The 60,948-nt window shown below is 36.6% G+C and overlaps 1 protein-coding gene, 1 non-coding gene and 1 pseudogene across 2 annotated transcripts; 2 read left to right on the forward strand and 1 right to left on the reverse strand.

The window, feature by feature from the left end:
• Nucleotides 1–46,608: 46,608 nt before the first annotated feature.
• Nucleotides 46,609–47,576, forward strand: LOC149252216 (uncharacterized). Its single transcript, XM_089456626.1, has 2 exons — nt 46,609–46,860; nt 47,299–47,576. Exons 1-2 carry the CDS (start codon nt 46,752–46,754, stop codon nt 47,370–47,372), a joined length of 183 nt encoding a protein of 60 aa, XP_089312752.1. The 5' UTR covers nt 46,609–46,751; the 3' UTR covers nt 47,373–47,576.
• Nucleotides 47,577–50,745: 3,169 nt separating this feature from the next.
• On the reverse strand, nt 50,746–50,817 carry TRNAT-GGU (transfer RNA threonine (anticodon GGU)). The gene has a single exon. It is a non-coding gene; the product is annotated as a tRNA-Thr (tRNA).
• A 714-nt stretch (nt 50,818–51,531) lies between these two features.
• Nucleotides 51,532–52,239, forward strand: LOC149252218 (cytochrome P450 750A1 pseudogene; annotated as a pseudogene).
• The last annotated feature ends 8,709 nt before the right edge of the window (nt 52,240–60,948 follow it).

The raw sequence follows: 60,948 nt of genomic DNA on the forward strand, positions 1-60,948 counted from the left end.
GCGAAGAAATGAGGGCCCCCATGGCGTAAAAATAGTCGCGACCAAGGAGAAGACTAAATTCTAAAACACCTTGGGTAACCAAGATGTCTATATAGACGGTTTTGCCTCCCAAAGTAATAGGGAACTTCGGGAGAACTCCTAGAGATGGACAGGCTCCTCCGTCGAAGGCCAACAGATTCTGAGTGACTGGCCCAAGCTGCGGGGAGCCTAAGGCTTGCCAAGTAGTGTACGACATAAGACTAACAGACGCCCCTTCATCCAAAACAGTGCCAGGTACTGCCTTAGCACAGGCATGTACTATGATCTGGAAAGGCATATGGGATGGAAGGCGACCAGCAATCAGGTGATTCCAATCAAAGGAAGCGACCAGACTACTTGGTGGGGGAATCATATGATTTCCCCCCTGTGCTAAAGGAACCGAAGGAGAACCTTCGGGAGTAGCTGGGTTAGGAGAGTCATTTCAGGACTCAGGAGAATCTGAAGAGACGAGAAGAACATGGGTGTGATTCTCTTCCGAAACAGAGTGAGTGAGTGGCGGACTCGAGTCGACACTCTTTCCGACCAATGGTTGGTCTGGAATAGGCTGGACACAGCCGGGTTCGGGAAGAGGGGCCTCGACAAGAGAAGAATGTGAACCAATCTCATTGTCGGGAGGTGGATGATCTGCAGTTGCAGAAAGACGTTGATATCCAATGGGGAGTGTGGCAACCGGTCCCATGTTTTCAGTTACCAATGTCAGTGAGCCTCTCACTGTTGATTTAGATCTGGTAATTGACATGGAAAACTCTATGGGATTACTTGAACACGATGTTCTTATCCCTTTTGAGTCCCTTGACATGTGTTCCTTCCAAAGAACTGTTCTTCCTTCTGATGAAGATCTCTTGGAAGCCATGATCAAGGTGTGTCCATTGACATGTCTTTCTTCCAGTTAGAAGCCATGCTCAGTGTGTACGAGGATAGTTTGTTCCTCTCTCAACCTCGTTAAAAAATGAAATTGGATGTCATGAGGACAGTTCTTTTACTGAGTCAACCTCATTAAAAAATGAATCAGCTAGTTTTTAGGTCATATAGATAGTTAGAAATTAGGATGTAATGAGGAAAGTTCCTTTTATTATGTCAACCTCGTTAAAAAATGAATCAGTGTGTACGAGGCAAGTTCCTGTTACTGAGTCAACCTCGTTAAAAAATGAATCAATTTTGAGGATAGTTCTTTTCTTGTGTCAACCTCCTTAAAAATGAAACAACTCCCTTTTCAAGTTAAATATTGAAAGTAAACCTTCATTTCATCCAGCCGGTTGAATGCAATGAAGCCTGGGGGGCATGTACCTCTCTTTGTGTCATTATGTTGGGGGCATGCGAACTTTTTGAGCATAGTTCCTTGTCTTGTGTCAAGCTCGTTAAAAAATGAAACAAGGGTAGGTTAAGTAGGTAGATTCTAGATAGTAGTCATGAGCATAGTTCCTTGTCTTGTGTCAAGCTCATTAAAAAATGAATCAAGGATTTTAGAGCATAGTTCCTTGTCTTGTGTCAAGCTCGTTAAAAAATGAATCAAGGTTTTTAGAGTAATGTTTTTGTTAGGTAGATTGTAGAGAGTAGTTATGAGCATAGTTCCTTATCTTGTGTCAAGCTCGTTTAAAAAATGAAACAAGGGTTTTGAGGATAGTTCTTTTCTTGTGTCAACCTCACTAAAAAATGAAACAACTCCCACAAATCTTTCTCAGATCTTGAAAGTAAAGCTTCATTCCATCCACCTCATTAAATGCAATGAAGCTTGGGGGGCATGTACCTCGTTTTGCGTCATTATGCTGGGGGCATGTAAATTATAACAAGCATAGTTTTTCGTTTCAAGCTTGCGTAAACATGAAACCGAATCCGAGCATAGTTCTTTTCCTGTGTCAAGCTCGTTAAAAAATGAAACAAATCCTCCTCTACTTGAGTCGAGGGTTTGACTAGATCTTAAATGTTAAGTTGTTTATTTAGGTTAGTTGTTTCAGTTAGTTTTAGGTCGAGTCTTTCAAATGATCTCGAACTCAACCTTCATTTCATCCAACTGGTTGGATGAAATGAAGCAGGGGGGCATGCACTCTAGCAGTTACGCTTAGGGGGCATCAAGCACAGTTTTCTCTCTGTTTCAAGCTTGTGTAAAATGAAACTACTTTGAAGCATAGTTTTTATCTGTTTCAAGCTTTTGAAAAAATGAAACCTATCTCGAGTCAATTTCAGTTATTTTCAAGACTCGTTAAACTCATGAAAATACCGAGATTATTTTGCTATCTTTCATTCTCGTAAAACAAATGAAAATGCCGAGTTCTTTCCGTCTTTTCCTGCTCGTAAATTAAATTGAAAGTCGGCCATATGAGTACATTTTTATCAGTTTTTCGAACTCGTTAAAACTTACGAAAAAATGAAAATTATATGAGTAAATTTTTATCATTTTTTCGAACTCATTAAAATTTACGAAAAAGTGAAAACCATGAGTACATTTTTATCCCTTTTTCGAACTCGTTAAAACTTACGAAAAAGTGAAACATCAGAGTCATCTTTTAAGCCCTTTTCTGACTCCTAAAATATGAAAAGATTGCCGAGCGTTTCTTTTACACTCGTTAAAACGGAATTAAAAGACGGTCCCCTTATAGCTCTTTTCTGACCGTAAAATCAGGAAAAGATTGCCGGGTTTTTGTCGTTCCAAACTCGATACGGAAATAAAACGACGTGTCCTTGATCGCTTTTTACTTTTCAGGTCAGTGACACTAATTATGAAAGTACTCCTTGATCGCAAGATCAAGCGGTTCCCCCAGGTATTATTTTATACTTTTTCGGGCTTGAGGGACACAAATCTACGAAAAAGTTCAACTTGGAGTCTTCTTAAGTTTTTCAGACTCTCTAAAATTGAAAAACGCCGAGTTTCTCCTATACTGGGCTCATTAAACATTTCACAGTAAAGGACCTGTTCCATTACAAACAGGAACGAACCACTCCTTCCTAGGGTTCGAATCAAAACTAGGTTGGACTCATCCGAAGGATGAGCTTATAATCAAGCATATGTTATCCTCCTCAAGCTTGTTAAAAATAAAGAGGTACTTGCCAGAAATGGTGGGGGAAAAGAGAGAAGAATGAACCTGTTTGTTACCTTTTATCTCAAAAGAAACTTTATTACCACTCTTGAACACGACACTTTTCATTCACCTGGGTTGGGAAATCTTTTACCTCACAGTTGATCAAACCACTTTGAAAGTCTTTAACCGGGTTCCGGGGATTAACTTTGAGTTATTCGTCACCAAGCCATCTGTCGTGTCGTTATGTGTTCAAGAGGTCTACAAGTAAAACTTTCATCTGCAAAATACTTGTCATCCATTTGACCATCCCTGAGTCAGTCCTTACAGCAACATTTCTTCAACTTCAACAATGATTTCGTGTTGCGGGCTTGCCTGCAACGGGTCACTTTCTATCGACATCGACACATTATCTAGAAAGATGACTTAGGAATCGACACTACCTTGAAGTCTGCATGCATCAATGGCAGGTTTCTCGCCTTTGACGTCAGTTTACATCATTGACTTTCGATCAAAGGATTCCGTGAAGTGTTCGACATCAAAACATCTATTCACATTTCACGGGTTGTGCTTGGTACTTTGAGAACCATTGACATTACTGGTGGTCTCTCTCACGCTTGTTAACAGTTTACATCATCGACTGGTAATCAAGTGGTTTCTAACATGTTCGACATCAAATCATTTAAATCACATGGCTAGAATCGTACCAATTCGGGAAGTAGAAGTGAAGACCCTGGATCTAGTTTCTACCATCCAGGCTGCGAGGAGTTTTGTATTCATTATCTATGTAGACTAATCATAAACAGATGGCTGCGTCCATACTATGTCTACAAAAGTCTATAAAAATGATGTACTGCAAGATCATTCCTGTATCAGAGTAGTTAGTCCATTAGTTAAAGTTTTGAATCTGAGTATGGGAATGCCTACCTCAGTGATGATATAATCTTATACATGTATTTTGTGTTGAAAATTGCAGGTTCCAACCGGGTCATCCACAAGACAATCCTTGAAATGATAAAGCGCTTCACCCTTCCTAGAATTACAAAACCCTAAATCTATTCCAGGCTTCGCACTTTAGGGGGCAATCTGTTACACTAAAAAATGTCACCATGACCACTTACAGTTAGTATGGCTCAAATCAACAGTCATGCTACCCTCTTAGAAAAGTCTTATGCCTCTGTTATCCATCTCAAACTCAAAGAAGAGAGAAAGTCTTGTCAAAAATATGTTTATCTCTGGGGTCGCAGGTTCTCTCCAGCCTTACCTGCGGGGACGCTGACCATGTTCACAAAAGGTGCGTCCTTGGACGCTCTGTATGTTAAGGGACAGGTGCGTCCTTCTGTAAAAGGCAAAATGCGCGAGTTTCATCTTAAAAAAGTTACTTGTGGTTACTTCTAGAACTTTCTAGAGGTCGGTTTGATGAATTGGATGCGCCTCCAGTTGGTTCATGTATCTCTATTAAGGGGGAACTTATCCCATCAATAAGGGAGCTATCCCACCCAAAGAGGGGGATTATCCCATTGATGGTGAACCTGAATAACCTCTTTACAACACTATAAATAAAGACATTGAGCCAGAAGGAGGGGAGGTTGGAGCTATACATTTTCTTTGGGTAAATGCTGCAGGAATTAGGACTCCCATTTAGAACCTTGTGAGGAGAGATTGTCTTTGCTTGATTCTACTTGGAAGTGGGTGAGCTTTGTCAAAGTAGAGGAAAACCCTTGATGGACCCTGGGAGGAACTTGCACAACACCAAGGCCAGGTTGTAAGAGTTTCTTTGTTTCGTTATTAATACAAACTGGTTTATTTTTCTCAATAGCTTGTGTTAATGAGTTATTTCATGTGTTCCTTGGTCTGCATGTTGAATATATGTTTTATTATATGAAATGCAAGTGCTTGGTAATTGTTTAATTGTTTGTGGTTGCAGGAATTGACTTGAAGGAGGAGCTCATCCGGATCGGCAAGGACGGACTACAACAACCGCGTTTTGGAATAAGGTAAGCCTAAACACTTGTAGTTTTCATGTTTTAAAAGGTATATTTAGAGAAAGATCACTCCATTTTGTCTTGTAACGAAACAAAGAAACTCTTACAACCTGGCCTTGGTGTTGTGCAAGTTCCTCCCAGGGTCCATCAAGGGTTTTCCTCTACTTTGACAAAGCTCACCCACTTCCAAGTAGAATCAAGCAAAGACAATCTCTCCTCACAAGGTTCTAAATGGGAGTCCTAATTCCTGCAGCATTTACCCAAAGAAAATGTATAGCTCCAACCTCCCCTCCTTCTGGCTCAATGTCTTTATTTATAGTGCTGTAAAGAGGTTATTCAGGTCCACCATCAATGGGATAATCCCCCTCTTTGGGTGGGATAGCTCCCTTATTGATGGGATAAGTTCCCCCTTAATAGAGATACATGAACTAACTGGAGGCGCATCCAATTCATCAAACCGACCTCTAGAAAGTTCTAGAAGTAACCACAAGTAACTTTTTTAAGATGAAACTCGTGCATTTTGCCTTTTACAGAAGGACGCACCTGTCCCTTAACATACAGAGCGTCCAAGGACGCACCTTTTGTGAACATGGTCAGCGTCCCCGCAGGTAAGGCTAGAGAGAACCTGCGACCCCAGAGATAAACATATTTTTGACAAGACTTTCTCTCTTCTTTGAGTTTGAGATGGATAACAGAGGCATAAGACTTGCCTAAGAGGGTAGCATGACTGTTGATTTGAGCCATACTAACTGTAAGTGGTCATGGTGACATTTTTTAGTGTAACAGGGAGTTGGGGTGAAGGAGCTGCAAGACTTTCCAAGACAACAGAGGCTTTATCCATTAGTGGACAAAGCTGAAGGGGATGATTGCCTTGACAAAGTCTACAGGGGATTCGAATCTTCCCTTTTCCTTTACCATTCCCAACTGATACGGTAGCATCGCCGTGAGCTTCAGAGGATGATGAGGGGTGGGCCGGATCGCGAGACCATACTTCTAGTACCCTGGGAATGCTAGGACAATCACGAAGAAGATGGTCTCCCTTGCATAATCGACAAGGAAACTTAACCTTCCGCGGAGGAGCGGAAGGGAGCCCGACTTCAGGTGTACTCGAGGGAGTAACAATTATACTTGTAGCCTCTCCCTTAGGAGACTTCTTCTTCTTGTTCTTCTTCTTCTTCTTCTTAGCCACCTGGTTACTTGAAACGAGGCCTTCACCAGGCGAAGTAGAAGATGAGGACGTAGAAGTAGGGGTCGAAGGGGAGAGGTCCACCTTAGGATCAACATGATGTTGTTCTGGTGGAGGGACTGATGGACTAACAACCGACATGGCAGGGACCAAAGAGGTTGAAAACAACCAAACAGACAACCCGACAGTTAACCCTGGAAGGGATAACGTTGCCATATAAGGAGCACCAACATTCCTGAGAGGAGGGAAATGACCAGGGTTCCCGCCAGGAGGGGAACTTGGGTTGGTGAACCCTAGAAAAGTTGCCATGGCAAACAAAAAGAAGCCTACTCAAGCTAACGCACACAAGATCTAACCAGGTAACATTAATCGTGGCCAAATAAATTTTTAAGACACGAGAACTGAACTTGACCTTTTCATGTTTCAAGAGTCGAGAAAAGGACGAAAAGATGACTCTAGTCTCCTTCGAATATTTAATGAGCACGAAGTGACAAGACGCTCACTGGCACCTTTTCATTTAAGGAGTCCGAAAAGGATCAAAAGTGACTGCTCTGGAGATTCTAGGCAAAGGGTTTACCAAGCAATCCGTAAAACTGCTTATACACCTTGGCAATCGTATGAGAACCAAGGACTTTCCGTACTGCAGTCAATCTTCCCGAATGCTGTGTTCGGTGCGTTATGGTTTGCAGGGCGTCAGACTCGGCTTCCTATGGATCAAGGATAAAAGCCTAGTGGGGTATCCCTATATACGCGACGGTACGTGGGAGCACAGTCCGTGTTAGACCACTATCGAGTCACAGAAGGAGGAATCACCCAACCGTAATGTGAAACAATAGTGACTATGTTTAAAGACGCCGGAACACGTCTCTAACCTAGACCTCTAGATGTTTGCATTAAGTTCCAATGCGTTTTTAGGTTTATTCAGTTTATTTTATGGTTGATCTTGAATTAAGTTTCGGTTTCAGGTCCTACCGTATGAAAACTTTCGCAATTCCCCAGATGCAAACTACATGCCAAAGAATACCATTTCGTTTGATGAATCCTAACTATGAGAGGGTTAAGAGTTTTCAATCAAACAAAACGAACTCAAGCAATCAAATAATCTAATGCAGCTAATGACAAAGAAATGAAAATTTTCTTTTCAGAACACAAATCAATGCAATGCTCTTCTTTTCATTAACTATTGAATGCAAAAGACATTAGTTTGATTTCCTTTTCAATGGCACTGTGAACTTTAAAATGAATTTTGAGAGACAGCAACACTGAGCAAAAAGAAGTAAAATCACTCAATGACGAACACAACAAGCGTGAAAAGAGCTGATTGAACCCTAGCAACTGTGATCTGTGTCTTGGGTAGTGAAATGACCCGAGGATCGGTTCAATGACAATCACCTCAAACAAACAAGCAAAGAAAGCAAAAAGAGGAAGGTTTCCGCAATAGCAAAGGCAAGTAGCAACTAACTTTTGTGAACAAGTGAACAAGTGAATAAAATGAGGTCAATCCAGTGAAAGCTGGATGATGGAACTAGGTCACGGGACACAAAAACGAAATTCGTCTGACAAGACTTCGCAAGCAAGTGTTTGACAATTCAAACAATAAATATCAAGTCATAAACCAAGTAGAAAGAGCTGGAGATAGTCAAACCAACAGGCTCAGGAGGCAAAATTGAAACAAATTCAATTTTACAGGATCAGCGTGGGTAGCGCTCAGCAACAATGCGCTGACAAAAGGTCACGCGTAGAAACTAGGCGCTGTCAGCGCGGAAGGACACGACTTAAGCGCGCTGGTTCGATTTCAGAACCGTCGCGACTGTTTTACGTACAAGCGCGATGAAAACAGGGTTAAAGAAACAACTATGCGCTGTCAGCACAACTGTTTTGATATAAACCGCGCTGAGGTTAAAAAAGAGGCAGAATCAAGCCAAAAACTCCCAAACCAAGGCCCGAACTCTTTAAACAATTTATACACCTCCCAGACTGACCCAGGAAGTCTAAAAGTAGAGAACTAATCTCCAACTTTGAAAAGAGAGAAAAATCAAACTCAAACACAAAAATGAACAAAAAGAGACAAAGGCCAGATTCCCCAGCGGAGTCGCCAAATTGTTGGAGAGGTAAATACCCTCTATGGATAGAGGAGATCCCTACTAGCCCAGAATGGGTCTAGCAACAATCAATCAATGCTACTGTGCAAGTTCCTAATTGCAAATAAAAGAGAGGCAAAGACTACCTACTTGGATTCCAACGCTGTTGTTTGATGAAGAGATGCCGCTCTCGCTCCTTCGCTCTGGCCGATCACGGTCCTCCACGATGTCCGTGAATAGATATCTGCACACACGAAGAGAAAGACAAACACAAGCGTGAAATCTAATAAAAGAAATTATACATCAGTCAGAAAGGATGTAATTCACATTAACCATTATAAAAACAAATGAGAATGGAACCATAACAGTAGTCATCTATTATTAAATCAATAACAGAGAAAGGTACAAGCAAAGTTCTGACGCTGAGTCCTTCTCTAGAGGGTCCAGCCAGCAAGTCTCTTAAGCATTCACCCTTGGAGGTAGATTCTCCCAAAACAAAGCTCTCTCTCACACAAGCAATACTCACAACCTTCCTTAAGCTTCCTCTAGCAAACCCACACTTGTCACACCAACTACCTACTAGCAGTAGCAGTCTAAGCACTATGAATTCCACACTATCCAAAACTATCCAAACTAGCTGCTCATGGCAATGGTAGAGGCTTAAATAGGAGAAGGAGTCTCCACAAATGGTGGGATGATGAGCTTATCTCCAAGGAAGGTGGCTCAAATGACGAACATACATGCCACAGAAGGTAGGGCGACATTCACAAGGCCAACAACCCGGTCTGGAGTCATCTGGAAGGCTGGCTGTTAGAACAAACTCGCCCAAACTGGATCAGTGCGGGTCCATAACTACACTGGAGCGCTAACATCGCAGCTAAATAACAAAGAAGGTCATGTCAGCACGATTAGATATGAATAACAAATGCGCTAGCTCATGAAATTCGATCAGCGCGGGAAACACGTGTGCTTCCACGCTGACAGCGCATTCGGTCTGTTATGGAGCGCCCATCAGCGCGGTTATTTGGCCAAAAGTCGCGCTGATAGCAAAAACTTTGGCAAAGTGGGTCATTTGGCTAGTTAAGAAAGCATGAGCATGGTGCATTTGATTTGATGGCACAATAGGGAGACTGACAGGGAGACAGTGACAAATTACTACGTAACACAGGGGATGTGAGGATGAAGCGGATGAGGCGCAGCTAGAAGGGAGTCATCCTTCACCGCGGGCTCTTCTTTAGATTCCTGCACAAACTCATCATGAATGATGGCACAGGTTGGCTGCATAACACCAAATCCGTCGACAACTTGATCCTTGTTCACAACATGTGAGGAGTTCAGTGTGGGAGAACACAAGATAGTACAATTCAGAGGATCAATGGAAGGCAAGGACAGAGGTCGAGGGAAAGATTCCATGTGACGACCAAGAGGCTTGCAAGCCAAATCTGTGCAAATATCAAGAGCAGGTGGGGTGGGAGAGTGTGACAGTTCAACAGAGGAATGTGCATGATCTCCCACATCAATCCGTGGTGGTGGAGCTATTTGATGAGGTGAAGGCAGACAATCACTTGTGACAATGACTATGCCTAGCTATGATTGCGCAACTCCATCACCAAAGTGTGCTGAGTGGGGGTTAGATATGTGAAGAACATACTCAAATCTTCCATAAAGAAATTCCAAATCAATTTCATCTTCAGGGAATCGGTATGCAATATTAAAAAAGCGTGTGTAAAATTGATCAACGGATTATCCGGTGCTTTTGTAATTTTAGAATTTCCTGATCAAGTGCTTTCAAGTTAAAGTAATTGAATGCATGGTGCTGCGTGGCACACTAGTCCATTGGGTGCCCTCGAAGCGTGTAGATGAACAACACGCAACTCATGTATTCTTAAAAGAATCCATGTCTTTTGCATGAGCCTACAATGCCAACCGCGTGCCTTACCAAGGCTACATATCCTCCACCATCAAATGTTTTATGAGACAAGTTATCTGAGAGTTTTTTCGAGATGATGAAATCATTTCCATAAGACATAGATTCCGAAAGAGCAACTTGGTAGTTAGTCATGATAGATGTGTAGAGATTCAAAACAGATGTAAGGACTCAACTTGTCATCTGACCCTCCTTCTAGCACCAAAATATTGACAGAACTAGACCCGCCAACATGTAAGGGGATCTTGCTGGTATGAAGTCCCAATTAGACCTCAAACCATTTGGTGTAGGAGTCCCAGCAGTGGATCATATAACAATGCATTGACCGCGATTTCGAATAGAGGCAAGTAAGATAAATCTGTTAGTAGCAAGGGTGTGATTGTTACGGTGAGTCAAGGAAGGTGCATGAGAGGTTCTAACACATGTGGGTTGAGATGAGTGTGCCCCTTGGAAACCTGTAACAGTAGTCAGATGGGAAGGGAACAAACAAGAAAATATGCATCACAAGCTAGAAAGCGAGTTAGATGGCAATGTAAAGTGATGGTTAAACCAATCAACACATTTAAGAAAGATTCATACATGCTCATACAAACTAGTCGATGCATGCATGTGTAGGAAAGAAAATATATATGTCATTTAGAGTTAACAAGATAGTTGGAATACAATACAACATATACATGAAATGTGTTGGCTCTTATTATATAAAGAAGTGTAAGTTCCAGTCACACAATACATTCATGTACACCAACAATGGAATGTTACAGCCACATTCGCCTTCTCATCCAAAGAGATGTACTAGCTTCGTGCAGTGGAGAAGCCAAGGCGCATTACAATACTATCCCAGCTCTCTCCAAGATAGTCTTATCAGCAGCTTGGCTGACCAAAATCATCTACAATGAGTTATGAGGGATTATTTATAGCAAAGGGTGGGGTGACCTTTGACATTCCCCTTTTGATAGTTCAACTACCCTCATGAATCTTCATCTACTCTATGACTGTGACATCCAACTATTGACACTTGAGCTTCCACTTGACATGACATTACATTACAATGCACATGTGCTCATGTGAGATGAATGGCTTGAGAAAGCCATGTAAGACATCATTTCCACTCGATCCATTGTGGTGAGACCAACTCTTTGACATGCTTGTGATGGTGAAGGTGGTGAGTTGATGCCAAGCTTGGTCGTACGTGATGGTGTGCATGCACTCCATGGTGACATCTTGCTAAAGCGAACTCTTTCCACTGTTGTAACTGGTGCATTAGTTCAGGTCCTTCATCCAACTCATCTGCTAACATGTGCATGGTCTTCTTGCATGTGACTGAAGTAGAAACACACTGATGCATAGTGTTTGTGTTGATTTTCAAGGGTGTGCTGGTGGTCATGCATATTAACTTGCCGAAGTACATGTTCAACTCCAACTACTTCTTGTCTTTACCTTGGTGAGCATGATGAATGGGTTGGATCACATGCATGTGCCCAATGACATGCATGCTGCTGAATCCCTTGCATGCAACCGACAACACTGCTCACCATGTCTACTCTGTGCTAGCTGCTGGGATAGATCTATAACTTGTATAGGTGTAGTTTCATCCGTGAGTGCATGTTGCACCCACTGTTGTTCCGGTTTTTGCTGCAACTCATTCATCTGTCTGTGTAGCTTCATTTTCTTCCTTGAGTTACTGCTTCAGCACATGCAGCTCCTTCTTTGTTCCTTTCTCTGTCTTCACGTGATCTTCATGTCGCACCGTCACCTCATAGCTTGAGTCTCCAAAGTTGCTTTCATCATAAGTGGATCTGCTTGAGCTTGCAACTTTGTTCCGCATTTGTGTTGTCAATAACCTTTCTCTTTCATTGGTTGCATTCGATGCGTTTTTTGCATTCCTTGCATTCGTTGCGTTCGTTGCATTTGTTGAATTCGTTGCATTCATTGCATTCGTTGCATTCGGTATGCTGCCTTCAACTGTTGTTCATGATGTTGCTCGTTGTGATGTTGTTGTTGTCATATCTTGATGTCCTTTTCTATGAACAAGTTGATATTTTCATGAGTAGGCAAGCTCATAGACATTTGATGGAATGCATCTCCAGGTGTTCTCTGAATGGTGTCTTCAACTCTGTCCCCTTGGAAACCATTATACTTGTACCACTGAGAGGCAGATGAACACCTGCAATACCTAAAGACATTGAAACACTCATGGCAAGCAATCTGTTAGTCGAAAACCAAAATGAAATTGAGAACTGACTTGCAACATACCTATGTGACTGATCATGAAGTGTGGTGAAGTAAGATTATAAGTGTGGACATGAACGAATTCCTCTAGCCTGATAATGGGTTTAGCCACAACAGATACATTCTATGGAAGATTCCCTTAGGTTAGAATCAATCAAAAGGGCCTACCTCTTGGTCACTTATTAGGTTTGATGAAATCTTCGCTTGCTCGCTCCAACAATCTCTCGCTTCCTTCTTCAAGTTCCTGAAACAAGTAAACAACAATGGCACACAACCATAATAATAGAAAAATTGCAATTCAACCTACTTAACGAGTAAAGAAACATTAATACATGGATATGTAATATTACAAAACATGTAGGAAATCAATCGATAGTTGCATATATTAATATCAAAGAGAGATTACAATCATTCGTCTTGATGTTGCAGTCTTCCTTTGACAAGACTAGGTTCCCACACACTTCTGCTAGCATTCCATGATGGCTTCAAACAACAATAGTTTTAAAGATCTTCCCTTTAGGCTTCACTCCAAACCAAAACACACTTCTCCTTCACACAACTAGGTAGCTACAACTAGTAATAGCTTGCTTTTCTACTCCAAAATAGTATCAACACTCAACAATAACTCTGCCAAAACTATCAATTGTGACTATAACATTCACACTCCAGTTTGTGCTTGGGAAGAAGGGAGGTTTATATAGGAAATATGGATGGGAGATGGATCCTCTTCTTATGAGAGAAGGACTTATCCCTTGAGGTAGTTCCATCATTGTAGGGGAAAGGATCCCAAACTGTCATCCTCAACCCCATCTGTCCAAACCATTTACCAGACTTCTGTTACGGAGCTTCTAGAGCTAGAAGCTTCGGCTCTAATTTAAAAAAATTTCCATAACAGGACCGACGTGACTGAAGCACATCTCAGTCTCCCTGGTTGGAGTGAGGAGTAGTGCTAATCTCTGCACATCGGTGCGGGGGAGACAAAGGCTATTAGCGCTGGTCTTGTAGACTAGGCAAAACAAAAGTTTCAGGGGAAATGGTACAAAAGGGAAATGATCTTCTCATGAAGAGGGACATAATGGGAGTTTCTCCATGAAGGAAAAGCATGCAGGGTTCACTATAGAGGTCCTCCATGATCAAGGAATGGGGAGTATACGGACAGGACAAAATTTTGTGTAACATGAAGGTTGCATAATTTTAGCTAAGAGGTCAGGAGACTCACTGCCAAGACTGCACAAGGTACAATCTAGGTTGCTGAGAGACTGACTGACTGCAGGAACTACACAATTCATAGTCCAGTCTAGCTATTGACTATTGGAATTGCATAATGCACAATCTCAGCTGGCAATAGTTGCAGGCTCAGTGACTACATTGCACAATTTCTGGGCCAACAGTCATTGTCCCTCAGAAATGTGCAAAAAAGTCCTAGAAGATAGTGCTTGGGCAGAAAATTGATTTTCTTGAGAGGAAGACAGATCCTTCCCTCTCAGGATTGTGCAATGCTATCTTGGTGAGGCTCTTGGTGAGGCAGAGTCTGGGCCAAGGCTGCCCAGACTCACCGATGGGAAACTGAAAGCAAATGTGGAAGTGAATGTGTGGTGACACTCAGTGTAAGCATAAGTGAATGGTCATGCAAGAAAATGGTGAATGACAGATTCAAAAAACAGAACAACATGCATGTGGGTGAGTTAAGTCACCGAATCGATGACCGTTCGTGAAAAATAGTTTCATGCATGCGACAACAGTGAGATAGCAACGAAAACTGAAATGGTGCTAGTACAAGATAGTATGTACCAAAACGATAGCAAGCATTCACTAAAATCAAGAAGAAAATGTTCATACGAAGCGAAACACAAAAAGCACCTGAAATGCAACACAAGTCATGGAAAGTGGGCTTACCCCAAAACGTTTGAGTTCAATGTGCCAACAACTCCTAGATGTGATGTGGGATGTTAGAGCTACAAGGTTGATGTGAGGAATGAGCTCTGCAGTGTCCGGTTTATGAGTTTTGATAACATCGAGGTTATGAAGAACATGCCACAAATCTAGGGAAAGCGACACTTGGTGGGAGGTTTCTGAAATGATCCTTGCATGTAACCACCTACTGCAAAAAAATAGATCCCTAAAACAAGGGATGCATTTGCATGCTACCTTGGGAGAAGCAGTGCATATATGTAAGTTAATTTTTCTCTGTCCCGAAGGGAACCAGTCAACTCAGCTGCACATGCAAGAGACTACTCAACAGCTGGGAGAAAATGCGCATTTCTGGCTGGGAGATGGGTTGGCTACCCAGGAGATTTGTAGAATTTCTAGGTAGAGAAACTGACTTCTGCCCAAATTTGTGAAAATTATAGGCTGAGCAGCCCTGCTGGGGAAAATTGCACAATTTTCACTGTGAGTGATGATTACCATAATTGTGCAATTCTAGAACCCAACAGGTTGTCAGTTTAGATTGCACAATTTCTGGAGGGAAGGATGGTTGCCCTAAAGAGTTGCACAATTTCTTGGGGGAGTTGCTCAGCCTGAAGTTGGACCAAGTCTGGGTGATTAGACTATGAGGGGAATGCATTGAGTTGTGATTGACAGGCTGCCTTTGTGCAAGAAAAACACTGAAACTTGTGAACTTGACGAGGCAAGGGAAGCTGTTGTGAAGGTTGGAAGGGAGGCTCCAAAACGAAACTAAAGAAACATTTTGGAGGGTGGTTGTAGCCGCTACAACAGGTAGACTGATCAGTATATAAACATACTGGGTATCTTGTTATGTAGTGACTGAATTTAATCATAGCATAAACAAAAACTAAGAATTATTTTTCCATAACTGTATAATTTAGCTTCGTCGGTGTAAGATTCTTGCTTATATAATAGATGACATAAGGCTTTTTATCTTCTTCCTGTCCAAGCACAGCCCCTATTGCTGTGTCTGATGGATTAGATGAGATGTAGAATGGTAAATTCCAATTTGGCCCTTGTAGCACAAGGGTTGTTGAGACCAACTTTTTAAGATCTGTAAAAACAACATCACACCTGTTAGTCCACTCAAATTCAAAATTTCTTGTCAATACATATAATGGTGCTACTAGTTTTGCAAAATTTTCTATAAAACAACGATAATAACCATCATAGCCAAGGAAACTACACACCTCGATTGGTGTATGAGGAGTAGGTAGTGTAAGAATTACCTCAATATTTTTTGGGTCTACCTAGATGCCCATGACAAAGATGTAATTCCCTAGAACTACACCCTCTGTCATCATCATATGGCACTTTTCATTACTAATGCATAATTTGGTAGCTATGTACCATTAAGGAAATTTTTCTAGATTCTGTAAGGTTTGGTCAAATTTATTTGTGTAAGGAGTAAAATATTCCATGTATAGTTCAAGTTCTTCACTAATTAACTCGGAAAAAATACTCAAGATTTTGCTCTGGAAAGTGGTTCGTGTGTTTCATAGCCGAAATGGTAAAACCCTATAAGTAAATGTTCCCCATGGACAGGTGAACATGGTTTTTTCTTAATCTTCAAGAGCAATTTGGATTTAGTTATATCCACTAAAACCATCGAGGAAAGAGAAAAAATTCTTTTCGGCAAGAGTGTCAAGGAATTTATCTACAGCTGGAAGAGGAAAGTGATATTTTCGTCTAGATTTATTCAATTCTCTGTAATCCATGCAAATTATCCATTTTCCATTTTTCTTAGGGACCACAACCAATGGTGAAATCCACTGGATGTTAGAAATAGGATATATGAAATTAACACCAAGAGGTTTCTGCAACTCTTGTTTTACTATATCCCTAAGGTGTGGATTTAATCTTCTTTGAGGTTGGGAAATGGCATGAGCATCTTTTTCTATATAAATGTGATGTGTACACAGTTGGGGACCGATGCCTCCCATATCGGAATATTCTGAGGCAAAAGACTATTTATATTTCTAGAGGATTTGAATTAATTTTTTTATGTTGTAGGTAGTCTAGGTTAGAGTTAATGTTCAAAGTCTTACCATATTAAATTTCTATGGGAACACTATTATGAATTACAGTTGTGGGTATATGTTCATTATTCAGAACCTTTAGTGGATCTCCCTGGACCTTATTTTCAAGCATATATTTTAACATATAACATGTTGGATTCCCAATAGTAGAAGGTTGGTTAATAAAACCATTAATTACATCATCCTCAGTTTTCCTTTTAAAAATAAGAGTTTCATCTAAAGTAAGAGGAGAACGAGAGTTTTCTTCCTGATATTTATGGGGGGGGGGGATTAATAATTTTCGATTGATAGGTTGGGTCTAGCGGGCAGATATGAGAAGACTTTTAACAAAAATCTCTTTTGAAATGATCATATTTCCTATTAACACCATATATATGCATCTGCAATTGCTAGGCATGGTCCTCCTAATATTAGAGGGTGTCCATCCAACCTATTTCTAGGATTGATAACCAGAAAGTACACTTGCTACTCCCAAGAATCTATTGAAATGATTATACCATCCAAAGTACCTTATGGTTTTACTACCTATCTTTCAACCAATTCCAACATAATGGAGGTTAGTCTCAATGTTGTGATTCCAAGGACCCCAAAAGTTTCTACATTCAACATGTTTATTGTGGTTCCTAAGTCCACTAAGGTATTTGGGAAGTTATGACCCAAAATTTGAACATTAACTACTGGAATTCTAGGGTCATCATATTTAATAGGTATTTTCTTCGCTAATATGAGTCTATCAAAAAGTGTCGCAAAGACATGGATTGTAGGAGAGTCTTTTGGTTTTCTCCTAGGCTTATTGACACATAGTTCTTTGATAGTTTTAGCATAGATCGGGACATCCCAAATAGCCCAGAGAAGAGGAATTTTAATACATAAATTTTTTAGTTCCCCTATGAGATCAAAATCCGAATAGACCAATGGTTTTATCATAGTAAGTCTCTCGTGGAATGGAGCAGAATCCATAGTTTTAATAGGCCCTTTATGTTTAGTTGTATTCTCAGGTGCCTCTATTTCGGTGACAACTATGGTGGGAGAAGGGTGTTCCATTGAGGGCTACTCCTTAATAGGATTTTCATTGACTGCCTGCTCTTGGTTTCTTGTATTGTCTTCTGGAAAGATATTCTGTCCAAACCTTAGTCACAGCTCCTTACATTCAAAAGAGGTAGAACCACAATCTGAGTTTTCAAAGATATCCAAATATTGGACAGTTTTGTTATTTGGATTAGGATTCCGTTGAGTGGGTAATTGAGGACGTAATGGAGGTGGAACATTATTGAAGTGGAGCTTACAATGGTGGTTGTTACTGAGGCGACGTTCCGATAGATTGATTAATTGGTCTCGTAAGACGCTGCTAGTTCTGAGACCACATTGGTCCCTGAGTAGGTGAGTTTTCCCAATGTGAAGGATATGAGTTATTTGATGGATTTTACCATGAAGATGTGGGATATTGTTGATTTGGAAACAAGGGTCCAGTGAATGGATGATTTATCCAGGGTGGTGCCGAGTATGGTTGATATTTATAGGTGGTATTTAAAGGTTGTTGGCCCTACCACATTGATCCAGGAATATGTTGTTGAGCATATTGTCCAGAATAAAATAGAGAAGGATCTTGCATCATACCTAGGGGGCAGGTCTACCATTTCCATCATTGTGTCATGAGATACGCTCAGTCTGGGTCTTTCTCATCTTCCTTGAATACAACCTTCAATCCATGGAGTGAGGGAAAAAATTCAGTTGAGTGATCTTTAGTGCAGATAACACATATTTAAATTGTGTCTAGTGGACATTATTTGCGGCTGTGCTTCTTCCGACAATGAGGACAGAAAATAGCCAAGGCCTGTTTTGCGTCAGCCTATTTTTGATTCACCTGTAGGACATCCAGTTGTGTAGTTAATATGCTCAAAATATCAGTTATAAAATCTTCTAAGAGATTACCAATTTCTTCTCGTGTTACTCCACCTACAGTTCTGCAGGTACTGCTGAGAGGACCTTGAATTCCAGATTTAGTTTGTGTACTCCCTCATGAGCACCTGATACATAGTTTTATGATATCATCATATTCCTCTTTGTAAATGTCACCCTGTCCCATTAGATTAAGTGTTTCTATCCATTCATATTTCATGCCCCTAATCAAATCCGTTTTCAATATATCTTTGGGTAGAGTATAGTGTGGTTATCTTTGAAAATTGTATTGAAATCTTTCAACATATTCTTCCAAAGTTTCATCTCCTTTTGACATAATTTTAAATATTTATTCTCTTAAATTCCTATACTGACAATAGTCCTGATATTTAGTAAGGAAGACTTCTTTCATTTGATCCCATGAGGTTATAGTACCACCTCCTAGTCCCATGAACTAGTGTAAGGCTTATCCCTTTAAGGTAGAAGGAAAGAATTTTAATTTTTGAGGGTCAATAGCATAATCATAAGCTTGACATAAGATATCGAACTCAAACAAAAATGCACCAAGATCCTCATAAGCCATTCCATGGAAATTTGGGAGATTCTGTAACGAGATAACCTTCATTGGTGCATTAGTCCGTGGATAAACAATATGATATTCTATGGTTGAAGTTTGTGTTCCTATTGCTGTGTTTTCCATTTGGTTAAATATCTACCAGTAATATTCAGGAATCTCATGATCAAGATGTACTATCTAGAAAATAATATGCTGGCGGGGTTCCAGACCTTGACCAGGTCTCACAACACTATTTAGATCAAGAACTTCAAGTTCTCTCCTTACAATAGGTGTTGCAGGAAATTCCGGCTTAGAAAGTTGTGGGTATGGCTCAGTTGTATCACCTTCCCACTCTTTCAAATTGCAAGAATGCCCCTTACTTTTATTAGAAGGGTTGAAATGCCTAACATTTATATCTTGAAAGATTTGCTCAGATCCTACAATTTTATCATGAATATCAATGATATCTAAAATAGATAAAATTACTACTAGAGGGGAAACAATAGAACCCTTCCCAAATACTGTTTGGGGACCTACCGATGCTTGAGATTATGATTTGCAAATGATTTCGTCTATAAAGGTCGTTCTTCCAAGGCCAACTTGACCTTGAGTTTTACTGGTTTTTAGGGTAAATTTTGGATCTATAACTATTTGGTTTGTAGTCCTAGGATTCTTCCTAGTCATACACACTAAACGATCTAAATGTACTCGCTGAGGGCAGGCACTGGCAGAAGATTTTTACTTAGTGCATGCACAGGTTCTTACCTTCTGTCTTTAATATGAAACCCTTCAAATATATGGATAACACTTATTTGACAACCTTCCTGGAAATGACGCCAAAATGTTGGCGCGTTTTGTTATTCCTAAAGGACCAAATGACCTCTACACATTAAATCATCAACCCAAAGTCTCATCTATTTTTTTCAAGGTTTTCCACACAATATGTGCAAGAGACAGTGCTAATATCCCCTAACTTGTACGAACCTAATGAAAAGTAAATGCATATTAATGAAAGGAACAAATAACATTTATTGAAAGAAATAAATCACACTTGGATTCTAGACTTCAATATTAAATAATCAATACTGCTAAAGGAATCAAATCATTAAGTCTCCGACCAAAAGCAGTGAAGAGATCCAACTGAATACAAAGTTGTTTCCTAGGGAACTACATCTGCAAGTAAAAAACAACACTATAACTAGAGATGAATTTGCCAAAAATGATATCAAATTATAAGAATAAAAAATCTACATTAACCAATAGGAAAAAGAAGGAAAGATAATCATTTAAAAGAACCAATTGCAGTAAATCTAAGTCTCCGATATTCAACTATAACTATTGCGAAAACACACATTTTAACAACGAATCTGATTAACATAAAGTATATCTAGAGAACAACTAAATAATTTAATAACAGGAACTAAAATTGGAATACAAACTTAATGATACAATAAATGGCAGTAGTAGTTCTAGGACTGAGCCCAAAATCCTTGGAATTCAACTGCCTCATAGCTAACTCAATGCAATAAGTTAAATTCAAATCACAAAAGGCTCCATTAAAATATAATGAGTGAATTACAAGGAATTTTTGTAGAGGTTACAATATATATCAAAATGATTATATCTCTAACTCCTTTTTTACTGAGGTTCAATCCCTCATTCTTATATTACAAAATGAGCTTATTTTCAAATAGAGAGTGATCTTGAGAATTTGAAGATTGTCAGGATGCTCTATTCAAATTACAAAAATATCCATTGTTTCTCGGAATAGCAGGGTCAAGATATTTTCTCCAAATGATTCACCCATGATAGAAGTAAATCTCATTTAATTGGCTTTAATTAACCTAAAAAACCCCACATAATCTGTTCTTCCTTGGCTATTCCAAGGAACAACATCTAGTATTAGATATCCATTTTCACATAACAGTTCAAATCATAAATAAACTAGGCCTTTCATAATTTAAATCAATTCAAAAGAGATAAAATAATGAAAAGCCATTGAATCCTTTATAGGATATATATTGTGCGAGATATCACATTCTGCACATAAAAAGTGTTAGAAAAAAGAACATCAAAATAAGAAATAAGATAAGAAAATTGTATCAATTACGAAGCCAAACAAATGTCATGACCAATATTATGTCCCTTCATAACCATTTGGTGAAAGAAACTCTGCATTATTATTCACCAATATCGACTCCAAACATATTTAGGGTGTCTCCTCCAAAGGCACATTAAGAGATTCCATGTTGTTTTTCATATTTTCAAGCAATGCAATCAAGTGTTCATTTATGTTTGTGTTCCACTTATACCAATAAGATCCTTTAATTGCATTATACATTTGTATTGCAAATAAATAAAAACACACTGTGACCTACAGGAATAGGGTTTCTCACAAATATCTTTAGTGGATTCACCATCATTTGATAACCACAAAGGGACATCAATGTATCCTAAATAGAGTATTATTGTGAAAGCTTCTTAGAGCAAGTTCCCTCTCAAAATATAGAACAAGTCCCATTCCTAATGGACAAATCTATTTGTAATAATTCCATAGTATTTTCACAAATTTACTATGTCTTGGTATAATTGTGCCCTATGTCACCATCCTTCTAAGATCTCCTCTAACATCAAAGCTTATTGCATATACAAAAAATTGAAAGGCTACCGTGCATGCCAAAAACATAATATGAATTAGTAAGATTATGTGACGTATGAGAAGCTTTTATTATTTTCAATGCTAAGACCTTGGATTCCTAATAATTGACCGAGATTACAAGCATAATATGGTTGATATTCCTCAAGTGTCCTTACTTGAAAACTAGTTCAATGCATAAGGAAAATATTTGAAGATCTATTCCATGATTCATGGCAATGCATATACAAACTTTATTCTCTACTCAAAATCAACAAAACCCATGATAATTTAAATATTTCATTGTAATTAAATCCCCTTAAGACAAAATGATATTCAATAGCCAAGAATAAATTACTGAAAGTTGCAGTAGCATGGAAAAATAAACTGAAGCTTGAATACCAATTCAATACTCAAACACAGCTTAATGACTAAAGTGGCATTGATGTAAAATTAAACTTCCAGCATGATGATGTTATTAATGGGACTTAAAATTTTGTGAAATGCTTATGATGATCGAGGCTTGAAGATGCAAACCAAAAAACGAGAGGCAAATTATAGTGTGGTCAACAACGCAAGACCAAGATGCAAACCAAAGAACGAGAGGCAAATTGTAGTGTGGTCAACAACACAAGACCCATGCCTACAATTTACAATGCATACTAAGGGGATATACTACTTAAAATGCATCATTAAAGCAATACATTTCCTAAACCCTAATGCATTCAGAAAGATATAAACCAAGATGAAGCAAGGTTGATATATATAATATGTATCATGAAAGCATGAGCAACCAGAGAGATTGATGATAATTGGGTCACTTAAGGACTTGACTAGTTTAAGACCTAGGAATACCTATTAAAATCTTGAAAAGAAGAGGGGGGCCCAAAATTTGGGTGTTAGGATAAAAAATATGGGTCGTGATGTAAGAACTACAATAGTACATTGAAACCAAAGCATTGATTTTAGTGTACATGCATTGACTCAACATTGTTACTTTATTTATATTCAACTTATTCCTCATATAATTCTTCAAATATACTTCTAAATAATACTCTATGTTTTTAACAAACCAAAGAAGCTAAGTAATTTTGAAGTGATCAGATTTATCATTAACATATACATATACATATTGTTTATCATTTATAGATTGTGTCAGTATAATAAACATTGGAGAAGATATATTGACATTGATCCTCCTTGATAATACTACTCATAATTTCAACCAATTGAGGAAAGTGAGTAAATTTCAAGTGATCAAATTAGTACTAGGCATATAAATGATATTCATCATCTATAATTTTATGCAACTTCCCATGATTGAAACCAACTTATACTCATCTTAACCCAAGATCTATCAAGGACTGAGAGGAATCAAATCTCTTTAAGGTGTACAATTTTCTTCTTGTTTTTCACTCTAAAATAGGTTTACACTTCAAGAGATTTGATCCCTAATAATGTTTGATAGATATAAGTTAATATGGATCCAAATTGATATTAAGATTCAATTTTTATTAACATTACAAAATAATAAAACATCACAATCTTCCTACAATCCCATAATTTTAATGTAAGTTTTCAATTTTTTCTATACAATTGGAATAAACAAACATCAAAATTATAACAATTAGAAAAATAATTAATTCAATATAATATTATTATTATTCAAATATGTTTTAAGTCATAATTTCAAATCTTGAAGAGAAACTTTGTTGAAAAAGTGTGCACCTAGAAGAGGTGGCAGTGGGAGGTGAGGGTGTAATATTTTTCCTTGAGAATAAAGAAGAAAATAGGTATGCTTGGGTTTAGGTCACACTTCTAACAACATTGTTGAAACCTATGCCTTACATAAGTGTTTGAGTAAAATTGTGAATTTGGGAATTCAGGAGGTGATTGTTTTTTGTTATTCCTTGAATATAATTCACCATTTATATTCAATGTCTCTCCCCTCATATACAAATTAGGTCATGATTTTGATTGTATTTATTAGTTGTATTAGTCTATCCATAAGAATAAATGTATCCATGTTCTTATATCAAACAATTCCAAGGTTGATCACATGGCTGATTTGGGGCTAAGGATAAATCAATGTGAACTTTTGTGGTAGGGGGAAAAGGGGTATGTACCCATTCCTTAATTGTTAATAAAAAATCAAAGGGAAGAAAAATTTCCTCATGGTTTAATGTAACATTTTGGTGCATTGTAAATTTTATTTTTTGTTTAGTCAATATTGGTGAATGTACAAGTGGAATGTTGTAGATATTATAGCATTTTTTTCAAAAATTTCAAGGTCAAAATTCTATAGATGGTTGTTGATACATACTTCATTTTGACCATACCCACTGGTTTCAACTTTCTTATGTAAATCATATATCTAAACTTAGATTTAACTTAGTGTATTTTAATATAATAACTACAATAAATTCTAGTTTGAAAAAAAATATGCAATAAAAAAATTGCAAATAAAAGTGAAAAGAGATTTACCTTTCTTTGTACTATATCAATTTCTTGTGAAATATTGTTTGGAACCCCTTTGAAGTGAAAAAATAAATATCACAATAACTATTTATCTAGTAATATTACATTACAATAACTAGAATTCAAAGTTTTTAATGTATTAATTACGCCGTAAGGCATTTCCATTTGAGAAGAACTCCCCCCAGCTGCCACTCTACACCAGTTTGGACCGTTCGATCAAATGTTAGATGATTGACAATTTTCCTATCGTAGATCTCAATGCTTCAACTATCAACCGATTATTGATTTAAGTAGGTTAATTAAATGACATATAATATTAACTGTATAGGGAAGGTTTCATCGAACCTTCCCCAAATTTCCAATAATGAAATCCAACCCACGGTTTAATTTATTTGTCAACTGTGAACTATTTCCTTGTAATTTCATGGCATTTTCCTTCAATTTCACATCTCCCATTTCATATCCTTTGTCTTAGGGTATTTTTAGAACCATCAGCCCTCTATTGTTGTGTCTATAATCTACGACAAAAGAACAGAGCAGAGCATGAGAATCCATAATTTATTTTTACTAATTCAATGTCTTTCTCCATATGCTTTTTCTTGGTAATATATATGTATTAGGGGTGTTTAATTTCATGTTTTGTGGTGGTGTTTGGTACTAGAGATTAATTCAAAAATTAGACGCAGAGGGGGCACAGTTCTGTACAACACATCTTCAACTACCCATTAAGGAATACCTCTCTCTACAGTTGATTAACAATGAAACTTTAAAATGGATGGGCTCTAAGATAACGTGGAAGCTCGACCAGAACAAATCTTGAAGTTGTGGTGCTTGTTTGTACAATAAGAGAATTTGTCGTAAAGACATTTCATAACCAAGTTGAACATTTCTTTGTTATTATCCATATAACATCTCACATCCAAAGAAATGTCCCGCCAATGTTATTTGTATCTTTCCTATTTTCTTTTGGTAAATTTGATTACAAATATTACTGTCGAATATTTAATCTAATAGGATCATATCAATTCTATGGTTTTTATTTTATTTTAGGGTATTTTTAGTTGGATATTTCATGGAGGATTTGAACTATTAATTTTTTAGTAAGTGTATCTTAACAATATACCTATTCACTGTAAATTCAAAACCCCATAACCAATATGTAAATATCTTATTGTGTTTCCAGATGTGTTAACGGGAAAAGTGTCTACTCAGAACGCCCCTATCCCACTAAGGTGTGACAGTACCTTAGAAAAAAATAGAGAAAACTATTTTCATATTCTTCTTTATGAACTATAAACGAAGAGGAATAGGATGAACCAACCTGTGTCTTGCGCTAGTCCTTTGATCCAATCTCTCTCCTCTTTGACAGCTTCCAGCTACCTACTTCCTTACTTGCCCAGCTTCACCAAGTTCCTGCAAGATCACAGAAGAAGAAAACTACACAAATACATGGATTTATATTCATAAATAACTCAGGATCAGATTTAAGCTAAACATGCAAATATAACAAAACATCATTGATACACAAGCATGTAGGAGAAACTCAAATAGTTTTGTTGATATAACAAGAAGGTCCAGGAGGAGTTACAACCGATGATTCCTGATCCAGCATCAACCCCCCAGCAAAGGAATCCCCTCTTCACCTCCAACAAAGCATAAATCACCCAATACACTGATCTCTATCTCAAAACCAACAACAATTCTCTGCAATGTACAAAATTCTAGCCTCTGGATCTCTGGGATGAGGGATCCATATATAGATGTATCCAAAGAGGATAAGTCAGCTTATGATTTGACTAGTGGCTTCTCTCTGTCAGTTCTTGCTTCCACTTGGAGACTGAGAGCCTCTTACTCATCCTTGGTCGAACTCAGTGAGGCAAGTGTCATTAGGGAAGATTCTGGAAGCTTCCATTATCTGTCCACCTCGTGGAATGATACTGCCATTTGTCATTTCCCGCTCAGCGCACCCTGGTAGTGCTTTTAGGTGCGTTGCAACGCACCTAGCTAGTGTACTTGGGTGCTATGCAACGCAGCTAGCTAGTGGAGCAGTTGAAATGATCCTGATTTGACTGATTCTGAGCAGTTTCTGGTGGAGAACTTCTGGGAGAAGCTATAATTGGTTGACCTTGTTCCTCTAGGGGTAGGAACAACACTTTTAGGGACTTAGGATCCCTTTTTTTATGGACATTTCATGCTTAGAGTTGTAAGGCACAAAAATGTCTATAACAGTTGCCCCCTAAAGTATGAGGTCGTTTATCGGGTGAAATGCTTTGTTAGGAGGATCCGAAGTTCTTTCAATGCTGGGAGGAGACCTGTAATAAGATACAATACAATACATTATCTTCATACTATTTTCATGATCTAGCTGAGGCGGGCATTCCCATGCTCAACTTTATAAATTCATTTTTATGTACACAGGATAGACAATCGTCTGATGGTAGACTGATGATTCTGATGAAGTCATCATCCTTTTGGTAGGATGATTATCTGTGCTGTAATGCTGTACATGTCAATGTCTTTATTTTTCCTGAATATATGTCGCAGCCCGGATGGATGAAACTAGATCCGGGGTCTTCAATCTCGTCCGATCTTCACTCGAAGTACAAGTCGATCCACGTGAGAAATTTTTTGAAGTCGAACATGGAAAGACATCGCTTGATTACCAGTCCATGATGTAAACTGTTAACAAGCGCGAGAGGAATCACCGATAATGATGATGACCCTCAAGGTACTGCAGTACAATTCACGTGGTGTGAATAAAGGACTTGGAGTCGAACACCACGCAAAATATTTCAGTCGAAGGTCATTGATGTATACCTGTCACCGGAAGTGAGAAACTTGCCATTGAGGCATGCAAGCTTCAAAGTACTGAATGGGGTGTTCCTAGATCAACTTCTTGGATAATGAGCTGATGTCGACAAGAAGCGATCCGTCAAAGGAGGGCCTTGATGAATCCCACATCAATGACACGGAGCGGAGCAAATGATTTTGATGGAGGTGAAAATGATCTGATGATATATGGTTCAGGATGGCGGTCATGAAAGAATGAAGTATAATGTATGGTAGTGGATGGGACACAGATGACTTCTCTGGATGACTTCTCTTGAACATGTCGGCGACACTTATGTGATGGATTGGTAGTATTTACCCCAAATGTGGATGGTATGGCGTGACCATGGCGATGTGACCGGTGAATGAAACAACCCAACCCGACTTAGGCATGGAGTGGAAGTGTCATGTTCAAGAGCGACTTCCTACCAATAAAGATTCTTTTAGTTTCTTCCCAATTTTTCCCCATTCATTGCTGACCAGTACCTCTTTATTTTTGTCAAGCTTGAGGAGGATAACATATGCTTGTTCTATAATTTTCCCTTCGGGCAAACCCATCGCTATGTTTTAACGAGCCTAGCGATAGTGAAACTCGTTCTCGTCTAAAGACAAGTTTGTCGCTATTAATCTTTTTAACGAGTTTAACGACAAAGATAACTCGGTCCTTTTCATTTTTAGAGAGTCTGAAAAGGTACGTAAAGGTAACTCCGAAATTCCTTTTTCATCATCTAATCCCTTAAGTCCGAAAAAGTATAAAACAATACAGAAGGGATGAATTTTCGATAGTTTTAACGAGCCGAACAAAACAAGCACTCGATCTTTTTGTGCAATAATCCCTCAGGTCCAAAAAGATTAAAATCTAGAGGAGGGATAGAACTTCTGGTCGCTTTAACGAGCTGGAAGGCCAAAACTCGACAATCTTTTCATATTTTACGAGTCAGTTGAAAAGAGCTTAAAGAAGACACGTCTTTTGAGGAACGAGTGATAAAATGGGTAGCCGCTGATTCAAGGTAAGGGTTGGAATTTTCCAATCACGGCAGCGTCACAAGGATGGTTAGTGAAATCACTCTTCGCAGCTGTTCCTCAAAATGGGTAAACAATCAAATGGAGGTGAATGATCCGCCAATGGAAAAGTGGAGGTGATGGTGCAAACACGACCAAGGTTTTAATGGCTGAAATGCTTCATTCATGGTGGTTATTTACCGGGGAATAGTTCATTTTTTAATGAGCTTAAACGCGGGTGGAAACACTTGCTCATGTCTTATGTTTATTTTTTAACGAGCTTGAACTATGTGCTAAAACTGCTCGATTAATCCAGTCATATGATAAGAATGTCTCATATAAAACAGCAAGTTTTAGATTTTTGCCCCACATCCTTTCTTTATGCAAGTTAGGTGACGACTAATCCTACGAGTTTAAAGGGTTAGAGGTCCTAAAAATTTAAAAAAATAAATAGTCGCCCGTCGCTTGCACTCCAAAAGGTTTGCATGCCTCCAGGTATAAAGTATGGTTTCAAGGTTACCCCTTCTTTAGTCCAATAAAACATTTGTTTTACCGGGAGAGGCCTAACTCTTATAGGTTACCCAAAGATTGCTCGATTCGCGGTGCAAACAAAACACTTCTTCGGCAGTGTCTACCGAGATAAACAAGGGTGAGTGACTGAGTTCTACCAACTCACATAACTTTGACAAGAGAATCTTATTCTAGAATAACCCCTCTTCCACCGATGGACGGGGTACAGACTAGTCATATTCTCCCGTTGAAACCTACCCTATACCCGAAGTTCTCCTGCCGAAGCAGACCAGGATGCATGCTCCCTGGGTTTTAGTCATATCCCTTTGAATTACTCGCGCTCATCGGGAGGACGGACTGGGGATTGAGACATTTCTTGCATGAAGAGACCATTTAGGGATGGTATATGACTATTTGCTATGCGTGATCTGGGAAATGAAAGCTGGTCCATGAGCTTGACCACTCTTCCTTCGTGCGGAAAGCACATTACTCGAAAGAGTGAGGAGACGATGGCTCCCATGCAATAAATATAGTCTCGTCCAAGGAGTAGGTTATAATCCAAGGGTCCTTGAACTACCATTACATTCATTTGAACTGTCTTCCCTCTCAATGTTATGGGCACGTGGGGAAGGATCCCTAAAGGTCGACTGGTTCCTTTATTAAAACCTGTCAGATTTCTCATCTCAGGCAACAGCGATGGCGAACCAAGCACTTTCCAAGCAATAGAGGAAAGGATACTCACAGAAGCCCCCTCATCTATGATGGTACCAGCCATGACCATTCTATATATTTGAACGATAATTTGGAATGGTATGCTTGCTGGTAAACGGGGTCTGCCTAGTTGATTCGAATCGAAGGAGACAACTAGGTTGCTTGGAGTTGGGACCGAGTAGACGGTCGGGTATGGCTCTAACGAACTTCCCTCCTGCGGTAAGGGAATGGGTAGATTGCCCCCATGTTCGTCGGAGACTGTGTTGATGAAGAGAATTTGGACGGTGTCATCCTTGTTCTCTTCAGCGACTGTATCATCCGAAGATAAAACCTCTGAAGGCAGGACCGCGTCAACTGCCACCTCGACCTTTTGACTTTCGTCTGGTATGGATTCAGATGGTTTATCTTCGATGATGGGCGCTTCAGCCGACCACTTGAGCGGGCCAGCTGGATTCTCAACTAGCGACGGACTCGGCAAGAGTTTTTTATATCCAGGAGGAAGTCGTAACGGTGAAACCGGACGATCATCCAAAACTCTTTTCACTTCGTCTAATAAGGGACAATGGTGGACGGCATGATTACCTTCACACAGTTTACAAGGAAATCTAGCTTTCCCTTTTTGTCCTGGGGCTTCACTTTCACTAGTTGACGGTGTGCTTTCAACATGATCATCAGAGGTTGATGACACCGGATTGTGCAAACGAGGAGACCAATCCCTTAGTATCCGAGGGATACAAGGACAATCTCTGTGAAAGTGGTATCCTTTGCAAATGACACATGGCAATTTAGGCCTGGTCAGTGCAGTGTGTGGATTTTCGTTAGACGACACTCGTTTTCCCCCATTCGCCTTTGGCTCCTTCTTCTTCTTCTCTTTCTTCTTCTTCTCCTTCTTCTCCTTAGGAACCTGACTTTTGGCTTTGCCAGCCCCATCAAGCGAAGAGGAAGGAGGAGAGGAAGAATTAGAGGAAGTAGAAGGTTGGTGGGCAACTCTAGACTCGTCTAATTGCTGATTCGATTGTTCAGGAATAGTGGTGTTTTCAACGACATTGGTTGAGAAGAGCCATACCAGCAAGCCAATTTTCAGTCCTGAAAGCGACAATGTGGTCATATGGGGTGCACCAACATCTCCCCAAGAGGAGAAGGGACTAGGATTTCCACCAAGGGGAATTCCTTGGTTGGTAGACTCCATTTTCTCAACCTAAGATCAACGTAGGAAAAGGGTATGAATATTCCGTTTAAAATAAATTTTAAGATGCTTTGACACAACTTGTTTTTTCAGTTTTAAAGAGTAAAAAAAAAACAAAAGATGACTCTAGTCTCCTTCGATTTTTAATGAGCCTGAAGTGACAAGTGCTCAGATGGACCTTTTCCATTAAGGAGTATGAAAAGGAACGAAAGGGACTGCTCTGGAGATCTAGGTAGAGGGAGTACCAAACCAATCGCAAAACTGCAGAATACTTTTTACGGTACGGCAGTCAATCTTCCCGAATGCTGTGTTCGGTGCATTGTGATCAGTAGGGCAACCGACACGACTTCCTATGGATAAAAGGTTTTAAGCCTATAGGGGTCTCCCAATATATACTCGACGGTACGTGGGAGCACAAGTCCGTACTAGCACTTATCGTCTCAAAGTGGAGGAATCACCCAACCATCAGTGAGGACAACAGTTACCAGGCTTTACGACGTCAGAATACGTCTCTAGCCTAGACCTCTAAATGTTGTGCGTTAAGTTCCAATGCGTTGTTAGATTCATTCAATTTATTTTAAGTTGATCTTTCTTAGAAGTTTTCCTTTTGGGATCACCACGAGATGTAGATGTAATTCCTAAAATGCAATCTAAAGATGATAAGCAAACTTTTATCTCTTTTCAGCAATGAAAATCCTAGCTACAAGGGGAAAAGAAAGACACAATCTTATCTCAAAGAGCAAAGAGCACACTGTAAATGCACTTTTCCTAAATCAAGCCAAACAGACTATCAATATGCAAATGCACATATGCATGTATTTAATTTCACTTTCTTAATATTGATGCCTAAAAAGAAAGTTGATGTACAAATCTGAATTTGCTTTCAAGTGACAAACACAAACAAGCTTCTTTTCGAAATCAAAAGGTAGAGAAGATTACGACACTTTATGATTTTGAAATAAACACTCATTTCGACACTAGAAAGTGACAAATTCAAACCAAAAGCAAAAGTAAAAGCATAATCGACTGTCAACAGCAAATAAACTTTCTCCTAAGATCAAAATCGACACTTACGACAGATCTAAATCCAAGGACGACAATATGACTATTCTACTTTTTCAATGGAAAACTGTAAATGATGTAACAAACACACAAAGAACATCTACAGTCTTTTTGTACAAAGGAGGCGGAATTAAGGCAAAGAAAAGGGGTTTTTAAACAGACACACACTGATCACAGGCTGCAAAATCAAAGAAAAAACTGAAAAAATGAAGCAAAGAACCTCAGCTGCACAGGGCTAGGCTGATCAGCGCACCTGTTACACAGAGAAACTGGATTGTAGCGCAGGTAGACCTCTCGGGAACTACGTTGAAATGCAGAATCTCTTCACAGAGCCTGCGCTGGGGCAGAAACGAGAATTCTATCCGGGTTCTGGGTCACGGTTTGCAGTTTAATCTATGGATTTTGGCCGAGTAAAGGCAATCAGTAATGCACAATCAGAGGGTGGATTTAAAGGAGGTCTAAGAGCTATCACAAAGGGTAATCAGATCATTTGTGAATCAGCTATTCAAATCATAAACAAATCCAGTGAATGGATTGAAGTAGCAGGTGTCTACTTTGCATTTGATAATGGCAAATGCAGTTCGATTGCTACTTCTGTGTTTATGAAACAAACAACAAGAGAAACACAAACAAACAAACTAGACATGTTCCCCATTTTGTTAACGGGAAAGGTGTCTACTCAGAACGCCCCTATCCCACTAAGGTGTGACAGTACCTTAGAAACAAACAGAGAAAACTATTTTCGTATTCTTCTTTATGAACTATAAACGAAGAGGAATAGGATGAACCAACCTGTGTCTTGCACTAGTCCTTTGATCCAATCTCTCTCCTCTTTGACAGCTTCTAGCTACCTGCTTCCTTACTTGCCTAGCTTCACCAAGTTCCTGCAAGATCACAGAAGAAGAAAACTACACAAAGACATGGATTTATATTCATAAATAACTTAGGATCAGATTTAAGCTAAACATGCAAATATAACAAAACATCATTGATACACAAGCATGTAGGAGAAACTCAAATAGTTTTATTGATATAACAAGAAGGTCCAGGAGGAGTTACAACCGATGATTCCTGATCCAGCATTAACCCCCCAGCAAAGGAATCCCCTCTTCACCTCCAACAAAGCATAAATCACCCAATACACTGATCTCTATAGCAAAACCAACAACAATTCTCTGCAATGTACAAAATTCCAGCCTCTGGATCTCTGGGATGAGGGATCCATATATAGATGTATGCAAAGAGGATGAGTCAGCTTATGATTTGACTAGTGGCTTCTCTCTGTCAGTTCTTGCTTCCACTTGGAGACTGAGAGCCTCTTACTCATCCTTGGTCGAACTCAGTGAGGCAAGTGTCATTGGGGAAGATTCTGGAAGCTTCCATTGTCTGTCCACCTCGCGGAATGATACTGCCATTTTTCATTTCCTGCTCAGTGCACCCTGGTAGTGCTTTTAGGTGTGTTGCAACGCACCTAGCTAGTGTACTTGGGTGCTATGCAACGTAGCTAGCTAGTGGAGCAGTTGAAATGATCCTAATTTGACTGATTCTGAGCAGTTTCTGGTGGAGAACTTCTGGGAGAAGCTGTAATTGGTTGACCTTGTTCCTCTAGGGGTGGGAACAACACTTTTAGGGACTTAGGATCCCTTGGTTTATGGACATTTCATGCTTAGAGCTGTAAGGCAGAAAAATGTCTATAACAAGATGTGTCAAGCATTCTCTGTTAGAAAAATGTTTAAAATGGTTAGGTTTTGAGATAATTTGGGAGCTCGACCAGAACATATCTTGACGTTGTGGCAATTTTTTAGAAAGTAAGGGAATCTGTAGTAAAGACATTTCAGAACTGAGTTCAACATTTCTTTGCTATTATCTAGATAAAACCTCGCATCCAAAGAAATGCCCTACCAATTATATTTGTACATTTCCTATTCTCTTTTGGCAAAATTTGATTACAAAGATTAGTGCTGAATATTCAATCTATTAGGATTATATGAATTTTATGGTTTTTTATTTATTTTAGGGTATTTTTAGTTGGATATTTCATGGAGGATTTGAACTGTTAATTTTTTAGTAAGGATATTTTAATAATATACCTATTCACTGTCAATTCAAAACCCCATAACCAATATGTAAATATTCTGATATGTTTCCTGATGTGTCAAGCATTCTCTCTTAGAAAGCTATGGATTGTTGCAGATACTAAAACTATGCATATGGTAGAGATACAAGCAATTACTCTATTGTGATTGGTAAACATGATTCCATCCTATCTAGTTTCCAATTTTCCAATTTAAATTCAAGGTGAATTTCTACTTGAAAAATATCACATTGAATTCAATCTCTTCATTCCACTGTTGGTTTCTCCATTGGAATGACATCAATATTTTTAAATTATTATGCAAAGAGGAAAAAAAACATGGTCGAGGTCTTGCTAGTTACGAGAGAAGGGACATTGAAGTGATTATACCCTCATGGACCTCTGATAATAAATTGTGAACATTATCTTATGAATAACTTTGAGAGGCTACAAATTTCTTCCATGAGGAAAACGAAATTGGTGGAGGGGGATATGGGTCAGTTTATCTGGGAAGACTTCGGGATGGATGAACTGTGGAAGTGAAGAGATTGTATCAAGAGAACTCTAGGAGAGTTGAAAAATTAATTAATGAGGTAGCCATATTTTCATCATTTAGTCATCCATATTTCATTTGTCTTTAGGGCTACACCCCTATAGACAGTCCATAGTTGCTACTGGTATACAAATTTATTTCAAATGGGACCTTGGTCTATCATCTTCATGGTGATCGAAAATTTACATAGGGATGGAGCATTCACTTGAACATTTCCATTCAAACGACCAAGGCCTTCGTATTCCTTTAGAACATCAATCCACCTATATTCCATAGAGATGTGAAATCCTCTAATTATCTCTTGGATGAGAAATTCAATGTCAAGGTTGTAGATTTTGGTCTTTGCAAAGTATTGCCTATAAATGCCTCACATGTGACTACATCCCCACAAGGCACTCCAGGGTATGTGGACCCAGAGTACCAACAGTTCTATCAACTAATAGAGAAATCAAATGTGTAAAGGTTCGGGTCAGTTTGGTGGAGATAATGTTTTCCAAATAAATTAGAATCAAGGGGAAATCAACCTTGTCTTCATGGAAATATCAAACATTTGAGGGGTTTTGCATGAACTATTGGATCTGCAACTAGACATTGAAAAAAATGATTAGGTGAAGGTCAAGGTAAGTGCAGTTGTAGAAATGGAATTTAGATGTCTGACATCAGAGAGTGATGACATACCACACATGAAAAAAGTTATTGCCTAGCTTGAGAAAACAAGGGTTGCCTTTCCAACTCCAGATCAATACTAGGGCATCAACCAACAACCACCATCTGCCACCTCAATTCAAGTCATGTCCCAACTCATAATGGTGATGCAAGAAATTTGATGGAGTAATATTTTGATGATGTCAATCTATGGTATAATCGAATAATCTTCTCTTTAGAGACGATTATTTTAATTTAAAGCTCCAAACACAAGGTAATCCTAGCAACTATTATTGTTGTAAAATATGAACACCCAATTCTCTGTTTTAGTCATTTCATCCTGTTCCAAACAAGATACATGTTTTTCAGAAATAAGTATCCCACTTTGAAATTTGTCCTCATTATTTAATGCTTTTAAGTTATCATCTTACTGGCCAACAAGAAATGCGGTCGACAATAGTCAGTTGTACCCACCATTATTTTTTTTTTTAATTTCAAAGTTTCTCTATCCATTAGAAACTGTGAAAAAACATGCCCACCAACTCCCAGAAAGAACTAGTGCAAAATAACACTCCAAAGTAAAATTATGCATGAACTTTTTTCCATTGGAAGTTCTTGGGTGTTGAAAATGACATACGTTAAGGAGTTCCTTTTTAATCATTTAAATGAACAACACAAATAAGTAATAGATCCATCCATTGATTCTACAACAGTGACTGATTTACAGGTTTTGCGTGGGAATAAATAGGCATTGTTTCTCCAACATCAAAGACAGACACACACACACACACACACACACACACATGTATCTAGATATCCACCAGTAGTAGAGCAAGTCCCAACAAATACAGTTACTACTACAGACAAATAGGCCCCAAACAAATTTTGAATTCCTTGCGTAGCACTGGATGGATGTCAAGCCATATGCACATATGATCCCAATAGAAGATTGATGTGTCTAGAATCCTTTAAACAATTTATTTTGAATGCATTTCCTACCAACTTGGCTTATGTTCATGTTGATGGTCCTTTGATACAATCACTAGGTTCAATCACCCAAAAGATTGAACTAACAACAAACCAGTGTGTGTGTGTGTGTTTTGATACATCTTATTATAGGATGTCTTCTTTTAAAAGCTCAATGTGCATGTTTTTGATACATCTCATTACAAGTTTTAAAAATTGCTTCTATTCAAGCTGGAATTAAATCCCCTACTCATTCTTTTTGTATTCTCTAGGACTATATGACTAAGCTATATAATTTTGGGTTTGCATATCTAAGGTATTCTGCCTCGCCAACAATCTCTATTGGTTAATTTGGATAAGAGAAAGTAGCATCCAAAGAAGAAGATATTGTGGAACAAATGCTCAGCAAGTCAGGGGAGCGGGCTCGCCCATGTTGTCATATCAATAAGTGCAGCAAAGGAGGCATGTTTATAGACTATTACTATTGCAAAATAGAAAAGTCAATGGCATGGTTCATGTATGATGAAATTTGTTAGTATCTTGAGTCAAGGACTTCAAATAAATCCTCCACAGGCTACAAAAATTGGATATATGATTGGAAAAAGGTATTTACTTTGTAAACCTAGTGAGCAAGAGTGCGTAATGTTGTTGCACACATAAGAAGAATCCCATGGGATTGATGCATTGATCAAATCATATCTCAGTATGACCAAGGTAACAAGCTACTAAAATTTACATCCTTGGTAAGCGATTTTCATGTTAATGTGGTTAGAACAATAATACTACTATTTAATTGAAATTTTAACCTCATGAGTCCCAAATCCCTTGGATATTATTCTCAGGAAAGCTTTGCCTTGCCTACATCAATTGATCTCTTGATTTACTATGAAGCTCTTGACAAGTGGCCGAGAAATGCTTTATACTAAGTTAATTTAATCTTAATTTTAGTCTCTTACAATCCATTTCTCTTAGCTCTGCTACAACTGTCCACTCTTTCTTCACTCTTAATAAAACTCATTTAGTGGAGTCTAAAGCCTATTTTATGTGTTCATTGTGTGTATTCTCTTCAACTAGTTCCAATTGCCCCTTCCTCTTAACAAATTTGAGTTTGTTGTAATTTGTTTAGCTCTTAAATCTTGGCTTTTTTCATGTATTTTCATTATGGATATTAGATGATACTTAATATCAATTCAATTTTTTATGAGCTTATATTAGAGAAGGATCTTGTGAATTTAGTTGAACCTTTATATTTATGGGTGGTCTTGAAATGTCAGTGTTTTGGTGGTATTTTGTGTTAAAATGTTTCTTGCCAAAAATAGCATAATGTGAATAGTTGTTCATGAGACTAATGTAGCACTATTTTGTGCTTAATTAGGTTTATCATCCAAACATCAATTCCAATGGTAGCATCTGTTTGGATATCCTCAAGGAATAGTGGAGTCCTGCACTGACAATATCGGAGGTGCTTTTGTTAATTTTATCTCTTCTGACTGACCAAAATCCTGATGATCCTCTTGTTCCTAAAATCACTCATATAAATTATAAGAAGGGTTTCGATGAAAATCACATGAAGAAAACCTTTGTCGACGCGTTTCGAACCAACCAGTGTGGTTCATCGTCAGGACAAGTTGAGGAGTCAGATCATGGCTGCAAAATAAATAGGGAGAGCAGAACTTCAAACGGCTAGGTTTACCATCAACGGCTATATAACGGATATAATGTTATAATTATTAAAATATTTTCATTGGGATATTAAATTATTTAATTGCTTTTTAATTTTTAATTTTTAATATATTTTATCAAATAGAAGCGTGAAGGGTATTTTTATTTTTATTCTAATTATATATTAGAGTGTTATAATATTAATTTTATTAAGTATTGAATTACTTAATTCAAAATTTATTTAATCCAATGTTAAAAAATAAATAAATAAATAAAAATAAAATAAAATAAATAAATAAGCAAAATTTCTATTTATGATATGTTATCATATTGATTTCAAAAAAAAAAAAAGGAGAAGAAGTTTTGTTTATATTTATGTTATAATATTAATTTCATTTAAAAAATGAATCACTTAATTCTAATTTAAATTAATCCAAAAAAAATTATAAATCAGAAAGTCATTCTATTCTTTATAGAAAAACTTAATCATTTAAACTACTAGGGAATAAATTATTATTGAGTATTGGTCAAAATTAATTTCTAATTCTTAATTTATTTAAATTAAATTCATATGGTTAGATATCAAGAAAACTATGAAAAGGAAAGGAATAAAAATAGAACGAGCGACAGATTTTTAATACTAGAAGGACAAGAACAAGCCAAAAAAAAAAAAAGTTTTATAAATCAAAATGTCATTCTATTCTTTATAGATAAACTTAATCATTTAAACTACTAGGGAATAAATTATTATTAAGTATTGGTTAAAATTAATTTCTAATTCTTAATTTATTTAAATTATATACATATGGTCAAAAATCAAGAAAACTATGAAAAAGAAAGGAATAAAAATAGAACGAGTGACAGATTTTTAAATACTAGAAGGACAAGAACAAGCCAATAAAAAAATAAAAAAATAAAATTAAAAATAAAAAAGGAGAAACCTAAGGAGGATGGAAAGGGCAGCACAAGAAAAAAGAAAACTCGAAAAATAAAGAAGGGGGAAGGGGGAAAAAGGAAGGACTAAGAAGAAAGGGCAGGGATCCAACAACTACTGATCTTCTAGCCGTCATCTCTATTGAGATTGTTAGGCCTTTTTTCAATTTCAATCGCCTCCCTGAATTTACGGCGATGGAATTGCGCCACCTTGGTAATGACCTTGGCTTCCTCAATACATACTTGATGCTTGGCCTTTTCCGCGTGCTCCGCTAACCCTGAAGACTAGGTTCTCCCATGTCTCAAGTCGGCTGCATGTTCACTGATACTTTGATGGATAGAGAGCCCTGTTTCCCCGACATAGGGGGTCCCACAAGAACAAGGGATTAAGTAGACGCCATTCATGTCCTTAGGGTCAATGGGATCTTTCAGCGATCAGATGGATTTACAAATGGTATTGAGGGGCTTAAAGGTAGAGGGAATATTATATTTCTTAAGGATCCGAGCAATCTTGTCCGTGGTTCCCTGGACATAGGGAAGATGGACACCTTGCAGGCATTCTTTAGGAACCTTTTTAATTACAGAATTTTTAGAGGCTTTAAGGAAAGCCTTCTGACATAAGCACCTACTATAGCCATTCTCCACGAAGACATTAAGGAGATGGGATTTCTCCTTATCGAAGCTCTTATTATCAGAAATCCTAAGGGCACGAGTAGCGAGGGTGTTAAGAACACCCAATTTTTGAGCGGGGAAATGATGAGAATCGGCATGAAGATACTGCTCAGTATGCGTTTTCTTCCGAAATGCTGAGTGGGAGAGGGAACTGTCCTAGTTTTTAGAAATGAGAATATCTAGGAAGGGGAGGCAACCATCAACTTCTTTTTCCATGGTGAACTTAATGGTAGAAGATTGACAATTGAGGTGATTGAAGAAGAGATCCAACTGCTCCTAGCCATGGGACCAGATGACATTAATGTCATCAACATATATTTTCCATAGCTTGCGAAGGAGACGGGTTGAGGCCAAAACTTTGGCTTCAAAATCCTCCATAAAAAGATTCACAACAATAGGGGAAAAGGGGGAGCCCATGGCAACACCATAGGTCTGCTCGAAGAATTCACCCTCAAAACAGAAAAAAGTGGAAGTGAGACAAATCTCAACCAGCCAAGCGGTATTGGGATTTGTTAGGCGATAGATCACTTCCAAGGCCTCCTTTATAGGGATGCAAGTGTAAAGGGAGACCACATCGAAGCTAACGAGGACATCTTTAGGGTCAAGCTTTATGCCCTTGAGTTCATTAATGAAGGAAGCGGAGTCTTTTACAAAGGACTCTGTATGACCAACTAGGGGTTTAAGCTTGAGGGCAAGGAACTTAGCCAGAAGGTAGGTCGGATCACCAATGGTGTTGACAATAGGCCTCAGGGGGGCCCCTTCTTTATGAATCTTAGGTAACCCATAGATCCTAGGAGTAATGGGACTGCTCTCAATGAGCTTATGGCAAAGGGAATTCACTGAGCTACTGGACTTGATGGCAAGAGCCACAGCCCTCGAAATTTTCTTGAGAGGGTTATTGGGCAGCTTTTTATAACTGCCACTATTGTGAAGATGATTTAACATCTTCTTGCGGTAATCATCCTTGTTAAGGATGACCGCAGCTCCTCCTTTGTCGGCCTTTAGAACGACGATATCAGGATTCTGGTTTAAGGTTTTGAGGGCCAAGAATTCCTCATTGCGAAGATTCTTCCGAGGAGGCTTAGCCTTTCTAAGGATGACAACACAATCCTGCCTAATGGTGTCCTTGATATTATCCAGAAGATCTCTAATCTCGTATTCCACGTTGCAAATAATATCATCAACCGAGATTTTTCTAGGGGCTAGGGCAAAGTTTAAGCCTTTGCCTAAAAGCAAAAAAACAGCAGGGGAAAAAGAGAAACTAGAAAGGTTAACAACTTTATTATTCCGGGAGGGAGGGGGAAGAATATCCTTGCCCAAGTTCATGACCTCCTTGTTTATGCTAAAAAAGTTATTATTTTCTAAATTCAAATCAATGTTATTGCTAACATTAATGGTATTCTTAATAGATTCTTTATCATTATTATTAATAATATTATCATTATGGTTATATAAATTATTAATATTAATACTATTATTATCATAATTACATAACTTTATATTATTATTAATATCATTATTATTATAAAAATTCTTGTTATATAAATAATAATAATAATAATAATTATTACTGTTATATAAACCATGATTATTATTATAATAATTCTTATTAAAATGATTACTAGTATATGGAAGCCAAGGAAGAATTTTCATTTCATGAAAACTTGGTTTTGCTTGTATCAAGTTTGAATCTTCCTCAAGTTAAGAATATAAGGAAAATTATTGTTGATGCTATAAGATTGAGAATTATAGTGATCTATCAATATCATTGATATAACTTATTGTGGTTTCTATTTGTACATTTAAAAATGGAATTTGGAGCTTGATTCATAATTAACAATGGATTTTGGTTTGTTTCAAGTAGTAATGATTTCAATCCTTTGTTAGTTTATTGTAGGAATGTTAGTATGGTTTCTATTTCTTTAAGTAATGGTATCCAATTTATTGAGCAAAGTCTTTTATTAAGTGTGTTTTCCAGTGCCATTAAATAATATTTTATTGATGCAACCTTCTTGTGGGTTTCCTCTACTTTTGACAGAGTAGTTTCATGGTCCAAGCTTAACATCTGCTTATATGGTTGGATGTTTATATCTCATACCTCTAATTCCATTGATCTGGTTTTGGAATTTCAGTGTCCTCTGGGATTTGGAAATGTAGTAAGATAAATGTGGCTAATCCACCTTGCAACATGGTTGGATATTTATAACTCATAGCTCAAATTTCTCTGGTCTGGTGTTTTAATACATTTGGGTGAAGGCTCAGTGATAAGTTCCTGTTGTGATTTCTGTTGACATTAGGGATGATTGTATACTTGGTTGGGATCAAAGTTACATTTGTGACTTCTTTTGACAACAAGGATTATTGTACACATGGTTGGATTAGAGTTGCATTTGTGACCTTATTTTGACACTAGGGATGCCTGTGTTTGTTCCTTTATGTTCAGTCTCATGTTCAGGGAATTTTAAAGGGATGAAATATCTGCTCCAAGTATTTGGTCCCCCAACACCATAATCACATAAGTCTAAGAATTTTTCCTAAAACTATTTCTTTTTCTTTCAAGAAATAGATTGTTCGTTCATTTTCATTCATTAATCGCTTTCTTATTTATTCATTTGGAACAAAAAATAGGTTCTCCTTCCACACACTTGCATACGTATTCACTTATCATCTAACCAGGTAGGTTTGGTTGGGAATGAATGCCAAGATAATAAGAGGTGACCTAGACTCCTCAATTGAGATGGTGAAGTTTTGTTGTCCCTGAAAGGTCAACCCTCCATTTTCTTGCTGGAAGGGTTAGGGACATTTATAATCTTTGGGTCATTGAATGTGAGATATTTTGCAACAAGAATAAGTTGCAAGTTTTTTCTGGATTACCCTATTATTCATGTTTCTGCTGTCATGGTTATTATGAAATTTAGAAAATTTTGGTTCATAGATCATGCTTTTTAAATATATTATTGTATATAAATTTAGTATTATTGTACTGTTTCACATTTGTCTACTGTTCTATGGTATCCATTCTGAAATTAGATGTTATGCTCGCTGATTAATTTGTTCAAGGGCCTATTTTTCTAATCAATCAATATTTTGTTGTGGAATTAACGGTATCTTGAGGGTTATTTGCATACCGAATAGTTTAATGGTGGTTAGTGTGGAACCTCCTAGGCCATGTTGAGAAAATGCTTGCCTATAATGATGAAGTGTGCTCGAGTCTTAGGTTAGGGCTACTTAATTTTGAAACAATGACAATGTGGAAAATGTCCATTGCCAGTTTTAGATGTTCTACTCACTGATTCAATTTTTAGAGGGCCTATTATGTTACTTTAACTAAAGTTTTTCTTTGTTTTATAGTAATATTTTGTCTTTAATGCATTGATTCAATTTGAGACCATTGATGCATACAATCATGGAGATATGTTTCAGCATTAAGTTTGGCCAACTCATTTCGAGGAGGACAATTTGGGCAATGTTCATCGAACATCTACAAGATAGACAATAGAAAATGATTTACTAAGAGAAATTTGTCCCCAACCAAGTAAGATAGACATTACCATTGATTATGACAAACAAGAATTTCTATGGCCATGAGGCCATTATTTGGAAAAATCATGCATTCATAATATCAAACTATTGTGGAATTCACGAATTCATGTTGACACTTTTCTTGACTTCATAAGGAATAATTGATTCCACTATTTTAGCCTATTATAAAGGTTCTTGATACAAGCACCTTACCAAAACTATGCTCAACTACCTTCTAACCAGTGTGAGAAGATGATCACATAAATCTAAGAATTTGCATCCATCTATTTCATTGTCTTTCAAGACATAGATTGTTCTTCCATTTCCATTCATTAATTGCTTTCTTATTTATTCGTTTGGAACAAAAATGAGGTTCTTCTTCCACACACTTGCATATGTATTCACTTTCATTCTAACCAAGTAGGTTGGGTCAGGAATGAATGCCAAGATAACAAAAGGTAAATTGGACTCCTCAACTGAGATGGTGAAGTGTTGGACCTGAAAGGTCAACCCTTTTTTTTCTTGCTGGAAGGGTTGGGGACATTTATAATTTTTGGGTCATTAAATGTGGGATATTCTCCAATAAGAATAAGTTACAAGCTTTTTCTGGATTACCATGTTATTCATGTTTCTACTGTCATGGTAATTATGAAATTATGAAATTCTTGGTTTATAGATCATGCTTTTTAAATATATTATTGTATATAGATTCAATATTATTGTATTCTTTCATGTCTATATCCTATTCTCTGGTATCCATTTTGAAATTAGATGTTCTGCTCACTGATTAAATTTTCCAAGGGCCTTTTTTTTAATCAATCAATATTGTGTTGTGGAATTAACTATATCTTGAGGGTTGTTTGCATACCAAATAGTTTAATAGTTTAATATTGGTATGTCGTTCCTTTGTTTTTCTTTGCCTCTTCATATCCTCTTTTTCCTCTTCATTTTACCCTTCTTCGTATCCTCTTCTCCACATTCATTTCACGATGATAAAAAATCTCTCTTGGATTTTAGGAATGAAATAAAGAGTTAGTTTAATATTGGTATGTCGTTCCTCTGTTTTTCTTTGCCTCTTCATATCCTCTTTTTCCTCATTCATTTTACCCTTCTTCGTATCCTCTTCTCCACATTCATTTCACAATGATCGAAAATATCTCTTGGATTTTAGGAATGAAATAAAGAGTGATCCATTGCAGAGACATATACAATGTTTTAATGGAAAACGCTAAAATAGATCACTTCCACATCTCAAAGAAAACACTGAGGTAAAACATAGAATGTTAATTCAAGAGTGGAAGGCAAATACTCAGACTTCATATTTAATCTCCATAGAATATTTACTTTCAATAATTCTTTATATGTCATGATTTCTTCTCAAATCTATGCTCTGCTTTACAAAGTTTCCTTTACAACATTTAATACAATGTCTAATTGTAATTTTTAAATCACTTATTTTAAATATAATAGTATATTTGAGCTAGAAAATTCATGTTTTAAGCCTAGCACTACACAGAAATATCTTTTTCTGATTGTAAATAATTAAATATCACAATAGCCATTGATCTAGTAATAGATAAATTACATTATGATAATTAGAATTCAAAGTTGCTAAAGTTGTAGTTTCTGGATCACTTAACATGTCTCAAGTATGGTAATGTATTTGATTTGGAGAAATCATGTTAATAGTAATATACGGAAAGATAATTTTTTCCTCTAGATTAATATGTAAAGAGTTAATGGAATAATATTATATACTTTTACATAAATAAATTTATAACTTTCTTTGTGCACAAAATTTCTAAGATAAAATAAGTATACATTGAAAATAACTAATTAATTAATAATAATTCTCAGAATAAATAAAATTTATTATTTTATAATATTATTAATTTTCAGAATAAATAAAATTTATTATTTAATAAATAATATTATAAAATATAATATGCAGTAATTAAAATCACTAAATTTATTTATCTTAACTTTTTTATGTTTTGGTCTTTTATCTAAAATAATTTTTCCCTCTAGATTAATATGTAGAGAGTTTTTTACTCTAAATATTATTTTTATGAAATTATTATTTATATTATTTAAAATATATTTTATAATTCAAATTTATAATTTTAATAATTTTCTTTTTAAATTTACAAATAATTAATTAAAAATATTAGTATTCAATATATTATATCTTAAATAAAGTTGATTCATATTTTAATTTGGACCAGAGGAGATATACTTGAGGGTATGTTTTTAATTTTTGTAGGATAATTTATTAGTTGGATGTAAGAGCTTCAAAAAAGAGATGTTCTATTTATGATAGTCATAATGTAGGTGTATTGATATTGGGCACCATTTTGTAACAAGAGTTATCCATGGAGATGTGTATATCTTAAAATGGTCCACACTCAAGAAAAATTGTGACATGTTTACAAAGCCAGTGTTTACAAAAGATTCTTCGGCGCAGATCACATGAAACATCATTTGTCGACGCGTTTCGAACCAACCAGTGTGGTTCATTGTCAGTACAAGTTGAAGAAACAGATCCAGCTTAGCAAGTTAAATAGACAGAGCAGAGCCTCCACCTGCTAAAGAGACCAACAGCTACTTTTGACTAGGTACCTAGGTCAAAATCCTTTTTAATAATTAAAGGGAAAAAATTTACCCTAGGGGAACCAAAAAATATAATTTAATGTTAATAGTTAGTTAAAAATATTAAAAAATAATTAAAATATTAATTCATGATACTAGTTAGTTAAAATAAATAGTTAAAATTTATATTTAAGGAAAAAAGTTTTACTAGGGGACCAATCCCTTAAACCAAATTAAATAAATTAATTTAAAGATAATAGTTTGTTAAAAAATATTAATAATCCAAAAATAAGTAAAAAAATTTATATTTAAGGAAAATACTCTAGGGGACCAAAAATAAATTAATAGAACTAATTTAATCATAATAGTTAGCTAAAATATTAATAAATAATAGAAATGCTAGTTAAAATAATTCATAAAAATCATTTAAGGATAATAAAATATTAATAAATAATTGAAATGTTAGTTAAAAATAATATATAAATCACAAGTTAAAAAATTAAATTTTATAAAAATAATAAATAATTAAAATTGGTAATAAATGTAATATTATAGGGTTAAGTTAATTTAGAGAAATTAAAACAGGATTATTCTTAGGAGAAAAAAAAAAAAATAATAATAATAATAATAAAAATAAATTAATTAATTAAAAAAAATAAAAAATAAAAAATAAATAAATGTAATGGCCCCAGGATAAAATATATCTAGCGCAGCCAAAGAGATGATTAGAGTGGGTTGTAAACCTAGATATATCAAGGCAGCCCAGAAGATGGGTGGAGTGGGTTGTAAGCTGAAATTTCTGCTTGATAAATAAAATACCTTACCTTACACAATATTAGTCTTTAAACATGTAAAATTCATGTTATGTGAATTATTCATTGCGTCATTATTTCTCTATTATTAATATCTTACACAATATTAGTCTTTAAACAAATAAAATTCATGTTATGTGAATTATTCATCTCGTCATTATTTCTCTATTATTAATATTATCTACAGCTTATACTTTAACATCTATAAAACATTCAAAAAAATATTATCATATTAAAGTGAAAAAATATGGAAATTTGATTACAACCAACCAAATCCTACCCTTCTACTCAATATAACCATTCCAAAAGCGTGAAACACAGATCACAACCATGGAAAATGGTATAATTTTTCAACTATATGGATAGACGATAAAATTTGCCAAAAATGTAAAATGCTTCCTGCCAAAACGACGTTGGTCAGTTTCCAATATTATTTTGGACAGCTCATGCATTACGACTTTGGCCTCCTTTTACATCGTTACATCGCTTTTCTTGGTACTAGAGATAATGATCGCGGGATGCAGCGTCTCCATATGATAAAATCAATGGGTTCACAATGCAGCGTCTCCATATGATAAAATCAATGGGTTCACATTAGTGTGTGTGATTGCCTCAAAGAGACGTTTTTGTTTTTTTGTTGTATTCAGAAATGCTTTAGACTTTTGATTACTTATTTCTTTTTTAAGGTGTAGATGGGCAGAGAGGTTAATACCCTAATTTGTTGTGGGTCAAGCCAAGCTCAACGCGCAAGAAAATTCGCGAGTTGCTACACTCCATTGTTTTCCGCGTCTATTTTCTGTCTTCTTCCCGTTGCCTCATGCTCCTCTCCTCCTTTATTTAACCAGCCAGCCCTGCTATTTGTGATTCAAGCACTGCTCTTGCTCTTTCCCTCTGTGCTGATTGGGGATTCCTTTAACTGCATTGTTGCTTTCAACTCCACGGCCATAACAGCACCTCGTCAAGTAATTCATTGCATTCACTGTAGCCTCAAATTTGGAGGATTATATGGAGGGTACAGCTGTAGCGCTTTTAAGTGCAGTTATTCCCATTTTGTTGTTCATGGCTGCCATAGTTGGAGGGAAGGCTCAGTATAGCTCGGCGCCCATAAGCACGGGTAAGAAAAGTGGAAAACACTAATAGCCTCCATGGGTGTACATCAAGCACCTTCTATGTGCCTGTGCCACTTTGTCTGTTATCACTTGTTCCGATTAATTATTGATTATTCTCTTTCCCATTAATCACATTAATTTTATGGTTAGCGTTGAAACTATCAATGAGGTTTATTTTTAATATAGTTCTGTGCCTACAAGTACCTTGGTTCTGAAAATAATCTCATTGGTAAGTTCGAAATCTTGAACATAAAATTATTAGATGTGATTAATCAGAAAGAAGGCCTCATAATGATTAGATGTGATGAATCAGGGAAAAAAATAAAAATCCATACATCATTATACATCAGAAAAATTTGAAATCAAAAAATATTCCTCTTTCGGACAAATCACATACAGCCTTGTTCTGATTTTATCAATGTTAATCTATTGTTGTTATGCAGGAATGGCAATCGATCAAGGAATTGCTTACAGTCTCATGTTCGTTGCATTGCTGTTCACTTATTGCCTCCATTAATTCTCATCATTTTATCAAATTCTCATTTAGGGATAGTGGATCCGATAGGCTAGTAATTGGATACTTTATATCTGATAGGTTTTCAGGCTTCATATTTGTGCGTGCTTGTATAACAATTTTGTATATTGTTATTGGCATCCACAATTTTGTATATTTTTATTGGCATCCAAACCATGAGCACAATTTTGTATATTATTACTGGCATCCAAATCATGAACATTGACCTGATTGTAATCTATATTGTCAGTGGGTCATTTGTGTTTTCTCTTTCTATGGAGAGCATAGAATCCATGAAAAGAACAAATTAGGGTATTAACCTCTATCTAGGTTTACACAACCTAGATAGATATATCAAGGCAACCTGAAAGATGGGTGGAGTGGGTTGTAAGCTGGATTTTCTTCTTGATAAATAAAATACCTTACTTTAAACAATATTAGTTTTAAACCTGCAAAATTCATGCTATGTGAATTATTCATTGCATCATTATTTCTCTATTATTGATATCTTACACAATATTAGTCTTTAAACATGTAAAATTCATCTTATGTGAATTATTCATCCGGTCATTATTTCTTTATTTTAAATATTTCTTTATTATTAATATTATCTGCAATTTGTATAAAATATTAACATACTTTAACATCTACAAAACATTCAAAAAATATTATCATGTTGGGGTTGAAGAACATGAAGCTACAATATAACCGTTCCAAAAACCATTAATATTTCCCTATCTTCTTGATAGTTGTAGTTAGCTTATGATTTTTCTAATACAATTAAAAGATATTAACTTTCACAATTAATTTTATTTTAAATTTGATTAAAACCAAATTAATATAAATATTTATTTATTTAAAAATAACATTTAAAAAATAATAATAATAATTTTTTTTTATTTCTTTAATAAATATTTTTGCATATTTTTCCATTTTAAAATTATTAGAAGTATTTTCAAATTCGGAAAGTAATTAATTCAATATTAATATAGAAATTTATAAAAGAAGAAAGAAAGGTATAACATAAGCAACTTATGAAAATCCATACCACACACAACCTTTCTGAATGCTACACTCTATAGTTGGAAAGATGAAAGCGCATGTTATATAAATGTGCCAATCTGGGATTTACTAAACCAAAAAGAGGCTGAATGCCAAACGAGCTTTAGATAATTTGTTCAAACTTTAGTATATTTTTCCCGTAAAAAAATCATGAAACACAGATCACAACAGTGGAAAATGGTATCATTTTTCAACTATATCGATAGACACGATATTATATAATCAACTTATGAAAATCCCCACACAAGACCTTTGTAAATGCTACACTCCCTAGTTGGAAAGAAGAAAGCGTATGTTATATAAATTTGCCCATCTGGGATTTACTGAATCAAAAAGAGGCTGAATGCTAAACGGGCTTCAGATAATTTGTTCAAACTTTAGCATATTTTTCCCGTAAAATATGTTCAAACACAGGTCACAACAGTGGAACATGGTGTAAAATGCGGTGTAATCATTTTCGTTTCCTGCCAAAACGACGTTCGTCAGTTTCCCATATTTTGATCTCTTCTCCAAGGCAGCCAGCGAAGTCGACACAGTATTATTTTGGACTGTTCATGCATTATGACATTGGCCTCCTTTTACTTCGTTATATCGCTTTGGTTGGTCAATGGTTTCACATTAGTGTGTATTTAGAGATGTTTTAGATTTTTGATTACTTCTGTTTTTTCCAAGGCATAGCATGTAGTTTGAAATATAAATTTATATAACAAATGTAATGGCCCGAGGATAAAATATATCTGGCGCAGCCAAACAGATGATTAGAGTGAGTTGTAAACTTAGATATATTAAGGTAGTCCAAAAGATGGGTGGAGTGGGTTGTAAGCTGAAATTTCTGCTTGATAAATAAAATATCTTATTTTACACAATATTAGTCTTTAAACATGTAAAATTCATGTTATGTGAATTATTCATTGCGTCATTATTTCTCTATTATTAATATCTTACACAATATTAGTCTTTAAACAAATAAAATTCATGTTATGTGAATTATTCATCTGGTCATTATTTCTCTATTATTAAATTTTTAAAGTGTAAAATATAATATGATATTTTTTTTATTGTTTATATTTTATTTTCAAATATTAATAATGTATATATAAAATTAATTAAAAAAATTAATTATATATATTATTTAAAATATAATTTTTAATTTTATTTTAAAAAGGTATTCATGCTGTTTTAATATTAAGACATAATATTTTTATAAAAACATTATGATGTATTAAGAACTAATAGTTTCACATAAAATATAAAAATATCATTTATAGGATATCAATAACAAAAAAATTGATTAAGGTGATTTTATTTTATTGTAAATTTTAAATGGATTTAATTGAAGATATAGATTGTGATGGCACAACACTTCAATAATATTGTTGTAACCCTTTTCTTTTATGTTATTGATATCTTCTTTTTGATTAGGAGTCATTGAGACCATTAATATTGTCAAGACTAAATTCATGACAATTAAATTAAAAAAAATTACTTATGGTACTTTCATATATTACAACAATTACTTGGAAGAAGTTCCACGGTACAAATATCTTTGAATCTATATCCATCATAAGTCCATTCAGTATTATCACAGTGAGAAAAGAATAAATGGAGGATAGAAAACTTATTATGGGCTTGAAAATAACTATAAGTTTGCATATTTTTAGATATGGAATAAAAATAAGCTCTTCCTTGAGACTCTTATCACTCTTATTATTTTATTTTATAAGGGTGTGAAGTTCATGGCTGCAATATCTATAAAGATACATGGAGGAGGATAGAGCACACCTTAAGGTAGTTCATAACCTAAAATAGCAAGATTAAATGTAACACTCCTTATCATGTCCTCAGGATTGAAGATAGTCTTTCCCCATTGAAAGCATGGATATGACTAGGTATCTTGTATATAAGAAGAAGTTAAACATCATGGAAACAAAGAGGTTTCCTAAAATTACTTTCAACTCTAGCCAAAATCCCTACTTTCAGCTGAGGGATGTATTGACTTAGTTAAACCATTGCTAAATAAAAAAGGAGATGATTTTCCAAAATAAAAATAATATTAAAATTATTATTATTTCAAAATTTTAAGAAAATAATGAACATGTGCGAAAAAAAAAGAAAACTAAGAAGACTATTATTGATAAAAATATAGTGGTCCTCCCCCCATATTAGTTGTGAGACTCCGTCATAACAATTGTTTTGCCTGAAACCTATCATGACAGATAATTTTCGTCCCTGAAAAAGGGTTTTCATCTTGAAAAGATTTGGATCATAGGATGAGAAATGGACACCCGAGCCTTCTTTCTTCGTGGGAAACATGAGCCCTTTATCGGACTTGAACCGATGACTTACGCCTTACCATGGCGTTACTCTACCGCTGAGTTAAAAGGGCCCCCTCATCATATATGAATGAGTGAGTCTACTATGGTAGATGGACACCAAATTGGATATGGATGATCCATCTATCTTTATAGATATCAAGTTGAGAACATATATTATAGTAGCTCGTAGGGTAAGGATCGCTATACTGGAAACTCCGGGCTGAGCTGATAAGAAGCGGATGGAGACAAGTTATGCCTGAGAGCATTTGCTGAAATATGTTCGTGAGTCCTTCCATCTCTTTTATGGCTCTATCGTCATGTTAGGCCCGTGGGATTGACAAGAGGATAGGGATGACTACACTGGAAACTCCAGGCTGAGCTTATGTAAAGCAAATAAAAACAAGTTATGCCTAGAAATAAAAACAAATAATAAACCATTCTAAAAGCACCATCAATCCAAATAAACAAGGCTTTTAACTTTCATACCATAAGAAAATTTAATATAAAAAATAATTTCTTTACTGTTTTTTAGCCTAAAAATAAAATATCGAAAAATTCTGAATAATCTAATATTTTCTTAAGATCCAATAAAATAGATTTGTGCATGGTTTTGAATTATTTGAAATTTATTTACCATTTGCTTCACGATTATTTGAAATTCACTTACCATTTACCTTCACGCATATTATCGGGATAAACTGAGCTTTGATAGACCTTATGGCGGCTATAAATACCATACGCTTCTGCCTTTCATTCAGCGTGTCAGTTACCAACGTGTGTCCGATATGGAATTTCATATTACACTGCCTGCTAATACAGCAGCTATGGTTGGTTTATTTCTGTGTTTATTTTTCATACTCTTATTGCATAAGAGAAGGATTAGGGCCAGATTGCCTCCAGGTCCCTTTCCATGGCCAATCGTCGGAAATCTCTTCCAACTGATCCCTCCTGCTCACCGCGCTCTTAAAGCCCTTGCTGATAAATATGGCCCCATTTTCTTTCTGCGCTTAGGCTCTCTCCCTACCGTCGTCGTCTCTTCTTCTGAGATAGCCAAAGAGTTTCTCAAAACTCATGACTTGATTTTTGCCAGCCGACCTCCAAAAGCCGCTGGGAGATTAATGTTTTGGGCAAACATGTAGTGAAATTGCAGAGATTGCAGCAAGAAATGGTGTGTCTCTAGGCCCTGGGCCATTCTATTATCATTTTTTATCATCATTCCTTAGAACTTAAATCAATCAATTTTTTGCATTAATTGTATGCAGGACATGTTGGTAGCCGGGACGGACACAACATCAACTACGTTAGAATGGGCAATGAGTGAGCTGCTGAGGCATCCACATGCCATGAAGAGATTGCAGCAAGAAATCGAAGAAATCGAAGAAATACCTCCACTGCGTAGTGAAAGAGACGCTAAGATTATACCCAGCGCTTCCGCTAGCCATTCCTCATCAATCTGTAGAGGCTGTTACAGCAGGCGGATACTCTATCCCTAAGAAAGTCATGTTGATTGTGAATGTGTGGGCTATAGGAAGGGATGTCAATGTGTGGGGGGCAGATGCTTCGGAATTCAAGCCTGAGAGATTCATGAAGGACGAACATGTGAATTCAGCAGATCAATCCGACTTCCGTATGATTCCGTTTGGGGCAGGAAGGAGAGGATGCCCAGGGGCCCCCATGGCTATTCCCACCATCGAACTCGCAGTGGCTCAGCTGATGCACACTTTTAACTGGAGAGTTGAAGGTGATCCGTCGCGGCTTGATATGACGGAAGTTTGTGGGCTGACGATTCCAAGGCAAGTTCCGCTGCGTGCTTATCCAAGCTTGAGGGTAGGCTTTCCTCTATACTCCAGCGATGAAGCGTAGGAAGAGGCTAGGTACTGTGGGGCTTTATGTACAGTGGCTTCCCTATTTTCCCTAGTGGCTTTAATTTAGCTACCAATGTTTTGGCTACATGTTATTGTAGTTTAGTTTATGGTATTCTAATATTCGTAGCAATGCTTTCGCTACATGCTCTTGTAATTTAGTTTATGGTAATTACGTAACGTTCATTATTATGCTGATTTGGGTACCTTGCCTTATCATTGGTCAGTGGGATTCTTGACCTATAACCAGCCATAAGCAACTTAGCTGAAAAAATAAATTTAACAATCACATGAACGTTTCTTTATATGAATTTTTTTTAACAACCATATTAACGATTCTTTATATGAAACGGGCACCAATATTAATTAAGGTTCATAATCATCCTCTACTCCTAAATTTTTATAAATAATTTAAAGAAAATAAAATAATGCAATGAATCGTGAAAGTATGCAACTAATTATACATATTTCAATTAGTTTTTAAAGGATTTTTTGGGTTAAAAATATACATCTTTTTCACCTATTTGGCGTTGAGTAAAGAGTCGCCCAAGCATGTAACAAATTTTACGTATTTTAATTAATTTTTAAAGGCGATTTTGTTAAAATAATATATCTTTTTCATTTGTCTGGGTTAGAGTAAAAGGTTAGAAGGTGCTCCCTTAAGGCACTTAATGTTGATCGGAAAATCTACTAGCAAAAATCGAGTCAAGGTAATCCAGCCATAGAGTTAGGTAATCAAGCTATAGATGAGGTGTATGAGTTATCTCAATACTCATATTATTTAGCAAAAACAAATATATATATATAAATGTTTTTGTTTGAAATTGAGTATTTAATTATCAATAATTTAATATCATATAATCACATTTTAATATGTCATATTTATATAAGTGAAAATGTCCATAGCTATCTAATTATTAATATATAAAGATGTTAATTGAGCGCATTTTAAATGGTTGGGAAAAATAATTGAGACACTCCCTCTCCATGTTCAATTCATGCAATTGACATGATGATCTTCCATTCTTTGTAATAGTTTTATGTCTTGTTATTATTGTTAAAATAACCCTCTTCTTAAATGTATTTCTAATCAATTAAAAATTTGTTAAATCATAAATTTGAGCCATAAAAATCTACATAATTTAAAAAGAAAATCAATAAACTAAATTTTTTATAAATTTAAAAACAATTTTTAAATGACAAAAAAAACTTGTAAAATTTTATATTACAAAATTCCTTTTACTCATTTATAAATATAAAAATTTTTAAAAGGAAACAATTCAATTGGCTATCACTTTATTATCATGATATAAACCATAATATTCAATGTTCAAATTTCTGTAAATCAAACTAACAAAAAAACGCTATGCTTATAAATAGCTACAATTTAAAATAATTTATTTCCACACTGTTTATTTCACGATGAATTCCTCGTCTTTGCAGTGTAGAAAGAAACATTAGCAGACAATCATGAAGAAGATATTACTGGTGCATTTTACGACGGCTTTTGAATCATTTAGCATCAGATCACCGTTATTTCACCGTTATTTCTGTGTGTCTAACAATTCTACTACGATACCTTCAAGAGTGACAATGTCCACGAGGAGCCGGCTTTTCTGTTATAGAAATTAAAGCAGAGTCACTATGTCACTGTGCTTTTTTGTATAGACTGTTTTATTACATGAGTTGATATTAGTGTAACTGTGTAACTTATTATATTTTTGGTAATGGATTTTCTCAGATTTTTATTACTTATCAATAATAAAAAAATATTTAAAATTAAATAAGACAAATCAAAATCTTCATTTTTTATAAAATACATTCTTAATTTAACAAAATAAAATGTTCAAAAGATAAATAAAATATTCAATTCAATAAAATCAAATTAAGTCAACAAACATTTTTTGATATTTGAGCAATTATTTTCAATCATGTCAAGAGGGAAAGCAACAAGGTAGCGGACCTCCTTGCCAATCTGGGAGTAGAAAGCAGGCATTCTCTTGTAACAGGTACCCTGGATATAATACAGAATTATGAACAGAAACAGGAATGCAACACTCTAGTTCAAAAGGACGCAGCCACCACGGATGCGGGTGCTTTAGAGGACAGTTAGGGTGATGGGACAGGGGTGCGGCTATGCTGGATGACACCTGCTAGCCCAGCACCACCTGGAAATGGAAGGGACACGGTCATTGCAGCCGAAGGGAGGTTCACATGGCTATGCGCATTGGGACAGCAGGCACAATCCGTAAATGGTTCAGACCATCACCTCCGCATGCTTCAGATCGGGTTGGGCTTCAGCTCCATTTAATGCAGGAGTAATGGCGGGGGATAGCCGAGGAGAGGTGGTCGTAATAGAATTTATGTATTGCAATTGTCTGGTCTGGAAGCTTCATATGCGTCGACTACCTGGTGAAGGTGGGATATGGGTGTCTGCCGAGTTATACTTGGACGCTGAGTCACGCCCTCCGCCTGCTCCCAATTTGCTCCTCTGTCCATTCTCTAAACACCATTTCACCCTCACTGTTCCTTATCTCATCATGGTGAGACAGCGTCTGATCAGCAGAAGGGGCGGATCGAGGGGAGGAAGCTCTCGACAGCAGGCTAGGAGGCGAAGCACCTCGAGCTCTCCCTCCTCCACGGCGGAAAATCCTCGCTATCCTAATACCAGAAGCGGACGGGGTCGAGCTCGCCTTCATTCTGCTCCCTTCCCTCTGCCTCAGCATCCCTCCCCCCACACCACGTTTTTCCACTTCCACAGCACACTCAATCAGCCCATTATCACCGCAACCATTGCAATCTCCTTCTCTAAGGAGGTGGCTCAGAACACCTAGGTGCCCTCCCCAGGAACGATGTGCTTAAAGGGGAAACTAGTCAGTTCAGAGCTCGGAAGAAGGCTAGCAAAGATAAGGAAGCTGCGCACGGGGAACCGCCCAGCCGGAAAGGAAAGGAGGTGGTGGGGGCTCAGCCTGAGGGTTCTGAGCCTCAGCTTGACTCGCCAGCCATGGAGCAGCGCAAGGAGAATGAGGAGGACACACCGCTGGAGGATGGAAGAGGAGAAGGCGAGCGCTCTCAGCCAGACAACCGCGAAGATTGGAGCTGCCCGAGAGTGGAGGAACCTGCCACGGAGGAGTTCATCAACCAGATCACCAATGCCAGGTGGCATTTCTTTTAACTCTTGGTTCAGCTTCTTTTTTTCCATGTAGGCACTCTCTGGAGGACGAATTGCAGGTTTAAGCTTGTTTTTTTTAGCAATGCCTAGAACACTGTGGCAAATGTTCAATGATGCACTCTTTTTTGTAATATTTGTACTTTCAGACTGGTTTCCCCTCTGTTGGGGCAGTCTTAGAACCAGTTCTTCAGCTAACTGAGATAGGTTGTTCTTCGCTACAGCCAGTATCACTCTATAAATAGATTTTTTCCTTTCTTAATAGATTAATCTTACTTAGCAAAAATAAAACATTTTTTGATATTTTGTTTAAATACAATAGTAAATATCATAATTGCATTTTCATGTTAAAAAAAATTATTTATTATCCAATTATTTCATCATATACATTTAATATGATTATTTATTCATACTTCTTATCAAAGGATTTTATAAAAAAAATTATTAATAATTTTTGTTGCACCTAGAAACACTCTAAAGTTCATTAAGTAACAATGACGCTAATGACATGTCATCTATAATAAATTAATAAATTAATGATTATATGTATTAATCAAGTATCTTTCCAAATAATCTAATAAGTTAATGACTGTATGTGTTAATCACGTATCTTTCCAAATAAGTTTTATATCGAGTAAAGGTACTACACTTTCTAAAAACAGCCTATAGTCCAATAAGTAACAATGACACTCATAATAAGTCATCTCTAATAAGTTAATGGCTGTCATCTCTAATATGTATGTATTAATCACTTATCTTTCTAAATAAGTTTTATATAGAGTAAAAGGTACTACACTTTTTAAAGAAGAAAATTGTTATCAACAACAATTTGACATCACATTATACTTAAAAATTAATTTAAAAACAAAATATATTTTATTATATATATATATATATATATATTCTAAATTAATTTAGTTGATCTTGTTTCTCAATCTGGTCTTGACAATAATCCTTCATGTGATTTTCCGTAAGATCTTAATCATTATATCATGAATCATAGAAACATCCAATCTCAGATTTTATTCCTATATGAGAGGGATGTTACAATCAATATTAGTCCTTTTGAATGAAGAAGGCTGAAGGTTGTGAAAAATAACACAGACCTAACGTTTCTCAAACACTGTAGAGATGCTTCGGTAGTTCCTGATTTGTGAATGTTGGATACTGACCATTGCATCTCTGAGATATATTTTAGCAATCTCTTGATCTTGCTCCTCAACCTAGTCCCTACATTGAGGTTTGAAACAAGTTGACCAATAATCCTTCATGTGATTTTCCAAAAGATTTTAATCATTATATCATGAATCACATAAGCATCCAATCTGAGATTTTATTCCTATATGGGAGGGATGTTATAATCAATATTAGTCTTTTTGAATGAATAAGGTTGAAGGTTGCAAGAATATCACAAACCTAAAGTTTCTCAAACACTGTAGAGATGCTTCGGTAGTTCCTGATTTGTGAACATTGGATACTGACCTTTGTGAATGTTGGATACTGAGCGTTGCATCTCTGAGATATATTTTAGCAATCTATTGGTCTTGCTCGTCAGCCTGGTCTTGATGATAAACCTAGATTGAGGTTGCCTCAACCAATAATCCTTCATGTGATTTTCCATAAGATCTTAATCATTAAAAGTACATGTTTTTTTTTTCTCGGCAATACTAACTACTTTGTATTAATATGTACAGGTAAACTTTTACATCAGACAGACTAGCTGCCCAGGGCCAACTGTGGCTCCTTGGGTGGCGATATCAAACTTATATTTTTTGCCTCGCAGGGCACTAGTTCCAGATAGCTTGAAAAACATGACTCTGAGATTTTCCAGAATGACTTCAAAACAGCCCACGCAGGGGCATTCCAAAAAGACGCATAGCCAAAACAAACTATAGAGACCGATAACATTACCGAGAACCGACAAGAAACAGGCAAAGACATAAAGCTTAGACCAGACATTAGACTCCGGACCCAGTGCAACTGTGGAAGCCGCGAGCCAGACTTAAGGACATAAAGGAAATAGACTATGATGCAGAACGAAAACTTGAACTTAGCCAGCACCCTGACCCCAGCCTGAGAGAAGGAAGCAAAAACGAAGGAGTGCCGCTGGGAACTACTCCTCTGGTTCTTCTTCCACGAATCTGCTACAACCTTGTCCCTCTGGAACCCCTTCCCACATAGCCATGGGATTCTGCGCGGGAGCTGGCAGCTCGGATTCTTGAAGTTGGGAGGGGGGTTGAGGCAACTCTCTTCCTGAATTGCTCGCTGCATTGGAGGGCTCCCCCATTGGGCGCTTTCCCCTCTCGCTTGCTGAACTATCCTCCGCAAGAACCAATGACGAACTTTCTTCATTTTCCTCAGGGATTTTGGTAAAAAGCACAGAGATGTGGGCATTAACACCTGAATTGTCTCTGGAGCTACCCAGTGTAAAGGTGACTGAGCCAAATGCTGGGAGTATGATCTCACCCTCAATAGAGCTGCCCACTTCCAGAAATTGACCAGCTGAGAGTGGGGTGACTCCCGCCCTTCGATAACAGTAGCAACAACAGCAATGATGATGAACGTCAGCTGCAGGAGGACGAGAGGATTCTCCACGTCCTGGGCCTCTTCTGCTAGGCATCCTCTCACGCGGCTGCACCATGGTATCCTCCAATTCCTTTTCCTGAACCAGAGCAGTGGAGGGCCAACAGTGGCTATGGTCCCTTCCCATAGCTTGCAGCATCCAAAATGGGTATGAATCGAATTTAACTGAGTGAAGACAGAGCCCAGAAAACACAAGAATGGTGCGGACCTCACCCAATCTTTCAATAACCAGATCGTGGTATTGGCACTCAGAATTCTGAGAATTCTGCCTGTCGCTCTGAGCTCTCTTACCCACCGATTCAGCATATTTAAGCTCCTGAACATTCCCTCTGAAATGACCTTCATTAAATGCGTGTTGCAAGATTGCCATCACCTCCCGCAGCTCCATTAAGATCGCCCTTATGCCTCTTGCGTCTTGAAGGATCGGCGGCTTGAGGTAATAAAGGCTCATGCTCATCACATGTCAGCCCATGCCAGGCATGTGGCCTCCCGTGGACAGGCTCGATGACACCCGCATCCGGGGATTAAAAGCACATGTATATATATATATATATATATATATATATATATATATATATATATATATATATATATATATATATATATATATATATATATATATATATATATATATATATATATCTATCAATTCTAGATTTATTAATTATTTTGAAAGTGTAAATTTATTAATATAATATAAAATTAAATTATTGAAAAAATTAAATATAAAAAACATTGAATGTATTAAATATTTGGTAAATATAAGTTAATGTAAATTAAATTTACTAAAACACAACAACAACAAAAAAAAAAAAATTATATCTCTATCAACTAATCAATCAAGATTGCCCTCATCTTCCCATTGATTTGAACCTACCTTATCATATAATGTAGAGGTACACAACTTAGGTTCTAGACATATAGAGGATGGCCACTTTTTACTTGTAAATAAAATTAAAAAATCACCTTCAAATTCACAAAAAAGTGCAATCTAATAGTGAGGGATACCTCAATATTCTGGTAGAACTTTTATATGTATTCAACATACTTAAGATTTGCTAACTAGTTTTCAAGATCTCCATTAACAATGTTAGGGAGAACCTCTTCAGAGTCCCTACATACATCTTGAAATAACCTTATCAAGATTAGTAATTAATTTTATTCCACTTACATCACACATATACACAAAACTGTAAAACCTGCCAGTATTTTTGTGTGGATGTGGCCTGTGGGTATTTCTTTGGTCGCATATTTGGATTTAAACTATCAATAAACAAAGAAAAACATGAGAGATCCAATCAAACTTATAAAGAAGAAACAAGACATACCTCACTTTGAGTTGTTAGTGTTGTAGTCAGAGATGGTGCTCTAGATTTCCTTTCTTTGAGTTGTGTAGGTGATTTTAAATCACCTTCTTGTGCACCCAAGTCTACATTATCACTGAAAGAAATAGAAGTATCCTTCTCCATACTAGAGGCATATTGAACCTTTTTTCTATTTTCGCACCTCTTCTTGTTTCCCTGGACTACTTCTGCATGTGCTCTTGCTTTTTCCCTCACAATAATGGCCTCTGCTTGGGATTGCAAGAATCAAATTGAAAAACATAAAAAGGGTGAGAAAATAGAGAACATAATGGGATCCCCGAAATAAAATAAAAGCAACAAAACAAACAGTTCAAGAGGAACATAATAGTAGGTAGTAAGATCGAGAAAACATGTGGACCACCTAGGATGTCTAGCCTTAATGTAGCTCTGCCAATCTATAGACTGTTCCTTTAAAAAACCCTAGACTCTGTGTTCAGCATTCTACTAGAAAACAATCTTTCATCAGGGTTGCATTGTGTGTTCTAATTAAACTTACCTAAGTCCTGGAACTTGCTCCCTTGTTCTCATTGAAAACCAAGTTCACTCACGACCTCCTATTAATCAATAGATTAACAAGTTTAGGAACAAATATTTGAGGTAGAAGCAGATAAATATCATTATACACATATAAATCTACCATATCCATGGTAGGGCAAAGGACAAACCTAATAAGTTCAATATTCATGGAAGGGCAGAGGAAAAACATAATAACCATAGCAGGGTAGAGGAAAAACATAATAACCATGGCATGGCATATGAAAACCCTGTGGTGTATTCCTTTATGATGAGTCAAATTTGAATCATAATAACCAAATTCGGTCAACTTAAGAAAAAGAGTTTGAAGATTTGATAGTTTGATTTGATTCAACCACTAATACATCAAATTTGTATTGGTACGTGTAAAATAGCTTACCAAGTAGTCGTCCATTTCAAACAACAAATACTGCTTAAATATTACCTCCTCCATGGCTTCCAGATAAATAAGCTTTGGCTTGTCTCCCAACGTAAAAAGCGCCTCATTGCAACCAAATTTTGTGGCACTTTCATCGAGCTTAGGTACATTTTCTGACCCGTTCTTGGCGACAGAGAAAAAGTGCAATAGCGACTGAATTTAGGCCTTGGTTAAAGGTATGAAAACTTTCCGTGAAAACATCATCACATTGTCATTCAGTTTCTCATTACTCACAGCTTCCACTATTACTGTGAGTTTCTGATAGAAAATCT

This window comes from Pinus tabuliformis, chromosome 7 (assembly GCF_031772625.1).
Source record: "Pinus tabuliformis cultivar Carrire ecotype Pingquan chromosome 7, CPIR1, whole genome shotgun sequence".
NCBI lineage: Eukaryota > Viridiplantae > Streptophyta > Pinopsida > Pinales > Pinaceae > Pinus > Pinus tabuliformis.

Bases quoted from the DNA above. Each gene is read 5' to 3' on its own strand.
- LOC149252216 (XM_089456626.1), top strand. From the start codon at position 46,752: ATGGAGGGTACAGCTGTAGCGCTTTTAAGTGCAGTTATTCCCATTTTG. The intron at 46,861-47,298 runs GTAAGAAAAGTG...GTTGTTATGCAG, and splicing joins CTCGGCGCCCATAAGCACGG to GAATGGCAATCGATCAAGGA.